Source organism: Hyla sarda, chromosome 4 (genome assembly GCF_029499605.1).
Source record: "Hyla sarda isolate aHylSar1 chromosome 4, aHylSar1.hap1, whole genome shotgun sequence".
Classification (NCBI taxonomy): domain Eukaryota; kingdom Metazoa; phylum Chordata; class Amphibia; order Anura; family Hylidae; genus Hyla; species Hyla sarda.
Window position 1 is genome coordinate 29,250,860 of NC_079192.1, and position 71,321 is coordinate 29,322,180.

The 71,321-nt window shown below is 48.4% G+C and overlaps 2 protein-coding genes across 4 annotated transcripts in view; one reads left to right on the plus strand and one right to left on the minus strand.

The window, feature by feature from the left end:
* The window catches only part of DCAF15 (DDB1 and CUL4 associated factor 15), a 12,479-nt gene extending 11,995 nt beyond the window's left edge, over positions 1-484 (plus strand). The window contains exon 13 of the mRNA XM_056569750.1: positions 1-484. This exon is cut by the window's left edge and continues 25 nt beyond it. Within this exon, the coding sequence (XP_056425725.1) occupies positions 1-31 (31 nt within the window). The 3' untranslated portion in view covers positions 32-484.
* Positions 485-5,330: 4,846 nt separating this feature from the next.
* RFX1 (regulatory factor X1) lies at positions 5,331-51,899 on the minus strand. Of its 3 annotated transcripts, XM_056570268.1 has the most exons (22): positions 51,196-51,897; positions 49,907-50,104; positions 48,960-49,066; positions 45,937-46,020; positions 45,588-45,674; positions 45,373-45,438; positions 45,148-45,243; positions 43,081-43,341; positions 42,869-42,963; positions 42,473-42,785; positions 42,199-42,380; positions 36,353-36,472; positions 35,943-36,058; positions 35,158-35,276; positions 34,615-34,715; positions 33,498-33,649; positions 33,181-33,278; positions 23,789-23,938; positions 15,481-15,689; positions 15,247-15,400; positions 7,492-7,537; positions 5,332-6,540 (listed from the first exon to the last, which is right to left on the minus strand). In XM_056570268.1, the coding sequence occupies exons 2-22, from the start codon at positions 50,076-50,078 to the stop codon at positions 6,371-6,373; spliced, it is 2,898 nt and encodes a 965-aa protein (XP_056426243.1). In that variant the 5' UTR covers positions 50,079-50,104; positions 51,196-51,897; the 3' UTR covers positions 5,332-6,370. The 3 variants fall into 3 exon arrangements, with proteins under 3 accessions (XP_056426245.1, XP_056426243.1, XP_056426246.1); XM_056570270.1 differs by lacking the exon at positions 43,081-43,341 and having other exon boundaries at positions 5,331-6,540; positions 51,196-51,899; XM_056570271.1 differs by lacking the exons at positions 43,081-43,341; positions 45,937-46,020 and having other exon boundaries at positions 51,196-51,896.
* Positions 51,900-71,321: the final 19,422 nt, after the last annotated feature.

Below are 71,321 nucleotides of genomic sequence, written 5' to 3' on the forward strand. Positions count from 1 at the left end.
CAGCGTGCGATACACTTGGATTGTGCTGTGACCGCGCTCGGCTGGAGATAAACTCTACCTCAGCACAGGCGTCTCGGTGCACCTAGAAATAAAGACGCTATAATGGGACCTTTGTATTAGTCCACCCTCTATGCTGCCATCTAGTGACCACTCCTGGAAGACTTACAGCAGTGTGTCCTGATCTGAGCTGCTTTTTTTTTTTTTTTTTTTTTTTTATGTGGCGTGTAAAAGGAATCCACAGCCCTGTATGAAATAAGTGGGCGCTTTTATAGTGCCCAGGGCATTCACTGCTCTCCGGTCACTGATGCCCAGGGGTATCTCGCCAATTGGGGACATTTTAATAATTTTTTCTTCTTTCTCTGCATTGTCTGTCCAGAAAGGAGCAGAGGTATTTTTTTTTTTTTTATGGCATGTATATGTGTATATATTATGTATCACTTTTTGTTATGTCTGTCTCCTTTTGTGAAATAAATCTCATAATTTCTGGTCACAAGTGTCAGATTATCTGGTCTGCTATTGATCAAACAACTAGCCAACAGGTACAACTATACCAATGTTTTCCAACCAGGGGGAAAACTACAATGCCCATCATGCCCTCCCTGATGTAAGTTTCTCAGTTGGTACGATTGGAGGACAGAAACCGTGTGTATATCTTGCTGCTACTAGGAGGCTTTTTTTTTGTCTAAATTCTTTATTGGGGGTAATTTGTAGTATGGGTGAGGTGTGTTTTTGCAGTGCTGGGGCTCCAGGGATTGCGGGGCAGTTTCCCTCCCCCTCCCCTTTTTCCTCCCTGGCACTGCTTACTTTAGTTTTCGCCTGCACGCGGCAGGCACGCTGACTAATGTAGACCGTGGCTGGGGCCAGGTCTTTTTTCCACCTGCATTCGAGCATGCAGCAGAACTCTCGCCCACTTTCTGTTCTGGCCAATGCTTGTCTTGTGCGTGCACCAGGGCTCACTGGCTTACCTATCAGCTTGGTGCGCACACTTTGGGGGTCATTTTCCTCCAATGGGGTCCGTGCTGGGGTGGAGGCATTCCCTGCTAGTTCCTCCTCACTTCTACTCTATGGACCATATCGTTGCAGCTGCCTGCTTCTGGTCTCCTCAGCTCCAGCACCTACAGCCTGATTTTCTGTTCCAGCCTGCTTCTCAGCTCCAGCGGTGGGACACAGAACTTGGGTGAGATTGCTCAATTTAATTTTTTGCTGACTACACTAATTAGCATCTGTGTCCGACCCCAGACCCATTATTTCCGAAGCTACGGGGGGAGGGGGGATTTTGGGGGGGGTGTAAGAGTTCTCCGCTGCTGCAGAACAAGCCTAGCCGCTCCGATCCCTGTCGGAAGGCGGCTTCCTTTTGTTCCTTTGCATCGGGGCACACTCCTAATCTCGGAAAGCCCCTTTGTTCAAGGCACATCCTTCCTGAAGTCTGACAACTGTTCTGATGGTTTCGAAGTCAAGCCTGGTACCCGTAAGCCCTGCTCTTCATGAAGGGGCGCTTCCACCCGTGTCTTCCTCTCGGGTGGGAGGTCGTCTGTCTCTTTTCCGGAACGTTTGGCTGGCTCAGGTTTAGGACTTTTGGGTACGGACCTCATTTTAGATGGTCATTGGATAGAATTCTCTTCTATCCCCAGGGATCGTTTCTTCCGATCCCGTCCTCCTCGATCCTCTTCTTTGGCGGCAGCCTTTCAGTTCGCTTTAAGTACGCCAGTCCTGCCAGATGAGTGTTTTTCAGGGTTCTTCTCGAACCTCTTCGTCATTCCCAAGGAGGGCTCTGGCCATCCCATTCTGGACATCAAGTTACTCAACCGCCATTTGCAGCTCCGTCACTTTCGTATGGAGTCCCTCAGCTCCGTAGTAGCTTCCATGGAGAAGGGGGAGTTTCTTTAGTCGGTGGACATCCGGGACGCCTATCTCCACATCCCTATTTTCCCGGCCCATCAGCGTTTCCTCCGCTTCGCTGTCCCTGCAGGTCACTTCCAGTTTGTGGCTCCTCCATTTGACCTAGCTACGGCTTCCAGGGTTTTCACCAAGGTCATGGTGGTGATTCTTCGGGCTGGGGGATCTTGGTCCTCCCCCTACCTGGACTACCTTTTAATCAAAGCCCCGCCCTGGTCCCAAAACTTGGAAAGCCTTCATCTCACGGTACAGACACTGTTTGCCTTCAGTTGGGTGATCAACTTGGAAAAGTTACACCTGTCTCACTCCCGCTTTGGTATTTCTGGGTCTCCTTTACGACACGGCAGCCACCTGTGTTTTTCTCCCGTTTGACAAGCGGCACTCCCTGCAACAGAGCGTCCGTCGTCTATGGTGCCCCTCTCTGATGGTCCCCCCTGGAGGCTCACCTTCCCATCAATCTTCTAGAGCTCCAGGCCATCTTTCTTTGCCTCCTCCACTGGGAGATCCTCCTAAAGGGTCGTTTGGTCAGTGTTCAGTCCGACAATGCCACGGCTGTGGCATATCAATCGCCAGGGTGGCACGCGCAGTTGCTTCGCGATGGAGGAGGTCTCCAAGATTCTGATCTGGGCTGAGACTCTAGTTCCTGTTCTCTCCGCGGTCCACATTCTGGGTGTGGAGATCTGGGGGAGTGGTCTCTCCATCCGGAGGTGTTTGCACAGATCTGCGATCTCTGGGGGACCCTGGACGTGGATCTCTTCGCGTCTCGCCACAACAGGTGGGTTCCCCACTTTGTCACGAAGTTACGAGACCCTCTGGCTCTGGACGCACTGGTCATTCCGTGGTCGTCCTTCCGTCTCCTTTACCTCTTTCCACCTCTCCCTCTCCTGCTCATGGTTCTGCGGAAACTCTGCGTCTTTCACTTTGCCCCGATCTGCTCTCCCAGGGTCCTCTCTGCCACCCCAGTTTACTGTCACTGCATTTGACGGCGTGGCGGTTTAGAGCTTGGGGTTTTTCGTCTGGTTTGAATCGCACCATGCTGCGTGCACGGAAGCCTTCCTCCGCTAGGATTTACCACCGCAGTTGTAGGAGGCTCAGTCCGGTTTCCTGGTTGTATTTTTTCCTTTCCGTGCCTTCTTGCTTTCCCGTTTGGATCAACGTTTGACTCTCAGCTCTCTTAAAGGTCAAGTGTCTGCTCTTTCTATCCTTTCAGCAGCAGTTTGCCTCCAATTCTCATGTCCGCACCTTTTTGCAAGGCGGGGCCTATGCGGCGCTGCCTTACAGATCTCCCACTCCTCCTTGGGACCTCAACCTGGTGCTTGGCGTTTTGAAGGAGGCTCTGTTCGAACCTCTTCAGGACGCCTCTCTTTGCATCCTTTCGTGGAAGGTCGCCTTTCTCATCTCAATCACTTCCATTAGGAGGGTCTATGAGCTAGTGGCTCTTTCCTGTCACATTTCCTTTTGGTTCTTCATCAGGACAAGGTTTTTTTCCGGCCACCTCCCTCCTTCTTGCCCAAGGTGGTTTCCCCCTTTCATGTCAACGAAGAGATTGTTCTTCCTCCTTTTTGTCCAGCTTCTTCCAATGCTAAGGAGCGTTCCCTACATAGTCTGGACGTTTACGCTGTCTGGATATATCTTTCAGTCACCTCCTCTGTTCGGCAGGGTGACTCCTTTGATTCCGGAGGGTGGTCGCAAGGGTCTTCCTGCTCCAAAGGCGATAATTTTGCGGTGGATCCATTCTGCCATATCGGAACCGTACCGTTGCAAAGGAAAGGTCCCACCTTTTCGGGTGACTGCGCATTCCACGCGTTCTGTTGGCTTCTTGGGCGCTCCGCAATAGGGCTTCGGCCCTGAAAGTTTGTAAGGTGGCCACTTGGTCGTTCTTGCACACTTTCACTAAATTTCACAAAGTGCACACATTCGGTTATCTCAGACACCTGCTCGATTGATCCTCTCCTACTGCTTTGGCTCAGGGTCAGTAGGCTGGGTATATCCTTCCAGGAGGGGCCAAATTTCTTTTATATGCCTAGTGTCAGCAAGATATACCCACAGTTTGTGTCCCCCAATGGATCCTCCGAGAGAGAGATTTTACAGTAAGCATAAATCTACTTTTTACAGCCAGAGAGTTACAGCCAGAGAGTTACAGGTCAGTGAACAGTTTTTCCAAAACTGGGTGCCCCCAGCTGTAACAAAACTACAATTCCCAGCATGCCCAGACAACCGAAGGCTATCTGGGCATGCTGGGAGTTGGTTTTGCAACAGCTGGAGGCACCCAGTTTGGGAAACACTTTTTTTTTTTTTGCCACTTACAAGGAATAGGGTGCAGCACATCTGAAATAAGCGTCTCCAGCTGTTGCAAAACTACAACTTCGGCTGTCCGGGCATGCTGGGAGTTGTAGTTTTGGAACAGCTGGAGGTCCTCTGGCGTAAGGCGGTCTGGGCATGCTGGGAGTTGTTTTGCAACAGCTGGAGTCACCCTGGTTAGGAAACACTGACATAATGAGGCACCAGAGAGAAATAAAAGTAGTGCAGCTCACTCAGCAGCAATCCTGAGGTTAACTGGGAAGTCTAAATCCCACAAGACTTTGACAACTGGGCAGCAAAAAAATACAAAAGATGTATACCAGTCCTCTAGGGATAGCAGAAAAAGTAGAAATACAAAAGAATGAAAGAGGAAAATAGGCAAGAAAAGGGAGAAGAAATAAATAGTAGAAAGAAGAGAAGGAGAGAGGGGAAAGAGGTGATGTAAGGGAGCGGATATATAAAGGATATAATGTATATAAATTAATAACAAAGATGTGTATAAATGTTATTTATATACATTATATCCTTTATATATCCGCTCCCTTACATCACCTCTTTCCCCTCTCTCCTTCTCTTCTTTCTACTATTTATTCCTTCTCCCTTTTTCTTGCCTTTTTTCCTTTCCCTTTTTCCTCTTGCATTCTTCTGTATTTTTACTTTTTCTGCTATCCCTAGAGGACTGGTATACATCTTTTGTATTTTTTTTTGCTGCATAATGAGGCACCAAACATATATAGGATGCAGAAAGCTTCTGTTTTAAAGGTGGCTTTCTAACCTTGCTAACACCCACTGGTCTTATCACTATTTGTATTTTTCTTTGCTTCCTCACTTTTCTTCTGACATTTCTAGTTTCTTCACACTGTTTTCCCCATTGTCAGTGAAATGTCAAGAGATTGGTCTAGAATCCAAAATCGGGCTTCAATACTGCGTGTCGTCCTACAGATGGCACTATAGACAATACGGTTAATAGATGTCAAGACCTTTTGTATGCAGGTATTAGTAATTTCCAATATTTAGGATTTAAATACAATACTTGTGTGTCGGGATTCCCCCAGTAACCCAAAATTTTGTCTTTGCTTTTGCCCTTTATTTTTGTTACTTTATTTTTTTGGACCCTTTTTCAATAGAACCGCTCTCATATAACTTACAGAACACAGCAAAATTTTATTGTGTATTTAAGAAATACTACAAAAAAGTTAGAAAACTGTTTTGCCTGCAGTCTCCCTCGGTTCCTCAACCATCTTCCCCTTCCTGTCATATCGAGACAAAACTAAGATTTAGAGATAGACATATATATATATCGCTTATACAAAATAACAATACCTCCTCTTCCCCGTATACAGGCAGTGGGATTACACAGGTTTGACGAACAAGAAGACATGTAAGGCCATGGTGTGGGGTGGAGCACGTAGGGCGTCCCACTGCGACAATATCACAATATTCAATATAATTAACAGTTAGTCATGTTATCCACAGGAATACAAGCTGGGACAGGGTGGGGGGTCGGATGCCCAGTGCTGGGAGCAAAGGGGGGTGGGCTGATATTTTATTTTTTTAAGGCAGTAGAATCAGATTTTACATAAGAGGTACGGTAGGTATCCTGCAGCCATTCAGCTGTTGTGGAAGCTACAATGTCTAGCCGGCAGGCATGCTGAGACTTGTAGTTAACCCACCAACGCCTGAAAAAGCTGGATTTACAGATCACAGAATTTAGCTAGTGACGTAAATACATTTTGGCAGCATAGAATGCTTAATTATATAGCTTATATATAGGTATACGGTCATGGCACTGAAAATTCGCCAACTGGCACGGTTTAGGGTCTCTTGTCAGTGAATATATATACTAAAATTTAGTAGGACGGGCCTCTGTTTACAATCCAGTTCTGTATAGATAAAATATGTATATACATATAGACACATTGGCCGGGTGCAGACAGCAGTGGTGCATTATGTATGGGATCACGTATACATACACAACCTGCAGTTACTGTGTATAAATCATATACACATATAGTGCTCGGCCATATAGAACAGACAGCTACAAGAGCCCTTTGCCTTGTTGGTATTGAACATATATCTAGTGCATTATTGGGGCACTCACAGGTGTGACCCCTAGACCTGTCCATGCTACCGTGTGAAGGATGTGGCGCACGTCTGACCCATCTGCAGCTTATTAGGTGTTGGGGGCGACTTGGACAAAAATGCTCTGGTCGTCGGTCCGGGCTAACTTGCTGGGCGGTTCGAGGGAATCGGATCCCAGCGCGGTGGAAGAGTCATTGGAGTGGAGGGGCAGCTCGTGGGTCATGTCCTCATCGCTCTCATCATCCTCCTCCTCTTCTTCATCTGAGGGTGAGAAGAATGTAAGTGCAATGTCTTGTATACAATTAGTGGGGGGTGGCACTAACAGGTGCATTTGAGACCCCCTAAATCTAACCTGCTATGTACATCAAATTCACCCATGATTGAGATAAGTTGAATATTCAAAATGCTGAATTTGAATCATTGGCTCATGCTTGAGATTTAATACTGTATCTTTGCTCCTCTCTATCCGTGGCTTTTAAGCATATACATTTAGAACAGTGTTTCCCAACCAGGGTGCCTCCAGCTGTTGCAAAACTACACCTCCCAGCATGCCCGGACAGCCAACGGCTGTCCGGGCATGCTGGGAGTTGTAGTTTTGCAACAGCTGGAGGTCCATAGTTTGGATTCCTAGACCTAAGCGCCTCTAGGCTGTGCAAAACTACAACTCCCAGCATGCCCAGCTAGCCGGAGGCACCATAGTTGGAAAACACTGCATTAGAAACTCAGGACTCGAGATGAGCGAAATTACAGTAAATTCGATTCGTCACGAACTTCTCGGCTCGGCAGTTGATGACTTACCCTGCATGAATTAGTTCAGCTTTCAGGTGCTCCCGTGGGCTGGAAAAGGTGGATACAGTCCTAGGAGACTCTTTCCAAGGAATGTATCAACCTTTTCCAGCCACCGGAGCACCGGAAAGCTGAACTAATTTACGCAGGATAAGTCATCAACTGCCGAGCCGAGAAGTTCGTGACAAATCGAATTTACAGTAAGTTCGCTCATCTCTACTCAGGACTGCTGAAAATGTAATCTTACATCTTCCAATATCTCCTGGGGACCCCAGAATGGTCATCCAATCTAGCAGCTGAGTCTGTACAGTGTCAGATGTGATCAGCCCCCCCACTCTCTGCTATTACCACCATTAAACTATTAGCTAGTGACTGGCCCTATACACACACTGTACAAGTATATTCAGTTTTCAGAGCAATACCTACCCTTGTCTTGATCCATAGAATGCGATGAGCTCCCAGTATTGGCAAACTGTAAAACAAGAGACCATAATGAAGTATCGATTCCCTATCATTCCAAGCATTGGCTTAATAGGCGCATAGTGCCAGCTATAATAGGCTCGGCTATTGCCTGACCACAGAGTACACACATTCCACGGCTGATCACTTTATTTTAGCAGGTTGGGGGGGGAAAAAAAATCCAGTTTTGTCAGCAGTACATCTCTTTATGTGAGACTATGTTCACACAGCAGAATTCTACCGCAATATTCCGCTGCAGCAGAATCCCATTGATTTCAATAGGATTGTGCTGCACTGTGCACACGGCGGAAATCTTAATGTTGGCGTCCGCAAAAAGAATAGACATGTCAATTCTTTCTGCGGAATCCGTTTGGAAATGCATTGCCGTCTATGGAGACTGTGCTTTCCCGGGCGGTCTTAGCATCGGCATGTTCTGCTGGCCTCTGCTGTTTGCGAGATGTCCGGCCAAACATTCCGCCGCGTGAACATAGCCCAATAGAGGATGTGCAGATGATGTTTAGCTGTTTGTATTGCCTGGCCTCCATGATGACGTAAGCTACTTTCATACTATGAGAAAGGCTCCGTTGCAAACGGACGTTAAAGGGGTACTCTGCTGCTCAGCTTTTGGAACAAACTGTTCCGAACGCTGGAGCTGCGCAGGGAGCTTGTGACGTCATAGCCCCGCCCCCTCAATGCAAGCGCCCCCTCCAATAGACTTGCATTGCGGGGCTATGACTTCACGCGCTGCCGCCTCCAGCGTTGGGAACAGTTTGTTCCAAACGCTGAGCAGTGGAGTACCCCTTTAAGGGCTTTTTTTTATTTTCTCACTTTGAACGCCATTAACGCCTTTTTTTTGTAACGGGAGGCATAACGGGCACAGGGGATCCCATTCACTTGAATGGAATCTCTGACGTCTGCTATTGCTGCCATTATTTTACGGAAGATAGTGGGAGAAAAAGACGTCTCAAGCCCAGATTATTCTTCCGCTATCTTCTTACGGCCGTCACACCGCCGGGCACTAACATCAGTGTGAATGGAGCCTAAACGCTCTTAGTAGGAGCATCGATCAGTGACACTGGTGTTCATATCATGGCCGTAGTCAGCCCCTGTAAGGGAAGTTACCACACTGCGTTCCTGCTACTGTTAATCGTATCTGTCGACATCCCGATAATAAAGGGATTACTGATGTATACGGCGGATGCCGATGATCCATACACTTCTACAGCTGAACGGAATAACCTATTGACTCCTTTTCGGGACGTATGCGTCATTTCAAAAGCGCACAAAGGAGATTTTTTTATGCTTACCGTAAAATCTCTTTCTCGCAGGATCCATTGGGGGACATAGACCATGGGTGTAGGCTGCTGTCACTAGGAAGCTCGACACTATGGCAACAAGAGAAGTTTGCTCCTCCCAGCAGGGTATACCCGCCCACAGGCACCTGAGGTAATCAGTTTTAGTCCCAGAGCAATAGGAGAAGACCGACAGGTCAAGAGAAAACCACAAACTGTCCAAGCAATCAGAAAAAAAGGCAACTGAACACACCTTCGGACAGATAACTGAAATAGGAACACCAGAAAAAGGGGGGAGCTGTGTCCACCAATGGATCCTTCGGGAAAGAGATTTTACGGTAAGCATAAAAAATCTCCTTTTCTCTATTGGCTCCATTGGGGGACACAGACCATGGGACGTACCAAAGCTGTCCCTTGGGTGGGTAAGGAATCAGACAGGTGGACGGTTGGACCACCGCCGTCTGCAACATCTTACAGCCCAGATTAGCATCAACTGATGCAAAGGCATGAATCTGGTAGCACCTTGAGAAAGTGTACAAAGATGACCACACGGACGCCTTACAGAACTGCAAGGCCGAAGCCACGTAGTGGAAGGCCCAGGATGCCCCGAAAAACGGGTGGAATGAGCCAAACCCCTGAAGGGTGGGATCTTCCCCTTGCAGCGGTAAGCTCCCAAAAAGAGCAGACCGGATCCACCGGAAAATGGTGGTCGTAGAAGCAGGTTGTCCTATACAACGACCTTCCGGAAAAACAAAAAAGGGGGTCACACTGCCGAAAGGAAAGAGTGACAGAGATAAGTCCGAAAAAAGGGGACTGATGAGGTGGGGCAGCTTGTGCCACTCCCTGAACTAGGTTTGGACATGATGATTGAACGCCAAAGAACGTTGAAAAAGAATGGAAACGTCCGAACCTTTGACCCCTAAGGGACCTGAAAGCCAACCACGACCGGAGAAAAAGGCTGAGTTTCACACCAACAGAAATAAGACCGCCAGGTATGGTGGTAAATCTTTGCAGAGGAAGGCTTGTGAGCCCTCAGCATGGTGTGAACCACTTGGGAAGAGAAACTGCGGGTCCTCAGAACCGTTGTCTCAACCGCCACGCCGTCAAAAGTAGAGACGGTAAATAGGGGTGGCACAGGAGACCTGATATAGGAGGTCTGGACGATAGGGAAGGTGCAGAGGTAAGTAGTACAGGAGCCTGACCACGACAACGTACCACGCCAGTCTGGGCCACGAGAATGGCGGGAACGCCCTCTGCTGCGAGTTTCCTCAGGACCCCGAAAAGAGAGGAAGGGGAGGAAACGGATAAGGTAGGGCAAAGCCCGACCAATAAACAGATAAGGTAGGGCAAAGCCCAACCAAGAAAGAGGAACGCTCTGTTGTGGCGGGACATGCAGAGGTCCACGCGTGGAGCGCCCCAGAGGTTGCAGATCACTGCAAACACCTCCGGTTGTAGGGACCACTCGCCTTGGACGGCTGAGGACCGGCTGAGAAAGACCACATCCCAGACACCCGGAATGAAAAGCGCTGAGATGGCCGGAAACCTGAGTTCCGCCCAGAAGGGAATTTCCCAAGAAGAAAGCAAAGAAAGGATTGCCCTAGGCCCCAACATGTTGAAGGGGAAAAGGGCTTCTCGAGGGATCAAGGCCCCAGACCGGCCGATCCTTGAAAACACCTCCCCAGCCCGACAGACTGACAGGGAGGAGCAGGAAGGAGCGCCCCCGAAAAAGCAGGGGGGAAACGAAGCCACCATAGAAGGGACCGACAAGACTGTCGAGTGACAAAGGAGACCTGTCCCACCGGAAGAGAAAAGACTGTCGAGTGACAATGGAGACCTGTCCCACCGGAAGAGAATCACCAATTGAAGAGGACAGTGATTAAACTGGGCAAATGGCATGGCCTCCACGGCCGCCGCTAACCGACCCAGGACATCCATGCAAAAGCGAATGGAAACTGGAACAGGGTGCCGAAGTCATTGGACTCTTGATAAGAGAGTCAGCCGATTGGCCTGAACGGATAGCCGACCTCCAGGAGGGACAGGTCCGGAAGGAGGGAGCCCTCTTCCCGTGAAGACGCCCGGCTGGACCCTTTGTTGGTACCCTGTGGTGGCACCAAAGGTCTGCAGAACCTGAAGGAGGACTTACGACGGAAAGCGGTTCTGTGAGCCATATCCAGAGGTAAAAAAGAACTCTCTTCCGACCGACGCCTCACTTCCTGAAGGCGGCGTCCACATTCCAGGCTTTAAGCCACATGGAGGGATGGTGGCTACCAGGTAGCTTGTGGCAAAGGCAGCACAGTGGCTGCGCATGGAACCGAAAATCTCCAGCTGTGGAGCATAGGGAGCTAGATTAAATAAATCCTCCAGAGGGATCTTGAAGACTACCCTGGCGGAGATGGGAGACCATACTGAAAGGGCCCTTGACCCCCAGACCGAAGCAAAAGCAGGAAGATCCTGCTGTCTCATAGGCAAAGTTTGCCAAAGTCTCCACCTTCATGTCGGCTGGATCTTGAAGGCAGCCGCATCAGCCAAAGGCCCGGTAGGCGCCGTAGAGAGGCGGGAGACCGGCAGATCCACAGTTGGAGAGGAGGTCTACCGAGCAATGAGGTCCTTGGCAAAGGGATACCATGCTTGAACCTTTTATGTTTCCTGAAACTTCTTGTCAGGGTGCCCCCCAGGCGGATACCAGCAGGGCGTAAAATTCAGCGTGAGAGCTGAAGGTCTTGGGCGACGGTCGGGCACGAAGAAAAGGAGACTTCTGGAGCCACGTCCGAAGTTCCTGGCTCCTTTAGATGCAAGGTGTATCTTATGGCCGAAACCAATGAGTACACCACATCAGGCATCCGTGTGTTCCTTTAAGTGGGAGGCCGAATAAGAAACCTCATCCGCAAGTTCTCCATGTGAATGGGAACGAGGTGAGGCAGCCCTGGAAGAGGTCGGGCACGATGAGAGGAAACTTCTGGACCACGTCTGAAGTTCCTGGGTCCTTAGCTGGAAGGGGTCTTTTATGGCCGAAACCAATGAGTACACCACTTCAGCCATATCTGTGTGGTCCTCTGAGTCGGAGGCCGAATCAGAAACCTCATCCACAAGTTCTCCGGGTGAATGGGAACGAGGTGAGGCAGCCCTGGAGGTTGGGCACGATTAAAGGAAATTTCTGGAGCCACGTCTGAAGTTCCTGGGTCCTCTAGATGGAAGGTGTCTCTTTTGGTCGAGACCAATGAGTGCACCATGTCCGACATATCCGTGTGGTCCTCTGAATCAGAGGCCGAATCGGAAACTGCATCCACAAGTTCTCCAGGTGAATGGAAATGTGTGAGGTGGCCCTGAAGAGGGGGAGACTGACCAGGTACGCGGGTCTGGAGAGCCAGAGCGACGACCATGGGAGCGTCCTCTAGGGGAGCGACGCTTGCTACAGGGCAGAGTAACGGAGCGATGCCTGTGAGGGAAGCGTCCGTGCCTGCCAGAAGACTCTGAGGATGAGTCCGATGAAAAACACCCCCATGACGCTACGAGAGCATCAGTATAGGGGGAAAGTGGGACCCTCCGGAAGGCCGGGAGGGCCTCTCCAATGCAGTCACCACATACCGGGAGACCTGAGCCAAGTCTGATATAGACTGGGGGAGGGAGAGAACGCAGGCTGGAGGGGCGGCCGAACCCACCGGGTCTGGTAGACAACCGGGGTAGAATAGCAGGGGGGTCTGGGGGAGCAGGCAGAACAAGTGGTTCAGCAGAACCAGACATTTTTGAGATACAGCTTTTACACATGTAATGAGTGGCTAACACTCCAGTTAACTGTTTAGAGGGAGCAAATGGGTTCAGCAGAACCAGGCATTTTGGAATTACAGCTTTTACAGACAAAGTGATGAACTAACGCTCCAGTTGTCTGTGCAGCCCAAGTCTGTGACCCTAGGGCAGCCGCTGTGAGGAGAACTCCGTTCTAGTGGAGAAATGCCGGCCAATAGCAAAAGAGGGGAGGGCCAGGAGCAGGGGCACTGCTGATTGGCACCTGCCTCTCACAAACGCGCGCACAGCGCTGATTGGAGGCTAATTCCTGCCTCTTAGAAGCCCCGACAGAGGGGGCCGAGCTATAGCGCACTCAGCTTCTGACAAGGTCAGTAATGGAACCCACGCCCGCTCCTCTCCCCGAGCGCACTGTCAGCCGACTGCTGCCGAAAGCAAAAGTAAGCCGGCGTTTCATACGCCCGCATAGTAAAAACGCTGCGGCTGTCAGCCACTTAAAGAAACACACACACCACACACACATTTCGTTCATGAAAGTGAAAAATATGAATAAAGCTGTGCCCCAGTCCAAAAATGCTCCTGCTCACCCCAGCAATAAATATAGAAAAAACCCCTGTCCAGGCCAGCCCCTGAGAAAAAGTGGGCAAAAAGTGAGGGTCTCCAGAGGTTGCAAGGCTGTACCTAGGAGAAAGGGAATATACTCACCTCAGTCAGAAGAACTTACCTAATGAAGTCTTCTGTGAGGTCTACAGTCTGCTTTCTGTCACCTGCATCCCGCCGAGCTACCATGTGCGAGCGAGGCAAGCAGGGAAATAGGGGGACCCGGACCCATGAGGTACAACCCCAGGCGCTGACCGTTGGCGAGAGGGGGTTAACAGCACATATACGCAATGTCTGTGCCCCCTCAATCGCAATGGGGAGACAGTGAGCCGCAGTTCCTGAATCCCCACCTGAAAACATGAAAGAAAAAGGAATAAAAAACTAACACATCCCTAACTAGGAAAATAATAAAACATAAGACCTGGTCTGGAGAGAACTCCAGACCATGTCCACCTCCTTAAGACACTAAGCTAAAACTGATTACCTCAGGTGCCTGTGGGCGGGTATATCCTGCTGGGAGGAGCCGACTTCTCTTGTTGCCACAGTGTCGAGCCTCCTAGTGACAGCAGCATGCACCCATGGTCTGTGTCCCCCAATAGAGCCGATAGAGAGAGCCAGTTTTTTTGAGTCCGCTTGAAATAGCGGATACATCCCTAAAACAGCCACTAGGTGATTACGTGCGGCCATAGAAGTGAATGGGGTCCTCTGCACCTGGTAACAGTATACACCAACATCCTGTTTTGTGGCTGCATGTCGACAGATATGGTTAACTGGGTCAGGAATGCAGTGTGGACCCAAAGAGGGGACTTAGAAATGAACATATATCTGTTTTGTGGTCAACCTTGTTTCCCTTAGTTCCTTCAGCAGCACAACCTGTGGGGAAATTTGCCGATAGGACAGGTAGCATTTTAATAGATAATATAAAGAGCCCCCAGCTGCATCCCCCCCCCCCCATCCTGTTATTATCAAGTAACAACTAAAGAATAAGGGGGGGAATCCTTGTGCTGCTGAAGGAACTAAGGCAAAAAAGGTTTACTACAAAACTGACACTTCGCTTACATTTCCATTCAGCAGCACAACATGTGGGGATTTAGCATGAATCCTTTAGGGAAGCTTAAGGACTATTTTAAAATGTACTGCCCAAAACTTTTGATCAACCAATAACCCAAAATGTTGAGAGCTCTTGGGATTGTATGATGGTGAAGATGGTATTCAGCCAGTTGACATCACTGAAAGGCTTCTCTGATTAAACCACAATGGTGGTGGCAGCGCCTGTGACTCTAAGGTCTCAGGCTTCTTCCATTTAAAACAATGTTTTCCAACCAATGTGCCTCCAGCTGTTGCAAAACTACAACTCCTGGCATGCTGGGAGTTGTAGTTTTGCAACAGCTTGGGGGCACCCTGGTTGGGAAACACTGATTTAAAAGTGCAACCTGTCCCATTAGCTCTTAGGGTATGTTCACACGAGCGGATTTCGATGGACCGGAGGACCGAGCAGCTGTAGTGGCGCTCCGCGGGAACCCAGGAAGGTAAGTGATGGTTTATTTTAATTTTTTTTTGCAGCCCGGGCAGGACGGAGCATGAGTAGTCTGCACCAGATTACTCCTTTAAAGGAGTTATCCTGGAATAGAAAAATTGAGCTATTTTCTTTCAAAAACAGCTACTAGTCTGTCTCCAGTTTGGGTTCTGCAACTCTGTTCTATTTAAGTGAATGGAGCCAAGTTGTAATACCACACACAACCTGGGGACAGATGTGGAGCTGTTTTTTTTTTTTTTTAAAGAAATTAGCTCTGTTTTTCTATTCCTGAATAACCCCTTAAGAAATACAGGTCACAGTGTATGAGTTACGTAGACGTGTGTGGACCATACGCTGGACATGCACACTCCACTATACATTACTGACTATCCCATAACACACAGACCAGTGTTTCCCAACCATGGTGCTTCCGGCTGTTGCAAAACTACAACTCCCAGCATGCTCGGACAGCCTTTGGCTGTCCGAGCATGCTGGGAGTTGTAGTTTTGCAACAGCTGGAGGTACCCTGGTTGGGAAACATTGACATAGACCGTTTATCTCTGTACAACTCACCTCTCCCATGACAGCAATGGGAGTCTCTCCACGGGCCTGGGCTACACGGTGCTCTATTAGGTAGTACATGTACTCGTCATATAGGAGGCGAATCAGATGAAAGGAACCAAAGCTGGCGGCACTACGCAGGGTAAGGTCCCGAATCACCATGGAGCTGAGGAGAAAAGCAAAACCTTTGTCATAATCAATCATGTCCCCTGCAGCTGCCCATCATCCTACATATGTCTAGCCCACCTGTAGAAGGACCATTTTAGTAGGAACAGTTTTGCAGCCTTTGAAAATCCGGGATTGCCCTGATAAGGCTTCAGAACCTGGGAGACAACACCGTCCAACCACACTGCCCACTGCTCGAGGGAGCTCTGCTGCTGAAGGGTTAACTTAAAATCCTGCTCCAGACGCTGGACTACCCGGTCAGCACAGCGGCACACCCATGAGGCCTGCTCCTGCAGGAGGAACAGAAGACACGGTCATGACAATAGCGACATCTCACTGTTTTAAGTCACAGGCAGACTTTAAAGGGGTACTCCAGTGGAACATTTATTTTTTTAGGAACTGGTGCCAGAAAAGAAAAATTTGTAAATTACTTCTATTTAAATTTTTTTTTTATCCTTCTACCAGTACTTATCAGCTGCTGCATGCTACAGAGGAAGTTATTTTCTCCACTGGGGGACAGACCGTGGGTGTATCTTGCTGTCTCTAGGAGGTGTGACACTCTGGTAATAAAAAAGTCGGCTCCTCCCAGCAGGATATACCCGCCTTCACCCTCTGAACTAGTCAGTTTAAGTTTTGTGTCTGAAGGAGGTGGACATGGTCTGGATTTCTCCAGACCAGGTCTTCTGATTTTTTATTTTCCTAGTATGGGGATGTGTGTTTATTCCTTTTTCCTTTTCTGTTTTCAGGTCTGGACTCAGGGACTCCGGTTCCCTGTTTCCCCATTGCGAGTAAGGGGGCACAGACATTGCGTATATGTGCTGTTCACCCCCCCCCCCCCTCGCCAATGGTCAGCGCCTGGGTTGGTACTTCATGGGTCCGGGTCCCCCTATTTCACTGCTCGCCTCGCTCGCGCATAGCAGCCAGGCGTGATGCAGGTAACTAAAGCTGACTGAAGACTCCATTAGGTAAGTTCTTCTGACTGATGTAAGTACCCTCCCCCCCCCCCCCCCCCCCCCTTTTTCTCCATAGGTACGGACTCGCAATCTCTCGCAATCTTTGGCCCACCTTCAGGTTATGGGGCTGGCTTATACAGGGGCTGCACTTTATTTTGGGGGAGCAGTGGCACCTGAGGGGGCATGTAATATGGGGCACTTAACGTTATGTTGTGTGTGTGTGTGTGTTTGGTGCAACTACGTCCACAGCGCCTTATATGTGGCTGTCAGCCGCAGCGCTGTTTCGGGCCGGGCGCTCTCAGCGCCGGCTTGCTTTCGCTTTGCCGGCAGCGCCTTATTCGCGGCTGACAGCCGCGGCGCTGCTGCGAGCCAGCTTACTTACTTACTTTAGGCCGCCCGCTCTATTCCCCCGTGCGCATATGCGGCTGACATGTGCGCTTGGGACAAGGTGCGGGCGCCATGACAGTTCTTCTCGGCCGGTCTGTAGCTCCGCCCACAGGGCTGGGAGCTCTCAGAGGCGCGAAGCAGCCTCCAATCAGCGCCGTGGGCGCGATTTTCAGTGAGAAGGGGTCAGTTACTTAGTGCCTTGCTTCAGGCACGCCCCTCTCTTCCTATTGGCTGGCCTGTTCATTCACTCTAGCTGCACGGAGCGAGTTCTCCTCACTGCAGCCGACAGGGGACACAGACTAGGGTGAGAAAGTTCCTGTCTCCTTTTCCCACATTATGTCCGTACCCAGAGCTGTTCCTCCCTCTAAATAGAAACCTGGAACTTTAGTGACTTATTTTGTCTGTAAGCACTGTAATACCAAGATGTCTGGCTCTGCTGAGCCCACTTGCCCTGCCTGCTCCACTGCTCCCCCAGACCCCCTGGTACCCCCTGCTGCCCCTTCGGTCCCGGTGGGTTCAGCCGCTCCACCAGCCTGGGTTTCTTCCCTGACCCAGTATATGGCTGACTTGATCCAAGTCTCCCAGTGGCTGATGCCTCCCGAGAAGTGGTGTCCGCCTTGAAGGGGTCTTCCCTGCGCAGGACCTCTGAGAGGGCCCGCTCCTCATCCCTTCATACTTCAAGCTCTCACAAGCGTACTAGGGGTGCCTCGTCTGACTCTTCCATTTAGTATTCAGATAGACGTGAGCGTTCCCCTCGTGGGTCCCGCCCCCCTGTCATCTGGGCACAAACGTCGCTCCTCCGGAGGACGTTCTCTGAGTCGCCGCTCTGCCACGCCAGAGCCGCGTACCCGGTCAGGGTCGCCCCCCTCCAGGACTGCCTCTACTCATTCACATTCCCCTGGTGAACTGGTGGACGAGGCTTCCGAGCCGGCATCTGACTCAGAGGACCGCTCGGACTCAATTGCAACGGTGAACTCATTGGTGACAGCCTTCACTTAGAGGACCCAGGATCTTCGGATGTCAATCCAGGAGTATCCTTTCATAGTGCTAAGCCAGCACCTCAAAAGGTTCAGCTCTCACGCTGACTTTGACTACATTCTGGAATCTGCATGGAAATATCCAGACAAGAGGTTCCCGGGAATCAAGACAATTCAAGAACGTTATCATTTGACAAGGACTTTGTCGCTAAGGTGGTTTCCCCTCCCTCAGTGGATCCACCAATCTCCCGGATCTCTAAGGCGACTACACTGCCTCTGGCAGATGCCACTGCCTTCAAGGATCCCACGGACAAGAATGTAGAATCCTTAGCGAAGTTTGCTTCTGAAGCAGCTGGCTCTTCTCTTCTTCCCATCTTCGCCTCGACATGGGTGTCCAAGGCCCTGGCGGAGTGGTGCCAAAAGCTCCATCAGGGTATCTTAGCGGGATCCCCCCCAGAGGATCTATCTGCTCTGGCTCTCCAATGCTCTAAAGCTGGGGACTTCCTGTGCGTGGCTTCCATGCAGTCAGCCCGTTGTTCTGCCTTTGCTGTGGGTCACTTAGCGGCTCTCCGCCGCTCTATGTGGCTTAAAGCTTGGAATGCGGATGCCGCTTCCAAAAGGTCTCTCACTGAGTTTCCCTTTTACGGGTTGCCGTCTTTTTGGCAAACGCCTTGATGAGATTATCTCTGAGGCATCGGGAGGTAAGAGTTCCTTGTTACCTCAAAATAAGGCTCGCCCTACTTCCCAAAGGAAGTCCTTTTCCTTTCGGTCCTTTCGGACTTCTGGCTCCAGCAAAGGGTCCGGGCAGGCGCCCTCGCGGGACAAGAAGGCTCCCTCGCTCCGGGCTCACCCGTCTTGGAAGTCGGACTCCAACCGGTCCGGCCGCTTTGTGCCCAAATCAGGCAACCTCAAACCCACTTCTGCATGAAGGGAGGCCCCCACCCGCGGTTTCTTGTTGGGTGGGAGGTCATCTCTTGCTTTTTCGAGACATCTGGACCTCACACATTCAGGACTCTTGGGTCCGGGACGTGGTGTCCAACGGTTACTGAATCGAATTTGCCTCCCTTCCGAGGGGTCGCTTTTTTCGATTCCGGGCCCCCGGTCTCCTCTTCTGGCGAAGCAATTTCGAGCGGCTCTCCAGTCTCTGCTTCTCCAGGGGTTATCGTTCCCGTTCCTCCAGGGGAACGTTTTCGGGGTTTCTATTCAAATCTTTTTGTGGTCCCCAAGAAGGACGGTTCTGTGCGACCAATCCTAGACCTCAAGTGTCTCAACTGTCACCTTCTCATCCGCTACTTCCGAATGGAATCTCTTCGTTCGGTGGTGGTGTCCCTGGAACAAGGGGAGCTCCTTTCATCGGTGGACATCAAGGATGCCTTGCCTACCTCCATGTGCCAATATTCCCAGGCCATCATCGGTACCTCCGCTTTGCGGTTCCGGAGGCACACTTTCAATTCTTAGCCCTCCCCTTCGGTCTAGCCACGGCTCCTCGCGTCATTACAAAGATCCTTGTGCCAGTGATGGGCATGTTACGGTCGAGGGGAATCTCTGTGATACCCTATCTGGACGACCTTCTCATCAAGGCTCCAACCAGAGCCCAGACTCTGGAGAATCTGAACGTCCCTCTTCACACTCTGACTCGCTTCGGGTGGATGGTCAACCGGGACAAGTCAGTCCTCCGTCCTACCCAGTCTCTAACCTTCCTGGGACTTCGATTCGACATGGCCTCTGCCCGAATTTGTCTTCCGCCGGACAAACGTCTGGCACTTCGGTCGGAGGTCCGCTCCCTTTGGACCCAGGTCTCAGTCTCTATCCCCACTTGTATGGAAGTCCTGGGTCGGATGGTGGCAACTATGGAGACCGTACCCTGTGCCCAGTTTCATTACCGCCCCCTTCAACTGGCGATTCTCTCTCGATGGAACAGGTCACCTCTGTCCCTCGATCGTCAGATTGTTCTCCCTCGCAGGGTCAGTCAGTCTCTGCTCTGGTGGCTCCGCTCCCCCTTCTTCTCCAAGGGCGGTCATTTCTTCCCCTTCACTGGCAGGTTGTTACGTCGGGCTGGGGCGGCATGTTCAGGGATTGGACGGTTCAGGGACTCTGGTCTCCCCAGGAGACCTTTCTTCCAATAAACATATTGGAATTACGGGTGATTCTTCTTAGTCTTCTTCATTGGGAGTCCTGTCTTCAGTCCCGTCCAGTCGGACAACGCCACGGCCGTGGCGTACATAAATCGACAGGGCGGCACTCGCAGCTCGGCAGCCATGGCCGAGGTGACCAAGATTCTCACCTGGGCGGAGAGCAAGGTTCCGGCCATTTCGGCTATTCACATTCCGGGAGTGCTCAACTGGGAAGCGGACTTCCTCAGTCGGTCCTCACCCGACTCCGGCGAGTGGTCTCTACATCCGGAGGTCTTCGTGCAGCTCTGCGACCTCTGGGGCATTCCGGACGTGGACCTCTTCGCGTCCCGGCACAATCGGAAGATCCTTCCTTTTGTGTCCAAGTCCCGGGACCCTCAGGCTCTGGCCGTGGACGCCCTAGTGATTCCTTGGGCGGGGTTTGCCTTACCCTATCTGTTCCCTCCTCTTCTGCTCCTTCCCAGGGTGCTGAGGAAGCTCAAGGCAGAGGACGTCCCCATCATTCTGGTAGCTCCAGATTGGCCCCGAAGGTCGTGGTATGCCGACGTAATCAGGCTCCTGGACGACATTCCTCTGCGCCTTCTGCTCCGCCCGGACCTGCTCTCTCAGGGTCCTCTTTGCCACCCCAATTTACAGTCGCTGCATTTGACGGCGTGGGGGTTGAGACCGCGGTTTTGAGGGCCCGCGGGTTCTCTTCCCAACTCATTCACACCATGCTCTAGGCTCGTAAGCCCTCTTCCGCAAGAATTTACCACCGTACTTGCCGGTCTTATTTTCGTTGGTGTGAAGCTCAGGACTTCTCCCCGGTAACCTTCTCGGTTCCCCGTCTTCTCTCCTTTTTGCAGTCAGGGTTGGAACTGGGGTTGTTTCTCAGTTCACTTAAAGGTCAGGTTTTGGCCCTTGCTGTTCTTTTCCAGCGGCCCCTGGATTGTAATTCTCATGTCCGGACCTTCCTTCAAGGAGTGGCACACGCTGTTCCTCCTTATCGGTCACCCTCTCCCCCTTGGGACTTAAATTTGGTTCTGAATGCCCCCCAGGGTGCACCCTTTGATCCCCTTAGAGGTGTGTCTCCGCCTCCTTTCTTGGAAAGTGGCGTTTCTTGTTATCACCTCCATCCGGTGGGTGTCTGAATTGGCAGCTCTTTCCTGCCGTTCTCAGTTTCTGGTGATCCACCAGGACAAGGTTGTTTTTTGGCCAGATCCTTCCTTTTTGCCAAAGGTGGTCTCGGCCTTTCATCTCAATGAGGACATTGTCCTCCCGTCCTTTTGTCCTGCTCCTGCTCATGCTAAGGAGCGCTGTTCGGTCTCATCTCTCCATCACTTCTTCGTTTCGTCAGTGTGATTCCTTTTTCGTCCTTACGGAAGGTCGTCGCAAGGGACTACCTGCTTCCAAGGCCACTATTTCTCGGTGGATTCGGTACGCCATTTTGGAAGCCTATCGCTGTAAGGGGAAGATTCCTCCTTTCAGGGTTGTGGCTCATTCTACCCGTTCTGTTGGGGCATCCTGGGCTCTCCAGAATAGAGCCTCGGCCTCACAGATTTGCAAGGCGGCTACCTGGTCGTCTTTGCACACTTCGAGGTTTTAAAGTTCATACTTTCGCATCGGCTGATGCTAGTCTGGGTCGTAAGGTGTTGCAGGCGGCAGTGGATCGGCCGTCTGCCTAACTGCTTATCTGCCCACCCAAGGGACGGCTCTGGTACGTCGCACGGTCTGTGTCCCACAATGGAGCCGATAGAGAAAAGGAGAATTTTGTTTACTTACCGTAAAATTTCTTTCTCGAAGGATCCATTGGGGGACACGGCTCCCACCCTTTTTGGGATTTTCCTTTGGTTCTCTGTCCGAGGGTGTGTTCAGTTATGTTTTTTCTTCTGGTTCTCGGACAGTTTTGGGTTTTTCTTTGACCTGTTGGTCTCCTCCTATTGTTCTGGAACTTAAACTGATTAGCTCAGAGCCTGAAGGCGGGTATATCCTGCTGGGAGGAGCCAACTTTTTTTATTACCTTAGTGTCACACCTCCTAGAGACAACAGCATACACCCCACAGTCTGTGTCCCCCAATGGATCCTTCGAGAGAGATTTTACGGTAAGTAAACAAAAATCTCCTTTTTAAGAGTTCTCTCTGCTGACACCTCTATGTCAGGAACAATTTCCCATAGCAAACAACCTCTCCTGCTCTGGACAGTTCCTGAAACGGACAGAGGTGTCAGCAGAGAGCACTGTGGTCAGACTGGAGAGAACTACACAACTTCCTCTGTAGTATACAGCAGCTGATAAGTACTGGAAGGATTAAGATTTTTATATAGAAGTAATTTACAATCCTGTGTAACTTCCTGGCACTAGTTCATTTAAAAAAAAAAAAAAAAAAAAAAAAATTCCCACCAGAGTATCCATTTAAGGCGATGTTCACATGACAAAATTTGAATCCAGTGGAAAGATTCCACTCGTAAATTATGTTACAGCAGAGTCCTATTGTCATCAATGAGATTCCACTGCACACGGCAGAATTTCAGTGGTAGATGTTTCCAGCGCAGAAATTCAGATTCCTGTCTCCGCTACAAGAATGAACATGTCAATTATTTTGGAGGAATCTGCTTGGAATTGCATTGCCGTCTATATAGATGATGCATTTCCGAGCGCCGGCATATTCTGCCAATGTGTTGTCCAAACAGAAATTCAGCAAAATTTGCACCATGGCTTAACTGAACTAAAAAAAATCGGAGAACAAATCCTTAGGTTCTGGATGTTACTGTGAAAATAGCTGCGCATCTGCTACAAAATCAGAAATGTATCTACTATCCTGTCTTTTTGCTGCTGCTGTGGCATGGCTTCCGCCGCCCCCCCCCCCCCCCCCCCCATGTCCCTTCCATTGACATGTCCACATGTGACCATGGCGGCCAGTCACAGGCTTTAGTGTTCACATCATCCCCTGAGCTAAAAAGTACAAGAACTGCCTTGGGGAGGAGGGAATTGGAGGCCATGAAAGTGCCTCAGCATGAGAGGCGCAAAAGGTGAGTTTGCATGTTTTATTAATTTATTTTACATTAGCTGTCCGAATCTCTTGTAGAAAAATCTGCGCCAAAATCCACACGATAAATCGGCACAGTTGAGTGCGGGTTGTCCTGCAGTGGAGATATCCGCAGTAAATCCAACCCCTATAGACATACATTAAATGGGCCCTCTCATTAAAACTATTGCTCTCCTTATGGTAAATAAAAAAAATTCTAATGTACTTTGTTTAAAAAAAAAAAATTCTATGTTTTATTTGTGTTTAAAAAAAAAAAAAAAGCCACTAGGTGTCTCTCTACTTGTCCAGAGCATATTTCCCCCTATCTTTAGCACATACTTTGGACTCCTGCTGGCCTGGCAGAGGTCCAAAATCAGGAAATGCCAAGGGGGGGGGGGTGTTCAGCCTTAACCAATCATAGCTCATCTCATACTAGACTGCTCTGGGCTGTGTGTAGCAGAGTGAGAGAGGAAGTTCTCCCCTGTATGGCTTCAGATGATGTCACAGCCTGCTGGGGAACGCCCCTTCCCAGTCTGAATCTGACAGACTGTGCAGAAAATACAGAGCAATATCAAGGTGGAAAACGAAAAAATAATAAAATTAAAGGCAGGAGGTGGTTTATCATGATGGGGGGCAGTGAACTGGGAGGATTATAACATTTAACAAGATCATGAGAGGTACTCTTCAAACAAGTGGTTTTCAAACAGTGAGCCTCCAGCTGTTGCAAAACTACAACTCCCAGCATGCTGGGAGTTGTAGTTTTGCAGCAGCTGGAGACACACAGTGTGAAAAACACTGCCCTAGACCAGTGGTCTCCAAACTGTAGACCTCCAAGATGTTGCAAAACTACAACTCCCAGCATGCTGGACACCACTGCCCTAGACCTTCCAATATCTTGTCAATAATGGTAAAATAAACGTTGGAGGCATCCCACTTACTTGTACGTTGGTGAAATCTACCCTGTTGAGGTCGCTGAGCATCTGGTTGATCTGGGCGGTATTCTGCAGCACAGCCCGAGCTGCCTGTGCCAGGTGATTTAGTGATGTATAGCGGCGTAACGTCTGGGCAAAGGCACTTGCAGCACCAACCTAGTGGAACCGGAGACGGATGTGAGAATCTATTGCACATTTTTTTTTTTTTTTTCATTTTTGCCCATACCAACGAGTCAACATTTAGAATATGTAATCTTAAGCTTCTACCATATGAAGCACGTTCAGGAGCTAAATGCGGTAAATATCTTTTCTTACTAGCTCAGGGAGCTGATTGGGACTACAGCAGCAAAATCGGAGGTTCCTGATCAGCTGAGAGCATAGATGGAGGTCACTTGCCCTCCTTTCTGTCCGATCGGCGCTCCGTTATTGCAGGCAGTCTGTACTAACTGAGCGCCGATGACACTGATCAATACTGTGTGCACAGCATTAATCAGTGTATGCAACCTAAAATATTGCAAGTAAGTCACCATAAAAAAAGGAAAAAAATATAAAAAAAAAAATAGTAATAAATGTGAATTAACCCCTTTTTCTAATAGAGGTTTGGATCACCCCCCTTTTCCCAATTTTCAAAATAAAATAACGTTAATAAATGTGGTATCGTTGTGTGAGTAAACTATTAAAATATAACTTTAAAAGGGGTACTCCGGTGGAAAACATTTTTTTTTTAAATCAACTGGTGCCAGAAAGTTAAACAGATTTGTAAATTACTTCTGTTTAAAAATCTTAATCCTTCCAGTACTTATCAGATGCTGTATACTACAGAGGAAGTTGCATTTCTTTCTGGAACTCTTTTCAGTGTGATCAGTGCTCTCTGCTGATACCTCTGTCCATGTCAGGAACTGTTCAGAGTAGGAGCAAATCCCCATAGAAAACCTCTCCTGCTCTGGACAGTTTCTGACATGGACAGAGGTGTCGGCAGAGAGCAGATCAGACTGGAAAGAACAAAAAAGAACAACTTCCTGTGGCGTCCTGGGACTTAAGGACCCAGGGCGTACCTGTACGCCCGTGGGAATTCCGGTCCCTGACTGGCAGGGACCAGACCATGATGCCTTCTGATATCATTCAGCAGGCATCCCGTGACAACGCCTGGGGGGGTCCTAAAACCTCCCATGTCGCGATTGCCACAAATCTGAATTGATGGGCCATTTGTAACTATTCCAGGTCAATCAGGTCCCCGGTGACCCGGAAAAAAAGGGTGATAGGTGCCGTCCGAGCAGGAGTGAGGTGGCACTGGTGCAACCTCACGATTGTCCTTATTCAGGACTCCTGCTGTGGGGGTGTCCTTAACGGCACCCACTTAGCCCCTATTCCGCTGACTCTGCTCCTGGGGCCCTGATCCCAGTCATTGGTGACAGGATCAGGGCCCCAGGAGCAGAGTCAGCGGCGGCAGGCAGGAGGATCCTGGAACAGCAGCAGGAGGTAAGGCTGGCCTCCTGCTGTTGCTTAGCGACAACCCCAGCATGCACAAAAGGGCATGCTTGGAGTTGTTGTTATCCAATAGCAGAAGGCACAACTACAACTCCCAGCATGCCCTTTGGTAGATTGTGCATGCTGGGGGTTGTAGTTAAGCAACAGCTGGAGGCACATTTTTTCTATGAAAAAGTGTAACTCCAGTTGTTGCATAACTACATGCACGGACAGCCAAAGGGTATGCTGGGAGTTGCAGTAGAGTGCCTCCATCTTTTGCATAACTACAAGTCTCAGCATGCCCTTCGGCTGTAAGTGCATCCTGAGAGTTGTAGTTTTGCAACAGCTCAAGGCACACTGGTTGCGAAACAGAGTTTGTTACCTAACTCAGTGTTTCACAACCAGTGTGCCTCCAGCTGTTGCAACAACTGGAGGCACCCTGTTTGAGAAACATATCGGAGGCATGTGTAATTCTTCAAAGCGAGGATGTTTCTGGTTGTGGCAGGGTGCAAACAGGTCCATGTCCGGGGTGCCCCAGAGGTTGCAGTTTTCCGCAAACTGCTCTGGATGAAGAGACCACTCACCGGGGTCTGCTGAGGAGTGGTTAACGAAAAAAGCGATTGCTTGGAAAATAAGTAAACTCAATCCGGTAACCGTTGGAAACGAAATCTCATACCCAAGAGTCCTTCACGTGGGCGGACCAAACGTCCCGGAAAAGGGACAAATGCCCTCCCACCCAAGAAGAATCTTCGGGTGGGGGCGTCCCTTCAGGCAGAAGGAGGCTGACTGATGCCGCGAAACGTCTGGAACGGTTATTTCCAGGAAGGATGGTTCTTGAAAGAAGGAGCCTTCTTATCCTGTGAGGGTGCCAGTCTGGTCGCTCTACTCGAGCCATAGGACCGGAAGGAGGTAGATTCCGTCGGGAGTTGGTAAGGCGAGACTTATTCTGTGGTAATAAGGAGCTCTTACCTCCAGTCGCCTCTAAGATAATCTCATCCAGGTGTTTTCCAAAAAGTCAAGACCCAGTAAAAGGAAGCTCAGTGAGAGGTTTCTTGGAAGCAGCATCAGTGTCCCAGGTATTGAGCCACATGGAATGACGAAGTGCCACTAGATTACCTGTGGCACAAGCCATACAACGGGCCGACTGCATAGAAGCAGAGCACAAATAGTCTCCAGCATTGGAGAGTTGAAGTGCAAGATCTGCCAAATCTTCGGAAGGGGCCCCGGACAAAATGCCCTGGCGGAATTGAGAAGCCCAGACAGAAAGGGCTTTTGACACCCAAGCAGAAGCGAAGGTAGGAAGTAAAGAGGAACCTGCTGCTTCAAAGGCGAATTTTGCCAGATTTTCAATTCTCTTGTCCACCGGGTCCTTAAAGGATGCTGCATCCGCCAAAGGCAGAGTAGTCGCCTTTGACAGGCGGGAAACCGGAGGATCCAAGGTTGGCGGAGATGTCCATCTTGCAATGAGGTCCTGGGCAAAAGGAAACTGTGCCTACACCTTCTTAGTCCCTTGATAGCGCTTGTTAGAATGTTTCCATGCCGTTTCCAGTAAGGTGTCAAATTCAGCATGAGAACTGAAAACCTTAGGAGAGGGATGGGAGTGGTGAAAGGAAACTTCTAGATGAAAGGTGTCCCTAAGTTGTCTACCATGTTGGACGTGCCGGTTCGGACCTCTGAGTCAGAACCTGACGCCTCATCTTCCAGTTCCCCAGGAGAGTGGGAGCGGGTGGAGGCAGCCATGGATGAAGGTGAAACAGACCTGGTACGAAGATCTGGAGACCTAGGACAGCGACCAAGAGAGTGGCCCTTGGGCGTTTTTGGGGTGCCAGGGAAGGGAAGTAAGACCTATGAGGAGAGCGGCTATTCCGGCTTCTTCAGACGAGCCAGAGGAGTAACCCCTAGGGCACTTGTGAGAGCACCTAACATAAGGAGAAGGAGAGGTCTCTGGCTCAGGTCTCCCGTTATGTGGTGATTGCCTTGGAGAGGCCCTCCCTACACCGGCCCTCCGAAGGGTCCCATTCTCCTCCTATACTGTTGCTCTCGCAGCGTCATAGGGGTGTTTTCATCTGACTCATTCCCAGAGTTTTCTGGCAGGCGCGGACGCTCCCCACGCAAGCATCGCCCCGTTACTCAGACCTGTAGCAAGCGTCGCTCCCCTAGCTCCCATGGTCGCCGCTCTGGCTCTCCAGACCCGCGTACCAGGTCCTTCTCCCTCTCTTCCAGGGCTGCCTCACACGTTCCCATTCACGTGGAGAACTTGTGGATGAAGTTTCCGATTCGGCCTCTGATTCAGAAGACCGCACGGATATGTCGGACATGGTGCACTCATTAGTTTCGGCCATAAGAGACGCCTTCTATCTAGAGGACACAGGATCTTCAGACGTGGCTCCAGAAGTTTCCTTTCATCGTGCCCAACCTCCAGAGCTGCCTCACCTCGTTCCCATTCACCTGGAGAACTTGTGGATGAGGTTTCTGATTCAGCCTCCGCCTCGCACGGATGTGCCTGATGTGGTGTACTCATGGTGTAGCCATAAGAGACACCTTCCATCTAAAAGGACCCAGGAACTTCGGACGTGGCTCCAGAAGTTTCCTTTCTTCGTGCCCGACCGGCACCCAAGACTTTCAGCTCTCAAGCTGAAATTTTACGCCCTGCTGGTATCCGCCTGGAGGCACCCTGACAAGAAGTTTCAGTAAACGAAGAAGGTTCAAGCATGGTATTCCTTCGCCAAGGACCTTATTGCTCGGTGGATCTCCTCTCCAACTGTGGATCCGCCGGTCTCCCGCCTATCTAAGGCGCCTACCCGGCCCTTGGCTAATGCGGCTGCCTTCAAGGATCCAGCGGACATGAAGCTGGAGGCTTTGGCAAATTTTGCCTTTGAGGCAGCAGGTTCTTCCTGCTTTTGCTTCTGCCTGGGTGTCAAGGCCCTTTCAGTATGGTCTCCCACTCAGCCAGGGTAGTCTTCAAGATACCTCCGGGGATTTCTTTAATCTAGCTCTCCGATGCTCTACAGATGGAGATTTCCTGTGTTCTGCTTCCATGCGCAGCCACTGTGCTGATTTGCCACAAGCTACCTGGTAGCCACCATCCCTCCATGTGGCTTAAAGCCTGGAATGCGGATGCCACCTTCAGGAAGTGAGGCGACGGGCGGAAGAGAGTTCTTTATTACCTCTCGATAAGGCTCACAGCTTCCTCGGCCTGAAGGGTCGCCCCCACCCGCCGACCTCTCTCGGGTGGTTGGTCGCCTCTTACTCTCCGGGATGCCTGAACCATGCAGCTCCTTTTTTTTCCAGGGAGTAATTGTCCTGGTTCCTTCAGGGGAACGTTTGAGGTTTATTCCAACCTCTTTGTGGTCCCCAAGAAAAGTGTTTCTGTTCGCCCAGTCTTGGTTCTAGGGTATCTCAGCCAGCATCTTGCTTTCCCATCCCGAATAGAGTCTCTCCATTCGGTGCGGATGTCCATGGTTCAAGGGGAGTTTTTGTTCCTCGGTGGACTTCAAGGATGCCTGCCTCCACATCTCATTGTTTCCCGGTCATCAGCAGTACCTCCGCTTTGCATTTCCGGACGGTCATTTTATATTGTGGCTCTCAGTTTCGGTCTGGACACTTCTCCGCGGACCTTTACCAAAGTCCTGGCGCCTGTGATCGCCCTTTTACGGACAACAGTTGTTTCCGTGATTCCTTACTTGAACAACCTCCTGATCAGAGCCCCAGCCAGGGCCCAGAACCATGGAGAGTCTTAGTCTCAACCTCCAGACTTTGTCTCACTTTGGTTGGATGGTCAATTGGGACAAGTCCAACCGCTCTCATGGGGCTCCAGTTCAACGCTGCCTCTGCCTGCTTTCGACTCCGCCGACCGATCGGCTGACTCTCTTATCAAGAGTCCAATGACTTCGGCACCCTGTTCCAGTTTCCATTTGCTTTTGCATGGATGTCCTCGGTCGGTTGGCGGCGGCCGTGGAGGCCGTGCCAATAGCCCAGTTTCATCACCAACCTCTTCAACTGGTGATTCTCTTCCGGTGGGACAGGTCTCCATTGTCTCTCGACCGCAAGATCGTTCTCTTTCGTCAGTCTTGTCGGTCCCTTCTATGGTGGCTTAGTTCCCCCCTGCTTTTTTCGGGAACGCTACTTCCTACTCCTCCCTGCCAGTCTGTAGGGCTGGGGAGGTGTTTTCAGCAACCGGCCGGTCTGGGGTCTTGGCCCCCCGAGAAGCCCTTTTCCCCTTCAACATTTTGGGGCCTAGCGCAATTCTTTCTTTGCTTGCTTCTTGGGAAATTCCCTTCTGGGCGGAACTCAGGTTTTCGGCCATCTCGGCTATCTGCAGTCCGGCCGTCCCTGGGATGTGGTCTTTTCGGTTGGTCCTCATTCGTCCAAGGCCAGTGGTCCCTACATCCAGGGGTGTTTGCAGTGATCTGCAACCCCTAGGGCGCTCCAGGCGTTGGCCTCTGCTTGTCCCGCCACAACTGAAGCATTCTTCTCTCTCTTGGTCTGGCTTTGCCATACCTTATCTGTTCCTCCCCTTCATCTCTTTTCGGGGTCCTGAGGAAACTCACAGTGGGGCATTTCCGCCATTCTCGTAGCTCAGCCTGGCTCTGGCGGGCGTGGTACGTCGTCGTGGTCAGGCTCCTGAACGACTTAATGCTGTGCCTTCCCTATCGTCCAGACCTCTTATCTCAGGTCTCCTGTGCCACCAATATTTACCGTCTCTGCTTTTGACGGCGTGGCGGTTGAGACAGCGGTTCTGAGGACCTGCGGTTTCTCTTCCCAAGTGGTTCACACCATGCTGAGGGCTCAATAGCCTTCCGCTGCAAGATTTACCACCATACCTGGCGGTCTTATTTTTGTTGGCGTGAAACTCGGCCTTTTTCTCCGGTCGTGGTTTTTCATTCCCGACCCCTTTCCAGTCGGGGCTGGCCCAAGGGTTGGCTTTCGGCTCCCTTAAGGGTCAAGGTTTGGCCTTTTCCATTCTGTTTTCAACATCCTCTGGCGTTCAATTATCATGTCCGAACCTGGTTCAGGCAGTGGCAAAAGCTGCCCCTCCTTATCAGTCTCTTTCTTTCCCTTGGGACTTACACTTGGTTTTAGGTGCCCTGCAAGGCGCCCCCTTTTGAACCTCTCAGGGACATTTCTCTTTGCCTCCTTCCCCGGAAGGTGGCGTTCCTTATTGCTCTTACCTCTGTTAGGAGGGTGTCAGAGCTGGTAGCTCTCTCATGCCGTTCTCCTGTCCTGGTTGTATACCAGGACAAGTTGTTTTCCGTCCAATAAGGACACTCATTTTAATCTCAATGAGGACATTGTCCTACCGTCCCTTTGTCCGTCCCCTTCTTATCCTGGAAGTGTTTGTTCTAAATCTGGTTGTGGTGAGGGCTGTTCGGACTTATCTCTGTCACTCTTTCCTTTCGGCAGTGTGACTCCCCCTTTTTTGTTTTTCCGGAAGGTTGTCTGACAGGACAACCTGGTTCTACGACCAATATTTTTCCGTGGATCCGGTGCAAGGGGAAGATCCCACCCTTCAGGGTTTTGGCTCATTCCACCCGTTTTTCGGGGCATCCTGGGCCCTCCACTACGTGGCTTCGGCCTTGCAGTTCTGTAAGACGTCCACGTGGTCGTCTTTGCACTCTTTGTCCCGGTGCTACCAGATTCATACCTTTGCATCAGTTGATGCTACTCTGGGCTGTAAGATGTAACCCACCCAAGGGAACGGCTTTGGTACGTCCCATGGTCTGTGTCCCCCAATGGAGCCGATAGAGAAAAGGAGATTTTTTTATGCTTACCGTAAAATCTCTCTCGAAGGATCCATTGGGGGACACAGCTCCCACCCTTTTTTCTGGTGTTCCTACTTCAGTTATCTGTCCGAAGGTGTGTTCAGTTGCCTTTTCTTCTGATTGCTCGGACAGTTTGTGGTTTTCTCTTGACCTGTCTGTCTTCTATTGCTCTGGGACTAAAACTGATTACCTCAGGTGCCTGTGGGCGGGTATACCCTGCTGGGAGGAGCCGACTTTTCTTGTTGCCATAGTGTCAAACCTCCTAGTGACAGCAGCATACACCCATGGTCTGTGTCCCCAATGGATCCTTCAAGAAAGGGATTTTACAGTAAGCATAAAAAAAAATCTCCTTTTACACATCTGACTTCTAACACCTGTGGGGTGTTAAGGCTCACTGTACCCCTTGTTACATTCCTTGAGGGGTGTAGTTTCCCAAATAGTATGCCATGTGTTTTTTTTTTTTTTTTTTGCAGTTCTGGCACCATAGGGGCTTCCTAAATGCAACATGCCCCCCAAAAACCATTTCAGAAAAACTCACTCTCCAAAATCCCATTGTTGCTCCTTCTCTTCTGAGCCTTGTAGTGCACCCACTGAGCCCTTTACATCCACATATGAGGTATTTCCTAACTCGAGAGAAATTGGGGGGGGGGCTTTTTCTCCTTTTACGCTTTGTAAAAATTCTAAAACGAAGTCTATAAGAACATGCGAGTGTAAAAAGTGAAGATTTTGAATTTTCTCCTTCACTTTGCTGCTATTCCTGTGAAACCTAAAGGGTTAACACACTTACTGAATGTCATTTTGAATACTTTGGGGGGGGGGGGGTGCAGTTTTTATAATGGGGTCATTTATGGGGTATTTCTAATATGAAGGCCCGTCAAATCCGCTTCAAAACTGAACTGGTCCATGAAAACTTTTGATTTTGAAAAATTTCATGAAAATTGGAAAATTGCTGCTGAACTTTGAAGCCCTCCAATGTCTTCCAAAAGTAAAAAGAAATCAACTTTATGATGCAAATATAAAGTAGATATATTGTATATATGAATCAATATATAATTCATTTGGGATGTCTATTTTCCTTACAAGCAGTGAGCTTCAAAGTTAGAAAAATGAAATTTTGGAATTTGCAAGTAATGATGCAAGTATCGAAGAAAAATGTACCACTTTGTTAAAGTATAATATGTCACGAAAAAACTATCTCGGAATCAGAATGATTAGGAAAAGCATCCCAGAGTTATTAAAGGGGTACTCCGCCCCTAGACATCTTATCCCCTATCCAAAGGATATGGGATAAGATGTCAGATCACCGGGGTCCCGCTGCTGGGGACCCCCGGGATCTCCGCTGCGGCACCCCGCCATCATTACTGCGCAGAGCGAGTTCACTCTGCACGTAATGATGGGCGGTACAGGGGCCGGAGCATCGTTACGTCACGGCTCCGCCCCTCGTGATGTCACAGGCCCGCCCCTTTCAATACAAGTCTATGGGAGGGGGCGTAGCGGTCGTCACGCCCCCTCCCATAGACTTGCATTAAGGGGACAGGCCGTGATGTCATGAGGGGCGGAGCCATGACTTCATGCTGCTCCGTCCCCCATATCGCCCGTCATTACGCACAGAGCGAACTCGCTCTGTGCTGTAATGATAGCGTGGTGCCGCAGCGGGGATCCCGGGGGTCCCCAGCAGCGGGACCGCGGCGATCTGACATCTTATCCCCTATCCTTTGGATAGGGATAAGATGTCTAGGGGCGGAGTACCCCTTTAATGCTTAAAGTGACAGTGGTCAGATGAGCAAAAAAATAAAAAAAAAATGCTCTGGTCCTTAAGGTCATAATGGGCCGTGTCCTTAAAGGGGTACTCCGCCGATCAGCGTTTGGAACAAACTGTTCCGAACGCTGGAGCCGGCACTGGGAGCTCGTGATGTCACAGCCCCACCCCCTCATGACGTCACGCCCTGCCCCCTCAATGTAAGTTTAGACTTGCATTGAGGGGGCCGGATGTGACGAGACGAGCTCCCGGCTCCAGCGTTCGGAACAGTTTGTTCCAAACGCTGAGCAGCGGAGTACCCCTTTAAGGGAATAAGCTGACAACACAACTATTTCCTCTCCACAATACACATATATTATAGGCTTTCTGCACCGAAAGTGGAAAAGTCAGCAGGTTTTTCGTCTTCTCACCTTAATCCTCACCATCTCCTCGGGGATATTCATCATTGCACTTGTAAGCCAACTCTCCAGACTCTTGGCAAAGTTGCGAATGGCTTGTGTCAAAGCACCTGAGGAATACACAGACAGGTGACTCTTGCAACGCACCCTTATCCAGCAACCTATCAATGTTTGGAATCCTCACTGGTCACCAATACATCATTCTAGTGCAGTGGTGTCCAAACTGGGGTCCTCCAGATGTAGCAAAACTACAAACTCCAGTAATTTTGTAACAGCTGGAGGCACCCTGGTTTGGAAACACTGGCTTTTTTTTTTCTTCTGATACTCACTGGGAATAGGGCGAAGCACATCTGGAATAAGCGTCTCCACAAGCCCCTGGTACAGCTGATGATCACAGTCCCGGCACCATTTCAACAGGGGCTCGTACTTGGATAAGAGAACCAGGCTGTCCTTAGGCAAACGTTTCTCTGCTTCATCATCTCTGGAGAGAAGAGAGTACGAGCAAGTATGAGTATAAGCTAGAGGACGCACAGAAACGGGAGGCCAGATTGCATGGGAGAGAATGAAGGACATGATGAAGAAGGATCAAAGCTGTTGCAAAACTACAACTCCCAGCATGCCTGGACAGCCAATGGCTGTCCAGGCATGCTTGAAGTTGTAGTTTTGCAACAGCTGGAGGGCCGCAGATTGGCCACCTAGGATCTAAGGGCAAGGAGAAGAGAAGAAAGGTGACATTATGAATAAGGACCCGTTTATACTACGGAATTTCCGATGTATGAAAATATCATTGGTCTAAATAGGCTTTTCTTTGACCCGGTTTCCACAGCACGTAATCCGGACCCTCCGAAAGAATTAAAGGGGAACTCCGGTGGAAACAAGTGGAAAACAAATCAACTTGTACCAGAAAGTTAAAAAAAGATTTGTAAATAACTTCTATTTGAAAATCTTAATCCTTCCAGTACTTATCAGCTGCTATATACTACAGAGGAAATTGTAAAGTTTTTTCCAGTCAGACCACAGTGCTCTCTGCTGACACCTCTGTCCGAGTCAGGAACTGTCCAGATTAGAAGCAAATCCCCATAAAAAAAACATCTCATGCTCTGGACAGTTCCCGTCACAGACAGAGGTGTCAGCAGAGAGCACTGTGGTCAGACAGAAAACAAATTCACAAATTTCTCTGTAGTATACAGTATCTGATAAGTACTGGAAGGATTAAGATTTTTTTAATAGAAGCAATTTACAAATTTTTAATTTTCTGGTACCAGTTGATTTAAAAATTTTTCCCACCGGAGTACCCCTTTAACATGTTGATTTTTTGGGTGGAATTCCGCACAGACTGAATTGACGTCAATGGCTGTAGACAAAATCTCTATTCGGAGATCCCGTAGTATGAAAGAGCCCCTAAAAGGTCAATGCGGAGACCGGTCTAGATAAATAGCTACTCACATGGTGTTATCACTGTGCTGGGCCTGGTTGAACCTCCAGAAGGTTTTCCAGAGCGTCTCTACCAAGGTGAACTGAAGATTCACCACCACGTCCACAATAGCCTGCCATACGGAATAAAAAGGAAAGAATTGTCACATGTTAAAGGGGTATTCCGGGATCTAAGCTTTTATTCCCTACCCAAAGGATAAGGGATAAAAATGTCTGATTGCGGGGAGCCCTCTGCTGGGACCCCCATGATACCCCTGCAGCACCCGCATTGTATGCGGGGCTGCGCTTCCAGTGTCTGAAACTTCTGGGTTTCCGAGACTGGAGACGTGACGTAACGTCACGCCCCCTCCGTGACGTCAGGTCATGCCCCCTCCCATAGACATGGAGACGCAGCCCCGCATACAATGCGGGTGCTGCTGGGAGATCGCAGGGGGTCCCTGGGAGTCCTCTGGATAGGGTATAAAAGCTTAGATCCTGGAATACCCCTTTAAAGAAGGATAATGCCCGCTGAGTGATGTAAGTTTTGTCATAAGAATTGGGGGATGGGGTGGCTACCTCACAATGCTCACGGTACAGCAGCTGAAAGGCCTTGATGCTGTCCAAGGTGATGCCATCCGGAAGTGGCTTTTCTTGTAGGTCTATGTCCCCAAACTCTGGAAGTGTCCGAGAGGCATCTGTACCAGAAACGACATTAAAAGAGAATGAGGGAAAAGCCCAATACCCATGTTACACCATTTAGTTCATAGTTTTTAAAGGGCTACTCCCCATTTTATTTTTTTAATCATCTGGTGCCAGAAAGTTAAACAGATTTGTAAATTACTTCTGTTTAAAAATCTCAATCCTTCCAGTACTTATCAGCTGCTGTATACTACAGAGGAAGTTCTTTTCTTTTTGAATTTCCTTTGTGTCTTACCACAGTGCTCTCTGCTGACACCTCTGTCCATGTCAGGAACTGTTCAGAGTAGGAGCAAATCCCCAAAGCAAACCTCTCCTGCTCTGGACAGTTCCTGACATGGACAGAGGTGTCAACAGAGAGCACTATGGTCAGACAGAAAGGAAATTCAAAAAGAAAATGATTTCCGCTGTAGTATACAGCAGCTGATAAGTACTGGAAGGATTGAGATTTTTAAACAGAAGTAATTTACAAATCTGTTTAACTTTCTGGCCCCAGTTGATTTAAAAAATAAATATTTTCCAGTGGAGTACCCCTTTAACACTATTCGCAGAGCTGCTTCATTCGCAATGCCCTGGGGTACTAAAATATACTGTAAAGGTGTACATCCCCTCAACAGGTGCCAACACACACAATTCACCACACCAGTAATAGTGAGCGGACCTACCCAGGAACTGCTGGTATTGCTGAACCTGGGAGCTGATGTCAGAAAGGCCAGAAGGCGTCTGCTGAGCTCCTCCGACTCCATTACTCATTCCCTCCATCTTTTGAATGGGCTTCATCCTGGAAGACACATGAAAGGTCCTGTATGACACCCAAGGATGGCCCAGATGGGTGACAGCTGCTCAGGGAACATATCAATAAGGCTGCGCCCTCTGTGTCTGAATGCGCCTCTAAAACACTCTCCTCTTACATCGAAAGATCAGAGTCCATTTTCTAACCCACTGATACACACCCGGGGAAGGTTTGTGAAGGCTCCAGTAAAAAAAAAAAAAAAAGGAGATGGCACCACCATACAGGGTGATGTGGCAGACAGGAGAGGGGGGAAGGGGGGGGTGGGTGTCAGAGAATGCCTACCTCTGTTTTTGGGAGAAGGGCTGTTGTCGCATAGCAAGGTGCTGCTGATCCTCCATAAGACGCAGTAGGGGGGAGCTGGCTTTAATTCGGAGACCGTAGTAGTGATACTTGGAGTTCCCCCTGTAAGAAAGAAATAAAAAATGGACAAAAGTTATTGTACGATAAGACGCTTTACCCCTTAAAGGATAAGTCTCATGGAAAAAACTTATATCCTATCCTTCGGATAGGGGATAAGTTTTAGATCACGGGGGGGCCCCAGCGTTCGGAACCCCCGTGATCTAAATCTTATCCCCAATCCTTCGGATAGGGGATAACTTTTTTTCATGAGACTTATCTCCTGTTTGGAGCCCCGCCTCTTTATCACAGGGACGTGTCACGATGCCCACCCGAAGTGGGAGCCGCCACACCTCCTCTACATAGCTCTATGAGAGAGCCGAAGTTTGCCGAACGACTCTCCCATAAAGCTATATGGAGGGGGCGGGGGTCGTGACGTGCCCCTGTGATGGAGAGCTGGGGCTCCAAACATGAGATCGCAGGGGGACCCCAGGCTCGGATCCCCCGCAATCTAAAACTTATCCCCTATGCTTCAGATAGGGGATAAGTTTTCTTTTCATGAGACTTATCCTTTAAGGGCACATTCATTTTTGCATTTTCATTTTTTTTCCACCTCGCCTTCTAAGAGAGAGAACTCTTATTTTTCCCACCTACAGACCCATGAGGGCTTGTTTTTTGTCTGACCAATTGTATAGTTTTACGCCGTTTACCATGCGAGATCATAAATATTATATTTTAATAGTTTGGACAATTATAAATATTTTTTTTTTTGTAATGTGGGAAAATAAGGGTGATTTTATGTTTTATTAGGGGAGGAGATTTTATAAAATGTATTTAAGAGACACTTTTTTTTATTTCACGCTTCTTAAAGAGTACCTGTCATCAACTAAACTTTCCCTGATCCCCCTCCCCATCTGTCCCTTACTCTAACTATGCCTATCCCTGTGTTTATTGAGGTTTAAAACGCTGTGGAAATACCTTTTTTTTTATCCCTCTTCATTAGCTCAGGAGCACTGTCTTTCTGAGAGGTGGAAGGAGGCGTGTCCCGGCAGGCATGATGTCACATGAAGCCTGGCCGGGACTCTGCTTCTGCCAGTCTTCCTGTATGCTGCTCTCCCTCTACAGCAGTGTTTACCAACTAGGGTACCTTCAGCTGTTGCAAAACTACAACTCCCAGCCAACAGCTGTTCGGGCATGCTGGGAGTTGTAGTTTTGCAACAGCTGGAGGCACCCTGGTTGGGAAACACTGCTCTGCAGTGTGCATACAGACTAAGTACAGGGGAGGGACGGCAGCCTCTGTCTCTCTATCTCCTGTGTCTCTCTGCACTAAAAAGTCAATGCTGAGAACCAGGGGCGGTGGGAGCAATTACAGAGGCAGTAATTAAGATGAATGTCAGGGGAGGGGGGGGGCGCACAGAGCAGGGAGTGCAGTGAGATAATACAATGTATAAGATAACCTGTGGTGAGGGGCAGGGAGAACACAGAGCAGGGGGAGGTGAATGGCCTCTGTTATATGAGAGGCATGTGCAGGCTTGTAGCTCACAGTGCTGCTCCAGGCTGGGAGCGAGTCCTGAGCTGAGAGTACTGAACTTCCTGTGGAAGGACCAGTGCCCTTTCAGCATTAGTCCTAAAAGCTGTTCACTTACTATGAAAAGCATAGGAAGCTGCCTGTAGACCAGGCATAGAAGAGAGACCCCTAGTGGCCAAAAGTATAAAATGAAAAAAGGAGATTTTTTAGACTTACCGTAAAATCTCTTTCTCGAAGGATCCATTGGGGGACACAGACTCTGGGTATATGCCGCTGTCTCTAGGAGGTTGACACTATGGTAACCAAAAAGTCGGCTCCTCCCAGCAGGATATACCTGCCTCCAGGCCACTGAGCAATTCAGTTTCATCTCAATAGGAGGAGAGCAATAGGAGGAGACTGACAGGTCAAAAGAAAAAAATAACATGAACTGTCCGAGAACCCGAAGAAAATATAACTGAACACTCCCTCGGACAGATAACGAAAAGGAACCCCAGGAAAAAGGGACGGGAGCTGTGTCCCCCCAATGGATCCTTCGAGAAAGAGAAAAGGAGATTTTTTAGACTATCGGCTCCATTGGGGGACACAGACTCTGGGACGTACCAAAGCCGTCCCTTGGGTGGGCAGAGAATAAAAAAGGTCAGGCAGTCGGCTGTACCACTGCCACCTGCAACACCTTACGGCCCAAGGTACCGCTGGTGTCCGGGAAAAATTGGAACGTGAAGGTAGGCATCCTTGATGTCCACTGAGGAAAGAAACTCCCCTTGATCCATAGATGCCACCACCGAACGGAGCGATTCCATTCGGAAATGGCGGATCAGAAGATGTTGGTTGAGACGTTTGAGATCCCGGATTGGCCGCACAGAACCGTTTTTCTTGGGAACCACGAAAAGATTGGAATAATAAACCCCGAAAGAGTTCCCTTGAAGGAACTGGCACAATGACACCCTGGACGAGAAGGGACTGAAGAGCCTCCCTATTTTCCCTTGCAAGCGAGGGAGACCGGGGAGCACAGGACTGGAAAAAACGATCCCTCGGAAGGGAGGCAAATTCTATCCGGTATCCATTGGATACCACGTCCCTGACCCAGGAGTCCTGAATGTGCGTGGTCCAAACATCTCGAAAAAGTAAGAGGCGACCTCCCACCCGAGAAAAGGCTGCGGGTGGGGGCGTCCCTTCATGCAGAAGTGGGTTTGCGGTTGCCCGATTTGGCCGCAAAACGGTCGGGACGGTTGGTGTCCGACTTCCACGAGGGACGCGCTTTGAAAAAGGGGACCTTCTTGTCCCGTGGAGGCGCCTGGCTCTACCCTTTAGAAGGGCCAGACGTCCGAAAGGAAGAAGACTTCCTGCGGAAGAAAGTGCTAGGCTTGTTTTGAGGTAATAAAGAGCTCTTGCCCCCTGTCGCCTCAGAGATAATCTCATCCAGGCGCTTGCCAAAAAGTTGGGAGCCAGTAAAAGGAATCACGGTTAGAGACTTATTAGATGCAGCGTCCGCGTTCCAAGTTTTAAGCCAAATGGAACGACGGAGGGCCACCAGATTACCGGTGGCAAAGGCAGCACAGCGAGCTGAGTGCAAGGAAGCAGAGCACAGGAAATCTCCAGCTTTGGAACATTGGAGGGCCAGAGCAGACAGTTCTACCAGGGGAGAACCTGAAAGAATGCCCTGATGGAGTTGGGAATGCCAAACAGAGAGGGCCTTAGACACCCAGGTGGAGGCGAAGGCAGGAAGCAGGGAAGAACCCGCTGCTTCAAAGGCATACTTCGCTAACAACTCAACCTTTTTGTCTGCAGGATCCTTGAAGGCAGCTGCATCCGCCAGCGGCAAGGTAGTGGCCTTAGAGAGGGGGGAAACCGGAGGATCCACTGACGGAGAGGAAGTCACTTTGGAGACAAGGTCCTTGGCGAAAGGATATCGCGCTTGGACCTTCTTCAGTCCCTGAAACAACTTCTCAGGGTGCTTCCAGGCGGATTCTAGAATGGCCTCAAATTCAGCGTGAGAGCTGAACACCTTGGGTGCCGATCGGGCACGATGAAAGGATACTTCTGGAGCTGCGTCCGAAGTTCCTGGGTCCTCTAGGTTAAAGGTGTCTCTAATGGCCATAACCAATGAGTTCACCGTGTCCACTGAGTCCGAACGGTCCTCCGAATCGGAACCCTCGGCCGCTAGCTCTCCAGGAGAGTGCGAACGAGTAGAGGCAGCCCTGGAAGAGAGAGACTACGACCTGGTACTTGGCTCAGGAGAGCCAGAACGGCGACCACGGGAACGTCCTCTGGAACAGTGACGTGTGTGGCCTGAAGAAGTGGTCGGGCGAGACCTGCGAGAGGAACGCCCGTGTCTACCAGAAGACTTGTGGGACGAGTCAGAGGAGACACCCCTATTACGCTTATGCAAAGCGTAGGGAGAAGGGGAACTGGACCTTTTAGAGGGCCGGTGAAGGGTAGACCTCTCCAGGACAGTCACCACAGAACGGGAGACCTGTGCCAAGTCGGATATAGACTGGGAGAGGGAGGAAACCCAGGCTGGAGGGGGCGGCCGAACCCACCGGGTCTGAGGGGCCACCTGGCTTAGAAATAGCAGGGGGATCGGGGGAGCAGGCAGAAAAAGTGGGTTCAGCAGAACCTGGCATTTTTGCAGAACAGTTTTTACAAGCGTAATGGGTAACTAATATTCCCGATATCTGCTTAGAGGGAGGAACAGTTCTGGGCACGGACATGACAAAAAACTGAACAGTCTCACCCAAGTCTGTGTCCCAGAGTCAGCTGCTGTGAGGAGAACTCTGCACCGTGCTGAGGGAAGAGAGAAGAAACGCAGGCCAGAAGAAGGAAGAGGCCGGGTCAGGGCAAGGAGCTCTGTGATTGGCCCCAGCGTGCGCACCGCGATGATTGGTGGCCATTTCGCGCTACCGAGGCGCTTATGCGGCCAGGTGGGCGGAGCTAATGTCTGACGGGCCGCCGAGGATACCGCGGGACTCATTCTGTAATGGTGCCCGCTCCGAATCCCAAGCGCACACTCTGCCTGCAGTGAGTTCGGTGCGCCCGGGGACGGAGCGGGCGAAGTCGTGGCTGCCGAAAACGAAAGTAAAAAGTGCACCCGCCCGCATGGAGAAGCCTGCGCCGCGTGTGTTATAAAAACACATACACTCAATAAAGTGCCCCCTTGCCCCTCACTGTGCCTGTACTGTAGCCACTGCTCCCCCAATAATAGGCCAGCCCCAGCTATGCAGAAAAAAAGAGGGTCTCCAGCTGTTGCAAGACCTAGGGAGAAAGATACTCCCCTCACGCTGAAGAACTTACCTAAAGAAGTCTTCAGCCAGCCTTTTCACCTGCGGCAAGCCAAGCTCATAGCGAGGCGAACAGGGAGGTAGGGGGACCCGGACCCATGAGGTACCACCCCAAGCGCTGACCGTTGGCGAGAGGGGGTTAACAGTACATCCAAGATGCCTGCCACCTCTCGCAATGGGGAAACGGTGAACATTGCGTTCCTGAGTCCCCACCTGAAAACAGAAATAAAAAGGAATAAAGAACTAACACAGTCCCTAAACCTAATAAAATAAAAAAAATATGAGACTTTGTCTGGAGAAAACCAGACCATGTCCACCTCCTTAAGACACTAAGCAAAAACTGAATTGCTCAGTGGCCTGGAGGCGGGTATACCCTGCTGGGAGGAGCCGACTTTTTGGTTACCATAGTGTCAACCTCCTAGAGACAGCAGCATATACCCAGAGTCTGTGTCCACCAATGGAGCCGATAGAGAAAACTGGTATAAATATTAATATTTTTTAATGAAGATATATTACAATATGTCTTCATTAATGATTATGAACAACATATTAAAAGTTTTTGTTGATGACAGGTACTCTAAGTGCCCATAGGGGACTTTTAAATTCAGTCATTAGATTGCATTCTTTGTATAATTCTAGGCCTATGGAATAGCATTACACAATGTGATCGGTGATCCACTGATATAGCCTGGCTAAGTTCTTTCTCTTTCATCCATTGCCTTTAAAGGGGTACTCCACTGCCCCAGCATCTGGAACATTGCTGGGTGCAGGCTGTGGGGGTCGTGACGGCCATGCCCCCTCAATGCAAGTCTATGGGAGGGGGCGTGACGTCCGTCACGCCCCCTCCCATAGACTTGCATTGAGGGGTCGTGACCTTGACGTCACGACCCCCACAGCCCGCACCCAGCAATGTTCCGGATGCTGTGGCAGTGGAGAACCCCTTTAACTTATGTGAAATTGAATGCAGAAAGATCACAAATCTCTACCTGGTCCCCAAGCGACGGGTGCGGAGCCCCATGAAGACTGAGCGGATGAGCTTCCCGAATGATGCCGCATTCACAGGCTCCAGCTTTTGCTCCTGACAGTGCAGGAGGTAGTGGCAGTACAGGGTGCTACGGGGGAGGCTTACCCCCTCTGCTGTCTCGTAATTGTCCAGCAGCCATTGGACCTGTTAAATTAATAAGAACAGTCGTATAAAGTAGAGAGAATGCAGAAGATACAGGAGCACCGAAACCACACTGACACAGACCAATCTCTTACCGTGGCAGGGGAGGCACGTGTGGTGTGAGAGTAGGACTGAACAGCATTACCCATGATAAATCCACCCTGTATCACATAGGTGCCACATCCTGACCCTCCACTGGCCGCAGTTCCTCCAGAAGCCCCCGGTGGGGTGGCATTGGCAAGGATCTGTCCTCCAGATACATACATAGGTACCGAGGGACTGTTGGCCACAGTCGGAGAGGATGTAGGGGAGCTGACCGGGCCTGTGGCACTCTGAGACTCATAGTAAGTGGATCCCGTGGCTTGGCTGTATAGTGGAGTCTCTGTATAGGGGAAGGATGCTGAGCGTCTACAAGAACACGGGAGAGATACAGAAATTAGACAGGGATAACTATGACTTCTATTATAAACAATGTAAGACATGGCACTTACATGGAGCTTGCCGTATAGGTGGCATCTCCTTCTTCTACATACTGAACTTGCCCAGGATATACGTGCTGTACCGGAACCTGTGGTAACTGCTGCACCTGGCATTGTTGACAATATATTAGACAAACAGATTGTACAAATATATACCAGTCTCCTCCACAATATCAGCCTCCATGTTCTGACCCTGATCACGGCCTTATAACCCTGGCACCTACTTTCAGCGCGGTGGGGGCGGTATCAAACAGCAAAACTTGTGGCACTCTCTGAACTTTGACTCTCTGTTCTGGGTGGTCTCCGAGTAAGGTGGAAAAAAGTAGATGAGAAGGCATGAAATGGAACAGATCCACCCACTCGGAACTAGGCCCTGGCATCATAGGAGGTAAGGAGTGGAGCGGGGACTGGCAGATTGTAATCTCTAACTCTTCATGTTCTATCTGATGCTCAGCTGAACTACACAGAAACCTCCTGACTGAGCTCTGGAGAATAAAGAGAAGGTTACACATAAAGCAGACACCAGAGGCCTAAAACATGCAGTATATTAGTACTAACAATATAATCAGCCAGTACATGATCTCCGGTCACACAAAAGCCAAATGACCCTTACATGTTTGATAACAGGAGGGGACCCCACTGCTATTACATGTCTGATATCAGGAGGGGACCCTCAGCCAGTACATGTCTGATATCAGGAGGGGATCCTCAGCCAGTACATGTCTGATATCAGGAGGGGACCCTCATCCAGTACAGGTCTGATATCAGGAGGGGACCCTCAGCCAGTACATGTCTGATATCAGGAGGGGATCCTCAGCCAGTACATGTCTGATATCAGGAGGGGATCCTCAGCCAGTACATGTCTGATATCAGGAGGGGACCCTCATCCAGTACATGTCTGATATCAGGAGGGGACCCTCATCCAGTACATGTCTGATATCAGGAGGGGACCCTCATCCAGTACATGTCTGATATCAGGAGGAGACCCTCATCCAGTACATGTCTGATATCAGGAGGGGACCCTCAGCCAGTACATGTCTGATATCAGGAGGGGACCCTCATCCAGTACATGTCTGATATCAGGAGGGGACCCTCAGCCAGTACATGTCTGATATCAGGAGGGGACCCTCAGCCAGTACATGTCTGATATCAGGAGGGGACCCTCAGCCAGTACATGTCTGATATCAGGAGGGGACCCTCAGCCAGTACATGTCTGATATCAGGAGGAGACCCTCAGCCAGTACATGTCTGATATCAGGAGGGGATCCTCAGCCAGTACATGTTTGATATCAGGAGGGGATCCTCAGCCAGTACATGTCTGATATCAGGAGGGGATCCTCAGCCAGTACATGTCTGATATCAGGAGGGGATCCTCAGCCAGTACATGTCTGATATCAGGAGGGGATCCTCAGCCAGTACATGTCTGATATCAGGAGGGGATCCTCAGCCAGTACATGTCTGATATCAGGAGGGGATCCTCAGCCAGTACATGTCTGATATCAGGAGGGGATCCTCAGCCAGTACATGTCTGATATCAGGAGGGGATCCTCAGCCAGTACATGTCTGATATCAGGAGGGGATCCTCAGCCAGTACATGTCTGATATCAGGAGGGGATCCTCAGCCAGTACATGTCTGATATCAGGAGGGGACCCTCAGCCAGTACATGTCTGATATCAGGAGGGGACCCTCAGCCAGTACATGTCTGATATCAGGAGGGGACCCTCAGCCAGTACATGTCTGATATCAGGAGGGGACCCTCAGCCAGTACATGTCTGATATCAGGAGGAGACCCTCAGCCAGTACATGTCTGATATCAGGAGGGGACCCTCAGCCAGTACATGTCTGATATCAGGAGGGGATCCTCAGCCAGTACAGGTCTGATATCAGGAGGGGATCCTCAGCCAGTACATGTCCGATATCAGGAGGGGATCCTCATCCAGTACATGTCCGATATCAGGAGGGGACCCTCATCCAGTACATGTCCGATATCAGGAGAGGACCCTCAGCCAGTACATGTCCGATATCAGGAGGGGACCCTCATCCAGTATATGTCTGATATCAGGAGGGGATCCTCATTCAGTACATGTCCGATATCAGGAGGGGACCCTCATCCAGTACATGTCCGATATCAGGAGGGGATCCTCATCCAGTACATGTCTGATATCAGGAGGGGATCCTCAGCCAGTACATGTCTGATATCAGGTCATTGAGATGGGATCCACAGATAGATTTGGCTTTGGCTTCCTTCTAGCACACTCTCCAGTAGGGCACATGGCATCCCCATCCATACCTCTGAAGTCCCCTGGACATGCTGCAGACCCTGGACATTCAATTGATGGACAGGAGAAGACTTCTGCGGTTGAGGAGTCGCCTGCACAACAGAGCGCTGGGGAGGACAAGGAGAGAGATGTCAGATGATGTACCAACCATAGTAAGTGGAATTGTCACACCAGAATATGGGCACAGCAAGCAAATCTAAAACCACTGAAAAACAGGATCTGATTTATCGGCCCACCTCTTGAGGGGTTCCATGCACCTGCAGGGGCTGACTCTGTGCAGTCTTCAGGGTTGCACTTTCACTCTAATAAAATGAAGAAGTAATAATGAGCATAATAATGAGCACCAGGCAGATTCCTCCTTAAAAAATAGCCCAGACTATTGCATTACTGCTCAGTGCATTACTTCTCTAGTGTGACTAGCCATGCATTATGGATGTGGGGGGGGACATACCTCTGGTGGCGAATGCGCCGGCTGCTGCACTGTGTGTACTGCCAGGGAGACCTGAGCCGCCTTTGGAGCACTCTGCACCACCAGGCGCTATAGGAGAGGGAAGAGAGAAGGTAGAGGGGTCTGATATTCGGATTTCTCCGTTGTATGGGCAGGTGGGGCACACAGAACAGAACAATGTCAGGTTTATGACCTGGATGAATGTGAGCGGGCTAATGTGGGAACACACAGATCAAACACATGTATATATGTCAAGCTCTAAGATGCTATTATTGGAGGACTATATATCGCTCTAATGTGGATGATATGATGGACAGAGTCACTGATGGGAGGGGCAGGCACAGTGACATACTTGTTGGGATACAGACGCTCCAGCCAGCTGCAGGGGAGACACTGCAGTCACTTTGGGCTGGACCCTGGCTTGTACCAGCAGTCTCTGTAGATGGAGATGCAGAGATCATATTAACTTGTGTGTGTGAATAGTGCAAAGTAAACTACAAGTGCAGAACATGGAAACAGAGCAAACAGCAGACAAGGGAAGAGAGGCATAAGGGATAGAAGAGGAGGTTAAAAGGGGTACCCCAGTGAAAACCTATTTTTGTCATATCAACTGGCTCCAGAAAGTTAAACAGATTTGTAAATTACTTCTATTAAAAAATCTTAATCCTTCCAGTACTTATCAGCTGCTGAAGTTGAGTTGTACTCTTCTGTCTGACAACAGTGCTCTCTGCTGACACCTCTGTTCGTCTCAGGAACTGTCCAGAGTAGGAGAAAATCTCCATAGGAAACCTCTCCTGCTCTGGACAGTTCCTGAGATAGACAGAGGTGTCAGCAGAGAGCACTGTGGTCAGACAGAAGAGAACAACTCAACTTCAACAGCTGATAAGTACTGGAACAAAATAACACAACAGTGGGTGGATTAATGGCACCCACAACCAATTTGATTTATGTATCCCTTGGTGAGACAACAGTATACAACCGCATCACTATAGGAAACACAACAATTAGGTTTTTAATGACATAAAAATCAAAAAATTTTACTTGTACCAAAGAAATAATATAGAGCGGATAAACAAAAAATTGCAATGTTACAATAAAGTGCCACATATAGGGGAAGGGGATTTGGGTAACAGGTGATATCTGACGCTAGGGGCCCTACCTGTCTAGGCAGTAGACTCCTCAATCTAAGTGTGGATAGGGATGGGAGAAAATACCACGTTAATGGTTATTCGTAGGTGATTAATAGGCCTCTCTTGCCAGTACTGGAACGATTAAGATTTTTTAATAGAAGTCATTTATGCGTACCCCTTAAATGTGTACCAGTCATTATGAAAAGACAGTTTTTTTGATGGGCTAGGTTAGTGTGTCCCAACCAGGGTGCCTCCAACATGCTGGGAGTTGTAGTTTTGCAACAGCTGGAGGCACCCTGGTTGGGAAAACACTGGGTTAGGTTCTACGTGCTGAGACCCCACTGATCAGGAGTACGAGCGAGGAGAATCGCTTAACTTACCAACTCACAGAAATCTACATCCTGCAGCTCCATAGACTCATAATGTGGCTGCAGGATGGAGATCGCTCGTTCTCCTGATCAGTGAGGGGTCTCGGTACTGAGACTTCGACCGATCAGAATTTTGACATGTCTCTGTGACATGCCAAGAGTTTTTCTGTAATGACAGGGACACTTTAAAGGACTGAGAAAGGGCACAGAGCTCCAAGGGGGATCTTAAAGGCGTTGTCCAGAAAAAAATAGCATATACTTTAATGTCTAAACGTGCTCAGGATGTTTTCTCTTCCATCCTGGACATAGACATTAATGGGTTTATCCAGAAAAATATAGTAAAGTACAAAAGGAGGGGCACATGGGACAGAGGAAAGTTTTATGAAAACCTGTGCAGAGGAAAAGTTGACCAGTTGCCCATAGCAACCAATCAGATTGCGTGTTTTATTTTTCAGAGGCCTTGTTAAAAATGAAAGAAGCGATCTGGTTGGTTTCAATGGGCAACTGGGCAACTTTTCCTCTGCACAGGTTTTGATATATCTAAAAAAGATATAAATTGGAATATAGATGAGGATTTGGGAGCTACCAACACAGTAGGGAGATGGAGCCAGTAAATCATTGCACAGGGAAGTCGGCAGAACAATGAAGAATAGAGAGGAAGATGACGTACATTACACTGGTGCAGAGGAAGGAGTGGGGCAGAGCAGATACAAAAGAAGGATATTACAGAACACAGATGGGAAGATAAGATTGTTACTGGATATGTAGAGAGCAGCGAGCACTCCTAGAAAAAATACATATCCCAGGACTAGCGCCCTCCACAGGCAGCAGCAAATGGCCGGGGAACAGGGCTCAGTGTCTATTGGCCACAGCTTCCTAATGCATTGTAGTTATTGGAATCATCGAGATCTTTGCTTGCAGTTGATGAATGGAAACATTTCTGTTTACATTCGGAGGCTACACACCCATCCGGACCCAGACCCTGCTCACACATGAATAAGCAAAACATGTGTTACTGCAATCCTTTTCTGTGAGAAATACTTCATTTTCTAGAGAAATTTCAGGGGGGGGCAACATTTACGGCCATGACTGTAGGACAGAGTGCGCCAGCCTCTAAATCTCTATCCTGAGCTGGACTCCAGGCCGACAGCTCTTTAGAGATGAGCGAACTTACAGTAAATCCGATTCGACACGAACTTCTCGGCTCGGCAGTTGATGACTTTTCCTGTATAAATTAGTTCAGCCTTCAGGTGCTCCGGTGGGCTGGAAAAGGTGGATACAGTCCTAGGAAAGAGTCTCCTAGGACTGTATCCACCTTTTCCAGCCCACCGGAGCACCTGGAAGCTGAACTAATTTATGCAGGAAAAGTCATCAACTGCCGAGCTGAGAAGTTCGTGACGAATCGAATTTACTGTAAGTTCGCTCATCTCTACTCTTCTCCACAGAGCGAAACTCCAACTGCACACTCACAGAGTTGGAGCCGCCCGAAATCAGTGCTTATTTCACCACAAAAATATGTGTAAAAAAAAAAAAAAAAGGAGGATTATTGAACTAATAGAATTTCATCACAGAATTCTGGTGAAAGGATAAACATTTTAATTATTTAATCAGAATCCAAGTTCCAAAGTGTGAACAGGTCAGGGAAAATCCTATTGAAATGGATTGTAGCTTCACGCAAGGGAAATTCTGGGAGGAAATTCTGTAATGTGGATGGCCAAGGGTTTCGGATGGAAACAAATAAAAATGTTTTCATTCTTTAAGCAAACAGAGATATTGATAAAAATAAAGAACTGAAATAGCAGAACATTCCATGAATTAACACTTCGCTGCCTGTCCTGTGAATCTGTCAGTCTGTGTATTCTCTCCGGGGGCCTTACCTGCTGCGCTGTATGTACCTGCTGCACGACCTGTGTGGGCACAGCAGTCTGGGTGGTTGAGGACCCTCCTGGGCTCAGTTCACCATCGCTGCCTCTCATGGAACCTTCTGTAGGAGAGAAGAGACAATATCAATGTGCCCATCACTCTGAGCTGTGTAAGGGGCGCATTCACACTACAGAATTTCCAAGTCAATTTCAGCTCGCAGATTTCAGTACAGAAGCCTCCCATTGTTTTTAATGGGATTCTGCTGCACCGTGCACACTGCAGAATTTCTGCTGCAGAAATGCTCATATATGCATAGTCGTCAATGATGACAACGCATGTCCAAGCTGAATCAGTTGGCGCCTGTAGTGCATGTATTGTCCACCCAGAATTTAAGAACACTTAAAAGAAAAGTCCAAGGGAAATTAACTTTTTAGACACGTGTCTAATCGAAGGGTCCGATTGCTGGGACCCCCACCACAATCTCCTGTATGGGGCCCCGTCTACTTACCAGTCCTCAATGCACTCTGGTCCCCACTTGCATTCATCCATAAAAGGTTGGAGCCGGAGTGCGCCAAGGATGTGTAAGTAGCCAGGGTCCCATAAAGGAGATCACAGGGGCCCCAGAAGCCGGACCCCCAGAGATCAGACACATATTCCCTATCCACAGGATAAGGAGTAAGTGTCTTAAAAGTTCAGGTCCCTGGACTGTCGCTTTAATGTCCATGGCAATCTGCCGCAGACATAACCGATAGACACCACATGTTCAATCTACCACCGGAATCCAATTCCTTGTCGGAAATTCTGCAACAGAACTTCTGACGTGTGAACAAATCAGCGTAATCCCATTGAAATCAATGAGAAGCTGCTGCAAGCGGAATCCACGTGTAATTTCTTTAGTGTGAAGGAGACCTATCTCTGGGTGTATGGGATGCCTCCGAGCAGCCTTCTTACACCCACTCACCGGAGACTGTGACCACTATGTACTGCTGAGGGGCAGGGGTCTGAGGACCGGCCGACTGAGGGGTGGCTGCTGGCGGGGTCACCTGCAGTTCTGCCACATACTGCTGGGGGGTGCTCTGAGCTGAGGTGGGTGGAGTGGCCTGGAGTTCCGTCACGTAGGCCTGGGTAGCCATTGTGGCTGGTGAGCGAGTCACGTTCCCTGGGGAGACACAAGCAACACATCAGCAGAAATACTTTACATTCCTTTAATGTAGTGGTTTCCAAACTGAGGACCTCCAGATGTTGCAAAACTAAAATTCCCAGCATGGCCGGACAGCCAACGGCTGTCCGGCCATGCTGGGAATTTTAGTTTTGCAACATCTGGAGGTTCACAGTTCAGAGACCACTACTTTAATGCATTCAGTCATTTTAGTCTAGTGTAAAGTGGAGCCCCACTGCCCGTAGCGCCCCCTTCTGGAGATACATAGCAAGTGGTGACCAATTAGATACAGCAGACCCTCATCAGAAAGGGATATCTGACCCTTTGGTCCGTATTGGAGCCTAAAATGTCCCATTGTCTCAAGCCGCTGCTTTGTTGTCATTCCTCCAGGCTTTAAACTGCAGCTCTGCCCCTTCTGATTGGCTAAAATAGACCAGCACCAGCTCCGTACTGGATCTGCATTAAAGTTTCGCTGTTCTGTTGCGACTTATCGCGGCCAAAAATAATACTGATACTTTTTTTTCAAATTTTTTTTTTATTAATATAGTTTATTATTATTTCTACAGGAAGAGAACAGGGTCAAACTTCCAATGTGACCTCAGTGACTGTAGACTTGTGTAGCTATACATAGTAAGGTCACTCCTGATGAGTCTACCATATGGCTCCTATTTTGCACCCTGGTTGACTCCAGCTCTGCCCTCACAGTAGGCACCAAGAGCCTTATAAACTAGAAACACTCGGCTATTCCGCGCTAATACTGAATTTATGTCAAATATTTCCAGTTCCAATATTGGTTTCTCCCAACTCCCCTTCACTATGAGCGCAGTTGGTACAGCCCTGGCCCCGTACCCTTTTCAGAGCGACAGCCAATCAATACCCGTAAAAAGAGAGTCGCCATGGCAACTGCAACGCCTCTTTCCTTCTCAGGTTACCATGGCGACGCGCGGTCTGCTCCTCTCTCCCGCTCGCACCAGGCGCCGCCATTTTAGAAAGGGGAGGGGGCGGCCAAACCGTTTGACGTCGTCATAACGACCGAGTGTTGCTCGTTTTTTTTTCCCGGCGTTTAACGCCACCGTCAGGGACAACCTTACCTAGCGACCGTAATCCTGTCACAGCGCCGAGTCGGGTCACTTATCGGGCGTTTCCGGTTTCTCTCCAGCGCTGGATTCCGGGGGAGTGCCCGGTGGGAATTTAAGAACGACCCCACCCTGCTGGTAACGGGTACACCGAAAATGTGGCGCGGTAACCGGGTCTTGGATGCTGGGGGGGGTGGTTGTTGTTGTTGATTCCCGTTGCCGGGGTTCTTGTCGCCACGACTACCGTGGCTATGGCCGCTCGGTCCCTCACCCGGGCAACTGTTGCTACCGTCCCTCCCCCTTCTTTCCTGTCGTCAACGAAGGCGAATCAAGGAGCGATCGGATTGGCGGGAGGAGATGTCAGTCAAAATTGTGACGCGAGGCACTGTCATGAAGTGAAGGGGGCGGTGCTTAGGATAAGAAGAGAGCTGATTGGTGAAGGCTCCTGTCAATCATTAGAGCTCCGCTTGTGATTGGTAAGAGAGCTTAACCGTCCTCTGCTACTATGGAAACTGTCACCACCTTCTCAGACGTTTTATAGGCCTCCGCTGGATTCCTGTCATGTTGTGAATGGTTGACGACAGCTGTCACTTATCGCTGCGCAGTGCGCATGCGTGAAGAGCTCCGGCGCCTGGGAATTGTAGTTTATAACGTCCACGTAGTCTGACATGTAAATTTAGGTAATTGAAAAGATAAAAAAATCAATATAAAAATGAAAATTAACCCCTTAGGGCAGTGTTTGTCAACCAGGGTGCCTCCAGCTGTTGCAAAACTACACCTCCCAAAGGCTGTCTGGGCATGCTGGGAGTTGTAGTTTTGCAACAGCTGGAGGCACCTTGATCTGGAAACACTGCCTTACGGACACAGCGATTTTTATTATTTTTAGAGATGAGCGAACTTACAGTAAATTCGATTCATCACGAACTTCTCAGCTCGGCGGTTGCTGACTTTTCCTGCATAAATTAGTTCAGCTTTCCGGTGCTCCGGTGGGCTGGAAAAGGTTGATACATTCCTAGGAAAGAGTCTCCTAGGACTGTATCCACCTTTTCCAGCCCACGGGAGCACCGGAAAGCTGAACTAATTTATGCAGGAAAAGTCATCAACTGCCGAGCCGAGAAGTTCGTGACGAATCGAATTTACTGTAAGTTCGCTCATCTATAATTATTTTACTACTTAAAAAAAAAAAAAAAAAAATTTTTTTTTTTTTTTGTTAAAATTAGTTTTTTTTAAATTGCCCAGTTTTATAATTTTTTCCTATATGGGGCTGTATGAGGGCTCATTTTCTTTTGCGCATGTCTTTTGATGGGACATTTTGATCACTTTTTATAATAAAAAAAAATCAGACCTATGGCGTTTTGTTATATTTTTTTTTTGCTTCTATATTACGTTTATTAATTCGGACGTTTCTACATGCGGGTCTACAAAGTAGGGGTGGGGGCTTATATTGAATTATTATTTTTTTAAATTTCTTGTATTCTTTATTTTACACTTTTTCAGTCTCCATAGGTGACTCTTATAAGCAATCCTGATTATATATATATATATATATATATATATATACACACAGTATAATACTGATCAGTGCTATCTTGTACAGCATGAGGGATCCTGTGTGTAGAGGGTAGAAAGAGACCTCCCGCCACTATTTGCACTCATCGGACCCCCACTAACGCACTGCTGAGGTCTAAAAAGGCTTCCAAACCTACAGGCATCTTATATCCTCCTTATACATGCCATGATGGGCATTGATGACAGCATCCAAAGGGTTAATGGCAGACATCAGCTTGAATGCTGATGTCGGCCATTGGTGAGTCCCCGGCGCATGTTCTTAAAGGGGTTGTGTGCTGCCCTGCCTTTCGGAGCTCCGCACGCAGCGTCCGGAAGTTCATTACTCCAAACACTGTGTGCGGGCTTCCGTGTTCATGGCCGCCGGGCGTGACGTCACACCCGGCCAGCTCGTGACGTCTCGCCCGCCCCCTCTACCAAAGTCTATGGGAAGGGGGCGTGATAGCGGTCGCGCCCCCTTCCCATAGACTTTCGTTGAGGGGACGGGCGTGGCGTCACGTCCGGCTGCCGCGAACACTGAAGCCCGCACACAGCGTTCCAAGTAATGAACTTCCGGACGCTGCGTGCGGAGCTCCGAAAGGCAGGGCAGCGCACAACCCCTTTAAAACGAGCCCTACCTTACCTGGATCCGCCCGGCCATTCGCCCGTAATTGTAGTTTTATTCTATGTGTATATCTTGCTGTAACTGGCATGGGCAGGGCTTCTGCAGGTTAACTGGCACTGATGTCAGCGCCGCTTATGAATATTCATTCCCCCTCCCTCCAGCTCCCCCTCTCTACGCCGCTCCCAACTGGAGGAAGGGGGGATGAATATTCATAAGCGGCGCTGACATCAGTGCCAGTTAACCTGCAGAAGCCCCGCCCATGCCAGATAAATCAAGATATACACATAGAATAAAACTACAATCGCGGGCAAATGGCCGGGCGGATCCGGGCAAGGTAGGGCTCGTTTTAATCAGGGTCTCCCGCACTATCCACCAGTACTGTGGATAGTGCGGGAGAAAATATCTGACAGTTTTCCTTTAAGAAGTTTGGAAGTTCAAGTACCCTAGAGAAGTGTTTACCCACCGGAGGCTATCCAGCCTTTACAAAACCACAACTCCCATCATGCCCTGACAGTCTTCAGCTGCTGAAGAACATCTTATTTCACAGCAGACTATTGTACAATTAGTGAGGTTGCATCACCTACTGTATCCATCCCCTGTCTGCTCCTCTGTGGTGGTGTTGTTCAGCAAAAGGCAGCAAATTGTAATTATACCTCGTTCTTTCCTAATTTTTCCAACCAAGATATATATGTGTATATGGTCAGAGGTCATGACATCACTCAGGGGCGGGGCTAGATCTCCAAGACAAGATCCAGCCACACTTCCTGAGACAGCAGAGGATGATGCGTTGTCTCAGGAGAGAGGGAGGAGCTGGGGAGCTGCAAAGACAACACCACACCGACAATCAGAGGACTACAAAACTTCCTGTCAGGAGAGAGGAGCCAAGGGGCTGTGGAGACAACACCATACTGACAATAAGAGGACTACACAACTTCCTGTCAGAAGGGAGGGAGGAGAGGGCAAGCTGCTGATAAAACACCACACTGAAAATGAGAGGACTACATAACTTCCTGAAAGAGGGCAATCACACAAAAGCATGCTGAAGCGAGTGCAATGTGTAATAACACTATCTTAGTTATATATCTCGTGATAGTTTTATTAAAATGTAATTTTCTGCCAAGGTAATACACTTTTAAAGGGTTAATTTTTTTTGAGCCCCACTCAGACTTCCTGTTTTGCGCTCTTATTTTGCGCCTCCTGTGTTACGGTGCCATGTGAGCGCGCTCGGTCTATGCTGTCCTACATTCTGTTATTCCGCCTTTGCTCTGTGACCTCAGCGTCCTTTCAGTCACGTGTTCTCTGATCTGACAGACGGTCACATACTTCACGCCTCTCCGGTGCCGATTCTCGTAATATGTTCCTTCTTGAAAGTGTCGAGGGCGTGCGTACCTTGTGGGTTCTGTGCGAATATAGATCAAGGCTGACATTTGTGCATAGACGCAGCCCGTGGATGGGTAGACAGTGGTTTTTGGGTCCATGAGAAACCACAGTGCCCCTCCTCCTCCATTGTGCTGCCGATTGCACTTCCTCAGTAGCCGCAGAGCTGCGGTTCATCTAAAAAAAAGGGAAGCATTACTTTTTCAAACGTGCAGAATTTTACTTGAATTTTATGTTTTTTTTTACATTTTATTATAGAAATCACATTTATAGTGTATGTGTGCCTTTAAATGTCTTAGATCATTTGAGCAAGTGGTCAGCCCGGACTGCCACCAATTACAAGAATAAAGGCTAATGTACCAAGTCATGTGCCCCACTTGTCAAAGAGATGTCTCTATTTCCAAGGCAGTCTCATCCCTAAGCACGGCCAATCCAGCGTTCAGGTGACCTGCTGTTATGGCCAGGGGAGTATTATCTGGACAAACATTTCCCCTGCAAATTGGGGGGGGGGGCATGTTATCCTGGAATGGGCCAGGCCTAATAGAGCAAAGAGCTGTAGGGGCTGGTCAGCGGTGATTATATAACTCAGAGGGGCAGGACTAAATCTTAGAGATAATATCTAGCCACACCTCCTGAGTAGAGGCTGATGTGTTGTCTCAGGAGAGAGGGAGGAGCCAGGGAGCTGCTGAGACAGAACCACACTGACAATGAGGAATACACAACTTCCTGTCAGGATAGTTGTTGAGCCAGAGAGCTGCCAAGACAACACCGCACTCACAATAAGAGAACTACAACACTTCCTGTCAAGAAAGGAGGAGCTGCTAATGCAACACCACATTGACAATGAGAAGACTACACAACTTCCTGTGAGAAGAGAGGGAGGAGTTGGGGAGCTACTGAGACAACACTACAATGAGAATGAGAGGACTACACAACTTGTCAGGAGAGAGGAGGAGCCAGGGAGCTGCTAAGACAAAACCACTGTAAAAAAGTTGAGTTTGGCTTTGTAGGGTAGCACTGTTATGGTAGTACTTAACTAGTGTTGCAGCCATTTAAAGAGGTTTTGTCACTATAGATACTTCTTCCCTATCCACAGTCTGACTGCAGAGAGTCCGGCCGGTGGGGTTGCCGCAATATCTGAAACTGGACTCCCGAAGCTCCTGTCTGAATGGAGTGGCAGTGCCCCTATTGGTCAGCCTCTTGCTTCGTTGTTAGTGTTAGTGCCGATGATAGCTACACCATGGTGAGAAAACTTATTTAAAGGGGTACTCCAGTGGAAACATTATTATTATTTTTCTTTCAGATCAACTTGAGCCAGAAAGGTAAACAGATTTGTAAATGACTTCTATTTAAAAATCTTAACCCTTCCTGTACTTATCAGCTGCTGTATACTGCTGATGAGGCTGTGTAGTTCTTTTCTGTCTGACCACAGTGCTCTCTGCTGACACCTCTGTCAATGTCAGGAACTGTCCAGAGTAGGAGCAAATCCCCATAACAAACCTCTCCTGCTCTGGACAGTTCCTGATATGGACAGAGGTGTCAGCAGAGAGCACTGTGGTCAGACCGAAAGGAAATCCATAAAGAAAATAATTTCCTCTGGAGCATACAGCAGCTGATAAGTACTGGAAGGATTCAAATTGTTAAATAGAAGTAATTTACAAATTTGTTTAACTTTCTGACACCAGTTGATTTAAAAAAAAAATGTTTTTTCCACCGGAGTACCCCTTTAATGATAGATTAAATATTGTGGGGTTGTAGGCAGCGGACCCCCTTCTATCAGTTAGCTATATACTGTACATGCCTTACATGTATGGTGGAGGCCCATAAACATGTCAACATACCATACATTTCATCCATATTGATACAATAGTTTAAAAGTTGGAGAGGAAAACAGGTTAAATTTCCCGTAGTTCCCTTGTCAGTCCCTCAGTAGATGCTGGATGTAGGGTGCGGACAGAGATAAGTGTATATAAAGATGGGGGCTTCCGGCTCCTAAAATTCCCATAGAGTTTTATAATAATTCTACTAAACTTAATTGTTGAATTCAGCTTCATCTCTGAACAGTGGTCACCAAGGGCCAAGTGTTGTCTAGAGCTACGTGGTCACGGCAGCCAGTCACTGAACACAGTGGTGACCGCGCTATGGACGCCGCCTCCACAACATTACAACTTCAGGGAAATTTGGGCAATTTTATTAACATGACGGGGGGATGGGGTTGTAGGGTTGTCTTTGTCAGTACCCATAGATCACTGTATTATTATAATATCATGGTAATATTTCTATCATGTTTAGAATCTATTCACTGGGTATGATTTTATTATTGGTTTGTACAGGTTGCCGTGGTTTTTATATTTATTTGTAGTGGGGATTGTTTTTACACAATTTTTATTATTTGTTTTTAGCTCACTTTATATACTGGGACATTTTAGGTGGGTGCACATTTCACTTTAATGTTACTGTATGTAAATTTTATGTGGGGGTATTATTCACTTTAATCATGTTATCTTATGCAAATTAATTTGTATTTTGATTCATTAATTATGACCAGTATTCAAATAGTAGAATATGCATTATAGAAGGATGAAATATGTATAGATATTTTAGCAAAAATGTATGAATGGATTTAAATAGACACATTATTATGTATGAATTACGGTAATGTATTTTTATTGATTAATATGCACAATTATGGTACTAGTCTGTATAATACATTTTTTGGTGTGGTTTACATGTATTTATGTTTAACAAATTCATTCTGATATGCACTTTGGTAGGTATACGGTATTTATATGTATTTATTTTTTCAATTAATTTATTTTGATATGCACATTGGTGTGTGTGTGTGTGTGTGTGTATATTAGGGATCGACCGATATCGTTTTTTTAGGGCCGATACCGATACCGATAATCGGTGCAGGTTAGGGCCGATAGCCGATAACTTATACCGGAATATCGGTATAAGTTATCGGCTATTTAACCCCCTGCGACACCGCTGCAGATCATTGATTTAAAGCGGGCGCTTTAAATCAATGATCTGCAGTGGCTTTTGTGGGGCCATAGACCGCCGCCACCACCCGCTTCTCTCCCCTACCTGCCAGGGTGCTCCGGGCCATCCATCGTTCATGTAGTGTCCGGGGGCGTTCCGGGTGGAGGGTGGTCTGGTCCGGGCTGTCCTTCTTCTCCGGCGGTCATCTTCTCCACTCCGGGCAGGCTCCGGCCTAGTACGCTGCATAGACACCGCTGCGCAGTGACGCCCGTGCGCAGCGACGCACCTGACGTCACGGCGTAGCGGCGTCTATGCAGCGTACTAGGCCGGAGCCTGCCCGGAGTGGAGAAGAAGACCGTGGGAGAAGAAGGACAGCCCGGACCGGACCACCCTCCACCCGGAACGCCCCCGGACACTACATGAAGGAAGGATGGCCTGGACCACCCCCATTACGGGTAAGTTAAATTTTTTTATTGACTCGGAGGGTGGGGGAGGGGCCCGACCGGTATAGCGGTATGGGAAAAAATCCATACCGGTATACCGCCTAGCATCACGGTGGGTCGGGGGTGCGGTTCGGCGGGTCGGGGGGTGGCGGTCGCGGTGCGGTGGGGGCGGTGCGGGGGGCGGGGCATTATCGGCTTATCGGCAAGATAATTGCCGATAGCGATAATGCCCAAAATCGTGATTATCGGCCGATAATATCGGCCATACCGATAATCGGTCGATCCCTAGTGTATATATTTATATATATATATATATATATATATATATATATATATATATAATATATATATATATATATAAATAATATTGTAAGGATTCCTCCTTGGGGATTAGCTCCGGGATCGTCCTGGACACTGCCACGGGACACGTTTCCACTCAATAAACCCGCAGACAACGGTTATTACTGCAAGCCTGGCACATTGCCAGCTTTATTTAGACAGGTTGCAGGGGGAAAACAAACATAATGGAGGAACAAAATAAAATCCTAGACCGTCTGGTCACTGACTACAAATATCAGCATGCCCTGACTACTAGCTGGTGAGCTACCCTGTGACTCCTGCAACCTGTTACTCACAGTTCACACCCTTTCTTGGACCACTCACAGATTCCAGCTGTGTGCTTCCTGAGTGTCTCCCCCTACAGCGATGTGCTGTTTCCCAGGGAGAGCCCCAACTATTCTGTTTCCTTTCCTTTTAGGGTGCATTCCCACAGGGCATATACGCAGCGTATTTGACGCTGCGCAAAATTTATGGCAGCAGCGGGAAATACGCTGCGTATTCCTCGCTCACTATACACACAGGGCTTTCAGGCGGCAGCCCTATGTGTGCAGTGGGTTTTGGAGGCGGAGCCGCGCGTCACAGACACGCCGGCACACGGCCCCACCTCCAAAACTCACTGCATACATAGGGCTGCCACCGGAAAGCCCTGTGTGTATAGAGAGTGAGGAATACGCAGTGTATTTCCCGCTGCTGCCATAAATTTTGCGCAGCGTCAAATACACTGCGTATACGCCCTGTCGGAATGCACCCTTAGACACACTTTCCCTTCCTGATACCTCATTAATCAGGCCACTGGTGGAGCATTCTCCAGAGTTAGCAAGGATAATACACCCTTTCCTTGCCACACTGCCACAATACAGTGGTCCCTCAACATACGATGGTAATCCGTTCCAAATGAACCATCGTTTGTTGAAACCATCGTATGTCGAGGGATCCGTGCAATGTAAAGTATAGGACAGTGGTCTACAACCTGCGGACCTCCAGATATTGCAAAACTACAACACCCAGCAGGCCCGGACAGCCGTTGGCTGTCTGGGCATGCTGAGTGTTGTAGTTTTGCAACATCTGGAGGTCCACAGGTTGAAGACCACTGGTAGAGGAAGTTGTACTAACCTGTCCCCGCCGCTCCGGACCGTCACCACTCGTCACCGCTGCCCTGGATGTCGCCTTCCATCGCTGTCGCCGCGTCCCCGAGGTGTCCCCAACGCTCCGGTAAGGCCTCTGCTTCCCCGGCATCCGCGTGCTCCGTCGCCGCCATCACGTCGCTACGCACGCTGCTCCTATTGGATGACGGGACGGCGTGCGCAGCGACATGATGACGTCGATGGAGAGCGCCGACGATGCCGGGGATCCCGAAGAGGACGCGCCGGAGCCCCGAGGACAGGTAAGAAACATCACCGGGGCACCGAAAACGGCTATCCGGCGGCAGCTGAAGCAGTCTGCGCTGCCGGATAGCCGTTTATGCGATGGCCCCGACATACAAAAGCATCGTATGTTGATGCTGCCTTCAACATGCGATGGCCTCTGAGAGGCCATCGCATGTTGAAATTATCGTATGTCGGGGCCATCGTAGGTCGGGGGGGTCACTGTTTATATATATATATATATATATATATATATATATATATATATATATATATATAATTTAACATATATTTTCAAGATATCCCTAATATATTCAGATCTTTAATTTGTAGAGTTTATGAATCTTAATCCTTCCAGTACTTATCAGCTGCTGTATGCTCCAGAGGAAGTTATTTTCTGTCTGACCACAGTGCTTTCTGCTGACACCTCTGTCTGTGTCAGGAACTGTCCAGAGAAGAAGAGGTTTGCTCTGGGGATTTGCTCCTACACTGGAAAGTTCCTGACATGGACAGAGGTGGCAGCAGAAAGCACTGTGGTCAGACAGAAAATAACTTTCCACGCTAAATTTCCTTATTGGATCCACGCCGTTAAAATGTGTCCGGAATCTGCACTTATATCAAGCCAGAAAGTTAAACAGATTTTTAAATTGCTATTTAAAATTTTTAATCCTTCCAGTACTTAGCTGCTGTATGCTCCAGAGGAAGTTCTTTTCTTTTTGTAGTTCTTTTCAGTCTGACCACAGTGCTCTCCCCATAGCAAACCTCTCCTGCTCTGGACAGTTCCTGACATGGACAGAGGTGTCAGCAAAGAGCACTGTGGTCAGACAGAAAATAAATTCTAAAAGAAAAGAACTTCCTCTGTACTATACAGCAGCTGATAAGTACTGGAAGGATTATGATTTTTAAATAGAAGTTATTTACAAATCCGTGTAACTTTCTGGCACCAGTTGATTTAAAATAAATTTCTCGACCGGAGTACCCCTTTAATACCACTGACTTAAAGGGACATTCTTCTATGCCGCCATGTGAAGGGCAGCCATATTGTTTGGATATTGCACTCAGTAGTCCACTGTTTACACCTTGTGATCAGCTTACGACTCAGGACACATATACCAAGGATTTTCTGCGTACAGTACAGTGCGGAGGGTTTGTGTTTGTATGTTCTCGCCTTATCGGTCACAAATGCTTCCTTTGGTGGTACAACATGCCACCGCTTTGTGCATGTGTCAGCACTCACCCACACATGTAAGGCCTCCTTTACATCTGCTCCTCCGTTCGGGGCCAGAAAATGGAGCCAGACACATGGCACAACAGATACCGTCAGATCACATTGACTTCAATGGATTCTCGCTCTCCTATTTGAGACCGGTCCCTCTAATGAAACCCATTCTGCGATGGAGCTCCAACGCAAATTTGATATGCACTGGATTTTTTTAAGGCTTCATGGCAGAAATCTAAGGCCGAAACTTGCATTTTTTTTGTTGTGAATATGGTGGCAAATCTTAGTTCTATTGCAATTCACACTGACCTATGGCTTTTCTAGGCAATATAATAATAATGGAGATGCTGTGTTTAATGTGAATGTCCACATGTGAATGGGGCCCCTGAACTGACTATTATGTGCATCAATCTCCATCTTGTACCCTGATGCAGAAAATCACAGTGCAGGGGCATAAAGAGTCAGATGGAACAGTTCGGCAACACGTGGGCAAAACAGTACAAAATCAAAGGCATTATCAGAACAAGCAAGGAATCAATCCTGGGAAGTGGTGTAGTACAAAGTCAGCAGACAAAAGGCAATGTCAGAGAACTGCCAAAAAAGTCAGGTCACAGGAACTGTTTGAGATGTGAGAGGGAAACTGGTCCCATGCATATTTGCTGAAGTTGTAGTAAGATCAAGTCCTTCTGGGACTGTATATGCTCAATATAGTCACAAATATCAGGTCATCTCTTGACTAAAACCCCTTAGCTTTGGTATCAGTCTTACTGAGCTCCATTGGCTTACCCAAAAAAAGTTCTGCTTTGATATTGTCTGCTTAGTCATCCCCAGACACAGGAGATGCTCACAACCCCCACCTATAACTGAGTGGCATCATGAAATGTCTCACCTATATAGCATGTAGGTGTTATCAGCCATAAGACAAAAAAAAATAAAAAATCTCAAAATCTGTCAGCTAGAGATGAGCGAACTTACAGTAAATTCGATTCGTCACCAACTTCTCGGCTCGGCAGTTGATGACTTTTCCTGCATAAATGAGTTCAGCTTTCAGGTGCTCCAGTGGGCTGGAAAAAGTGGATACAGTCCTAGGAAAGAGTCTCCTAGGACTGTATCCACCTTTTCCAGCCCACGGGAGCACCGGAAAGCTGAACTAATTTATGCAGGATAAGTCATCAACTGCCGAGCCGAGAAGTTTGTGACGAATCGAATTTACTGTAAGTTCGCTCATCTCTACTGGCAGCCATTAATGACCTTCTGAGACTCTCCAGAATTCCAAAGACAAAAGACAGAACATTCAATGAATCAATCCTAGAACGCGGTGTAGTACAAAATCAGCAAGCAAAAGGCAACATCTGAGAACTGGCAAAAGGTCAGGTCACAGGAGTTCAGATCAGGAAAACAGGCACAGGCAGAATAGAAAGACTAATGAATTGCAAAAGGTCAATCACAGTATAGGTTTTTTGACATTAGGGAGCTTTATAGGGGTACTCCGCCCCTGGACATCTTATACCCTATTCAAGGATAGGGCACAAGATGTCTGATCATGGGGGTCCTGCTGATGGGGACCCCCGCAATCTCCCTGCTGCGCCAGCATTAGTTTAGCGCGCCATGTGCAGTGCCGGAGGCTCGTGATGTGTCGGCCGTGCCCCGCTCATGATGTCACAGCCACGTCCCCTGAATGCAAGTCTATGGGAGGGGGTGTGACGGCCGTCACGACCCCTCCCATAGACTTGCATTGAGGGGGCACTGCCGTGACATCACGAGCGGGGCGTCACGAGCCTCTGCCCCGCATTGCCAGTTATCCAGCACAGAGGTAAATTTGCTCTGCGCACCAGATGTCTGGGGTGCAGCAGCTGAGATCGCAAGGGTCCCCAGTCTAGGGGCGGAGTACCCCTTTAAATATCCCATTTGGGGAAGCGTGAACACCGTCGCCAGAGCTGATTTGCTGATTTGCTCACACCTCCTCATTGGCCAGGCCAAGGATAGACTGGAGGCGGCAGTGGAACCAGGACCCGGTAGGTATGTAACACCCTGGCTCTGTTCTTCACTCTCTTCTTAATGTCAGTCTGATCTTCCCCTTTAGAGTCCTAACTGTTCTCTTCCCTTCTCTTCTGCCACTTTCTATTCCTCTACCCACATCCAAACCTCTAACCACCGATCATTATATGTTAGAGTAAGGCTGGGTTCACATCACGTTTTTGCCATACTGTTTTCAATCCGTTTTTCTAAAGAAAACCGTATGGCAAAAAAACGGATGGAACAGTATGGAAAAAAGTAAACCGTATGCGGTTTTAAACAGTATAAAAGTTCCGTCAGTTTTTATAGAAAAAAAACCCATACGTTTTTGAAAATTTTGTCCATTTTTAATGGGAGGGGTCTTGTGTGGGGACTTTAGGATTCAAATGCGCATGTGCAAAGTAAAAACGTATACGTTTTTCCCGTATGGAACCGTATACATGTGCGTTTCTCATTGACGTCCATGTTAAAAAAAACGTATGCGGTTGCAGTACGGTTTTTAAACCGGAGTCAAAACCGTTGTCGACCACAATTTTGTCTCCGCTTTAAAAACCGTACTGCAACCGCATACGTTTTTTTTTTTTAACATGGACGTCAATGGGAAATGCACATGTATACGGTTCCATACGGGAAAAACATATACGTTTTTACTTTGCACATGCGCATTTGAATCCTAATGTCCCCACCCAAGACCCCTCCCATTAAAAATGGACAAAATTTTCAAAAACGCATGGTTTTTTTTTCTATAAAAACTGACGGAACTGTATGCACTTTTAAAAACAGTATACTGTTTAAAAACGCATACGGTTTACTTTTTTCCCATACTGTTCCATCCGTTTTTTTGCCATACGGTTTTCTTTAGAAAAACGGATTGAAAACAGTATGGCAAAAACGTGGTATGAACCCAGCCTTAGTGGGTTCTGTAGGAGAACTTTCATATCTCCCTGATGTTACAATTATACAGATAAATTCAAACCAATTTTCCATATCAATAAAAAAAACTATTCACTTCTGGGGAGCTAACATTTATTATGTTTTTATGCTCTTTTGTTCAGTGTTATCTTTTATTGTTTCTTACAAAAAAAACACCTTTGTCTATTTAGTGTGGGAACACATTATATGGGTGCTATATCTGGATATATTTGTACACTGGGTAAATGCTACTCGGCTCGACAGTAGGAAGTTAAAAAGTGATGGTCAAAAATTCCCCTCAAAGGCCACAGTCACCAAATTGGTGGCTCATTCAATGGCTGATCGCTGGCCCAGTGTAATAGGGCCCTAGTAAGCAGAATATTAGGAACAGTTAGTGTGGTATCTTATCATTTCAGCCACCATAATATCTTACTAGGTTGGGATAAATTACACCTCCTATGGTTTTAGAAAACATTAAGGGTCTATTCACACGGCAGAATTTCCGCTTGAAGAATTCCCTCTCTAATTAAAGCCCATAGACTTCTATGGGATTCCGCACTCCCATTCATACTTCTGAATTTCCGCAAGCGGAAATTCAGAAGTGTGAATGGGAGTGCGGAATCCCATAGAAGTCTATGGGCTTTAATTTGAGGCGGAATTCCACAAGCGGAAATTCTGCCGTGTGAATAGACCCTTAACAGTGATAGGATAGGACGATTTGTTCAGCAAAGTAGACTATTCTCAGATCGGATCTTGGGTTTTTTCTTTAGTATTTTTACTCATTTTCACACCCCAGTTATGAGAATCATTTTGGTCAGAGAAAACCATAGTATGTGAATGCAGCTTAGAATCTTTGTTTTTGACAAGCGTCAATGACCTGAGCTATAAAACTAGAGAGGTATCCTAGAAGCCTGACCTTGTGTTGTCCTCATAAATAAAGGGACTGGACCATTGTAGATAGTCTTATCTCCGCATGCTATTGTTCTTTACGCTGCTGTTGTGATTTGTGGTTTCCAGATTAGACAGGGAAACCAGTTCCTTCTTAAAGGAGAAGATGAATTGTGATTTGCTGTAGTTTTTTTTTTTACCAGATTTAGGGTGGCCATACATTAGGGTTTTTCAGACGGACATTTGCTGGATTACTTGTTCACGGTTGACCCTCGGAAGTTGTTGTCTAGGGTTACATTCACACTACCATTGTGCGTCGTCAAGAACGGCTGTCAAACTCTTTTATTTTTTTATTTGACGGCCGTTATTTTGATGGGGCGCAATGGGGTCAGTCAGGCGCCACTGTTTTTCTGTGGGAATAGCGGGAGAAAAAGACTGCACAGGGTGTGTTTTTCTCCTGCTATTCTCCCCGGCGGTCCCATTGCCCGGCACACTACCATGTGACAATGGTAGTGTGAAAAGGGTCTTAGATAAATAAATAAGACGTCATTGATCTTTGCTGTAATCTGTGTCCCAGTCTGAGCTCCCATTGATGAGAGGGAGATTGATCATTTGGCATGATTGACATTTCAACTACAACACCCAACAACAACCAGAAAAAATAACCAATATGGCAAATCACCTTTTTCAACCAGTATTTGCCATCTGGCACTGTTGTAATTATCACAAAAAAGGTGTTGGTAAATCGGCAAGTCAGCACTTCCATGAGTGGTGGTGATCGTGGTGAAATGGATCTAGAACAAATTATCTGGCAAACCAGATCTGGTTGTCACACACTTCGCTCCAGCAGTGAGCACATGGTCCCTGAATCCCCGTCTGCCAGCGGGGCTGGGATTCGCATCGCGGGACGCGCCTGTATGGGAATCTCAGCCCGTCACTCACCATGCTCCGCTGCCGCCTACTCCTCTGTGTCTCAGCTCTGGCGCGCGCGTCCCCATCTCCTAGGGCGCACGCACGCCGGAGTTCTGAAATTTAAAGGGCCAGTATGCCCATAATTAGTTGTTACACCTGACACTACATTATAAAGTCCCTGCACTTCCCACACTTCTCTGCTGAATCTTCATTGCCCCTAGCCTTAGATTAAGCATTCCATATTGCCTGTTGCCTTACCCGTGTATCCAGACCTTAAGATACGTTATATGCACCTTTGCCGCCTGCCTTGACCTGCTACGTTTGATAACGCTACTGCCTTATCCTTCAGTACCTCGCCTAGCCCAGCTACCTGTGTAGTCGAGCCGTGTTGGGGGTAGCGACCTAGCCCAACCTGCCCTGCGGCGGGCTCTGGTGAAGACCAGTGGCACCTTAGACTCCGCTCCCTGATACGGTCTGAGTCATCAGCCACACATGTTAGAGGATCCACATCCTGCTCTGTAACAGCAAGATCCGGCCATGGATCCCGCCTGGGTTCCTCTGCCAGAGAACCCGGATCTCTCTTCCATCGTGGCGCTCCAGTCACAGCAGTTGGCCCAGCAGGCACAGCAGTTGAGCCAGTTATCCTTTCTGATGCAGCAATTGCTCACTGCACAACAGCAACCACCACAGCCTCCTCCTGCTCCAGTGCTGCCTCCCGCTGCTGCAGTGATCCCTGGCTCAAAACTCTTCCAGAGAAATATGAGGTGACTCAGTGCTCCATGCACATTGAACTCAAGGTGTCCCGCCTGTTAAAGCCCTTATATATCTCTACGGTCAATGGTGAAAGACTGGACTGTACTATGCTATATCACACAGAACAGTTGTCTATGCAGGTTGGAGTCTTGCATAAGGAGAACTTGTCCTTCTATGTTCTCCCTCGTTGTACTTCTCCTCTCTTGCTTGGCCTACCTTGGTTGCAACTCCATGCTCCACAGTTGGATTGGAAAACTGGAGAAGTTCTTTGCTGGGGTCTGCAGTGCAACAACCACTGTATTCATATGCGTTTGTCTAAATTGGAACCATCATCTTGTCCTCTGCCTGGTTTGCCTTCATTCCTTCAGGACTTTGCTGATGTCTTCAGTGAAAAGCAAGTTGAGGTTTTACCACCACATCGTCCTTACGATTGTCCAATTGACTTACTACCCGGCACCACACCTCCCAGGGGCAGAATCTACCCTTTGTCTGTTCCTGAAACTCAGACCATGTACCAATTACATCCAGGAGAACCTTCAGAAGGAATTTATCAGGAAGTATTCTTCCCCTGCCGGAGCCGGGTTCTTCTTCGTGGAAAAAAAAGACGGATCTTTGCGACCTTGGATCGACTACCGAGGCTTAAATAAAATTACAGTAAAGAACCACTACCCACTTCCTTTAATCTCAGAGTTATTTGATCATCTGCGAGGTGCCAAAATCTTCTCTAAACAGGATCTTCAATACGAGAAGGGGACAAATGGAAGACTGCATTTTATACTCTTGACGGACATTTCGAGTATCTTGTGATGCCATTTGGACTCTGCAATGCTCCAGCAGTCTTCCAGGAGTTTGCTAATGATATTTTTCGTGACCTCCTATACTCCTGTGTCGTTGTCTATTTAGATGACATACTTATCTACTCGCCCAATATCCAGTCTCATCGCTCTCACCTCCGCCAAGTGTTACAGCGTCTCTGTGAAAATCATCTCTATGGTAAACTAGAGAAATGTACATTTGAAAAAAACAGCCTTCCGTTTGTAAGGTATATTATTACCAGTCAAGGTCTTCAAATCGCTCCCAACAAGTGGTCCGCAGTACTGAACTGGCCTCAACTTTCTGGCTTGAAAGCGATTCAGTGCTTCCTCGGCTTTGCCAATTACCATCGGCAATTTATTCCTCGCTACTCCACTCCACTCTGGTTGTCCCCATCGTCTCGCTTACTAAGAAGACTGTTAATCCAAAAGTTTGGACTCCTGAGGCTGAAGAGTCTTTCAAACAATTAAAGTCCGCCTTTGCTACTGCTCCTGTTCTATCTAGACCCGACCCTTGCAAACCATTTATCTTGGAAGTGGATGCTTCTTCAGTTGGAGCAGGTGCAGTGTTAACGCAGAAGTCTTCTAAGGGGAGAATTATAACCTGCTGATTTTTCTCTAAAACCTTCTCCCCGTGGAGAGAAATTATACCATGGGAGATCGCAAGCTCTTGGCCATTAAGTTGGCTTTAGAAGAATGATGTCACTTCTTGGAAGTCTCTGTACAACCACTTACTATCTATTCCGACCACAAGAACTTGCTCTATCTCCAGTCTGCCCATCGTCTCAACCCCCGACAGGCTCATGTGTCTCTTTTCTTCTCTAGATTTAACTTCTTAATCCATTTCTGTCCTGCAGAGAAGAATCTTCGAGCTGACGCTCTGTCCAGATGACGTTCAAGGCCTGGAATCTCATTCTCAACATATTATTCCCCCTGATCGTCTCATCTCAGCAGCGCCAGTGAGTCTTCAGCACTTGTCACCAAGGAAGACTTATGTACCTCCTTGTTTATGACTCCGAATCCTGAAATGGGGTCATTCCTCTCTTCTGGCCGGTCATGCTGGAATTCGTAAGTCCATACAGCTCATCGCCGACAATATTAGTGGTCCACTTTAAAACAGGATGTCGTTGATTTTGTCCTATCTTGCTCTGTTTGTGCCCGGGACTACGCTGCTGCCTTATCCTTCGGTACCTCGCTTAGCCCAGCTACCTGTGTGGTCGAGCCGTGTTTGGGGTAGCGACCTGGGTGTCGCCTGCTGCAGGAAGCCCATCCTGCCTTGCGGCGGGCTCTGGTGAAGACCAGCGGCACCTTAGACTCCGCTCCCCGATGCGGTCCGAGTCATAAGCCACATAGGTTAGAGGATCCACATCTTGCTCCGTAACACTGGTGAGTGCCGGATTTTCTATGACAAAAAAGGTGTTAAAGGGGTACTCTAATGGAAAACAAATGTTTTCAAATCAACTGGTGAAATTAAATTATACAGAGTTGTAAATGACTTTTATTTAAAAATCTTAACCCTTCCAGCATTCAACTGCTGTATGCTCCAGAGGACGTAATGTAGTTCTTTATAGTCTGACCAAATTGCTCATTGCTGACACCTCTTTCTGTGTCAGGAACTGTCCAGAGAAGGAACAAATTCCCATAGCAAACCTCTCCTGCTTTGGACAGTTCCTGACATGGACAGAGATGTCAGCAGAGAACACTGTGGTCAGATGGGAAAGAACTACACAACTTCCTGTGGAGCATACAGCAGCTGATAAGTACTGGAAGGATTAAGTAGCAGCTGATAAGTACTGGAAGTAATTTCCAAAATTGTTTAACTTTCTGCCTCCAGTTGAAATTTTTTTTCCCCACCTAAGTACACCTTTAATGGTTGGCAGAATGGTTGGTCCAAAGTGGTGGTCAAAATCTTTACAACACAAATAAAATTTTTTATGAATATGGCAATGGACCTGGATAATTAACCCTCTTTTTCATGTCAAGGTTGAGTTACGATATGTCTAAGTCTGTGATATGGCTGAGCAGGGTGGTGGGATTTCACCAGTGGTAAAAAAGAAAAGCGCAGCTGGGACTGGGAAATTCTGCAACCCTGGGGAGCTTGGTACGTCTGGCTTTATTGTTTTAATGCAAAGGGACGCACATACAAAAACTTTTATATTTCCCAGGAAAATAAATTCTTTAAAGAGTACCTGTCACCAAACTATCCATTCTAAACTAACTCACACTGTGTTCCCTAACTACTCCTAACACCCTCCTTCCCTTAATTTTTTTTACCTGAGCTTTGAAAAGCTCTGTAACCTACCTTTATTATTGCTCACATAGTGTAAGCTGCCGGCAGGAGAAAGTGGGCATTCCCCAGCATGTGCAACGTCACTGAAGCCTGCTGGGGGACCGCTTCCTCCCTCAGACTCTGTGCAGCTTTTAGTCAGGCTCTGTGACAGGTACTCTCAGTCAGCCTCAGTACAGCTTTCCTCTTCTCTCTCCAGCGCTGCACTGAACTTTGCCCGGTGCACACTGCTGGTGTGTGGTGCAGAACTGCGTCCTATGCAGTTCTGTACTTGGTCCTCCCTGGGCAGGACGTAGCTCTGTATCTGCCTCAGCCCCGTACACAGTTCCCTCCTCGCACTTCCCTCAGAAGGAGATGAGGGACGTAGATTTTCACAGCTCCGTTCCTGGATGTAGATTTTCACAGCCCCGCTCCTGGACGTAGGTTTTCACAGCCCTGCTCCGGGATGTAGATTTTCATAGCCCTGCTCCTGGACGTAGGTTTTCCCCTCGCTGAATGTTCGGAAACCTCCAGACAGCTCAAGGGAGGGGCGAACGCAAAACTGCATAGGACGTTGTTCTGCTCCTCACACCGGCCAGCTTTCCTTCAGAGGGGGCAGAGCCCAGTGACGCGGTCATGTCGGGGAGCACACTTCGCTGTGGGCACAGTGCTGGCTCCAGCATATCTGATTGGCAGGCAGTGAGCAAGAGCTGTGCTAAAGCACTTCCTGAGTTTGGTCTTCTGCCAGGCCGGGAGGAGACCAAACTAACTAATAGTAGCAGCAGGGAAACGAACAGAGCCACCTAGTGGCCATTTTTTCTAATGCATAGAAAGTATATAAAAGTTAATAATTTTAACTGAAAGTGATTTTCAAAGTGTGTTCTATTTACATAAATTATATAAACACTAAATGAGATCTAGAAACTAGAGGTCTGATTACCTTTTCCTTTTTTTTCATAAAATTTTTATTGAACATTTTGTAGACAAAGCTAAAGAAAATTGTACACAAGAGAAACTTGTTCACATGCAAATAAAATGCAAGTCATAATATTATGGTTTTCATAAAGTAAAATGAAACAAAGAAATATACCGTCAATATGGGACTGTTTTCTAGAAATGGTAAAGGAATACATTTAATCCGAGGTGTCAGAAGGAGATACAATATTGATGTGTTAGAGCAGTGATGGCGAACCTATGGCACGCCGAGCCCCCTCTGTGGGAACGCGGCCATAGTTTGCCATGGATGCCTTTCAGGGCCGGACTGGCCATTGGGCACACCGGGCATATGCCCGGTGGGCTGGGCTTTCCGCCTCCCCTGATGTGACACACATTCACTCACTATGCATCAGGAACAGCCGGCCGCCGCTTTGAGGCTGCATTCACATCTCGTTTTTGCAATACGGTTGCCGTATCCGGTTTCAGCAAAAAAAAAATTATTGAACCGTATTCCAAACCGTATGCATAGACATTACATTGACAACCGTAGCATCCGGTTGCGTACATTTTGCTTCATTTACGGTTGCATGCGTTTTTTTTCCGCACACGAAACCGTAGTCTACTATGGTTTGAAGTCCGGTTGAAAAACCGTATCCAACCTGTATACGGTTATTTTAAAATGGAGTTCTATGGTAACTGTATGTGCGTACGGTTACATCCGGTTTGCACAATACTGTTTTTTTTGTTGT

Excerpts from the sequence above, each read along its gene's own strand:
- RFX1 (XM_056570268.1), bottom strand. The coding sequence starts at position 50,078 with ATGGCTACCCAGGCCTACGTGACGGAACTCCAGGCCACTCCACCCACC. Across the intron at positions 46,021-48,959 it reads AGGTACATACAGCGCAGCAG|AGACTGCTGGTACAAGCCAG; the intron begins GTAAGGCCCCCG and ends CTCCATCTACAG. Across the intron at positions 33,650-34,614 it reads CAGCACAGTGATAACACCAT|AGATGATGAAGCAGAGAAAC; the intron begins GTGAGTAGCTAT and ends TCTTCTCTCCAG.